Here is a 72,089-nt window from a genome sequence, read left to right on the forward strand (position 1 = left end):
ACGACGGATCACTTCATTATATACACACACACACACACACACACAAACACTAATAATCACATAAAACAGATAATGATATAGAATCGTTATAATATTTATGTAGCTGGTGAATGACGCAAGCCGGCCGTTATGGCCGAGCGGTTCTAGGTGCTGCAGTCCGTAACCGCGCTTTTGCTACGGTCGCAGGTTCGAATCCTGCCTAGGGCACGGATGTGTGTGATGTCCTTAGGTTAGTTAGGTTTAATTAGTTCTAAGTTCTGGGGGACTGGTGACCTCAGATGTTAAGTCCCATAGTGCTCAGAGCCATTTTGAAGGACGCAAATAGCACTCGTTGCGTCATTCAACAACTTTAATTAACGGACGTGACGTTCACTGATCCCAAAGTGGACAAAATGGCATTTATGCAGGTATTTAGGTAAATCTCTACGTTTTGTCCACTTCTGTCGCGCGTTCTCGTAAAATAATTACGAAGTTAGCATGTCTCTTGAGAAGGCTTCTGATATGATAAAAAGCTGGAAATGTCTTCGTTTTAACCGTCTCTGCTCGCTCAAACTACTTCATTTGTCTCCGGAAAGTAATACTCTTCATCACGTTACACATTCAAACTGTTTCTACACAGAATATTTTCCCAATTCCACAAAACTATCATTTATACCATCAACAAAATGAAACGCCCCCTGCCCGTCTACGGTACACCACTTCCTAGTTTCAGCTTCCTTTTTCATTTATCACTAGCCTCATAATCAAAAACTACATACATCTGCCTAAGGAACATGATTGTACCCAGACCTGTGTCTCTTCTTACGGAGCAGATCGGAATTGATGAACATCCATCTTCAGGATTCAGAATATATGGAAACCACTAGGGGAAATGTCTTGACTGTATGGCGGATGTGCAAGGGCTTAGCAAATCACTTCTGCAGCGTACACGAAATAACCATGGCAACAAAATGCCTGTCCACATTCTGCTAGGCTTGTTACAAATACACTGCAGAAGTTTCTCTGGAAGCTATTACACATCCTTCATTCGATCATGATATCTCCGCACGTGATTTCCATATATTAGGAGGACTGAAGAAAGAGATTACTGGTGATAGCTTTCATTGGGGCGAAGATGAGCACTACTTGGTACAATCATGATACCACAGGCAACCGCAGACATTTATCCATAAGGTCAGTTACAGACTAGTCCAGCAGTAGGACAAATGTTTTCACAGTTATGGCGATTACTCTTGATATAATAAAGAGTTTACTTACGTTTTTCCCTAGTATCTCGCTTTCACTACTGCCTCATATACAAACGGCAAGTTATCACTGATACCATTTTGAGTATAAACATCCTCAGAGAAGTCTGGTCCATTTATTGCCATTAGATCCAGTATGTTCCCATCTCTAAAGGCATTGCGAACCATCTAACGTAGGTCACTTTTTAGAAAAGGCATTTAGTAATGATAAACAAGGTGTTTTGCCATGACCAACACTAAGAAATGTAAATCCATATCTGTATCATTACAAGCTTTTCTATTGACGACAGTCTGAATGGGAAGAAAATTAAGCGAGATGCGTTTGATTTTAAACTTATCAATCAAATATGGGCGTGAGTCCTGTGGTAAATAGGTAGATCGAGTTATACGAATATTCCCAAAATTGATTCTGAGTCATGAGGAAATAATTTGGGCTACTGCTGCTGTCTTATCTCAGCTGATCCGAGTTTGTTGTCCCTTGCGATAAATACAGCACTTCTATTTCCCATACGCTCATGCTTTCGATATACGATTGCATTTGCCACAATAAATCTTACCTTTGTCATCATAGATTTTTACATAAATTTCATAACCTTCTATTGTGTGGACTCCACACCATTTTACGAGTGCTATCAACCCTTGGAGGTAGAAATAAGACTCGTGTCTCGTACCGGCACACACTTTTAATCTGCCAGGAACTCCCAGCCCGGTCCAGCTTGTGAAACAATCATCGTAGTCTCTTGTTCACGTCACCCACTGGTGTCAGAGCAAGAGGTCCCCTATCTGTTTTGCGGAGAATGTTGTACATTGTAAGCTTTGTTGAAATTCTGTGAGGAAGGGCGTGGCATAAGACTTCTGGAACACTTACTTATCAGATAATTTTTTTCAGTTTCGCCTTCTACTCGGCACAACATTCACTGCTCCATAAACGACATGCTCATTTTTCGAGGTAACCCGCTATCACTTGTGTTGGTCTCTTATGATTCCGTCAATGTCTGGTAGTCACTGAATGAATTAGCTGACCTTCACTTTGAGTTGGAATGCAGGGTTCAAATGTCGTTCATCGTACATGACTGTGCTTGTCGATAACCAACTGCTGTTGGCTAAACCGTAGGAGAATACTATGCCATCAAATTGCCGTGTGAAATAATAGGTTTTCATGTCACCGATCTCTTGGTTCACACTTCACTGCAATCACGATCGTGTTCCAATTTCATTACAAACACAAAACGGGAAAAAGGGATTGGCTTACAAGGGAAACAGCAGAAACGTGTTAAAGGAATAAACTCAAAGACATCCTACAGTATTCGACCCTACAGCGCTAATCTAGGCACTCCAAGCCCTGTCCAGCTAGTCATAAACTCATCGAAGTCTCTGGTTCACGCCGCCCACTCGTCTCAGAACAAGAAGTCCGCGATCACATCTGCGCAGAATGTTCATATTGTTAGCTTCGATTGGATTCCGTGAACAAGGGCGTGGATTAAGACTTCTGATTCTATACATCAAATACATTTTTCAATTTAGATCTCTACTCGGTATAACCTTTACTGTTCTACTAACGACATGCGCGTTCTACGAGGTAAACCGAAATCACACGTGATCGTTGGTTATGATTCCGTAAGTGTCCGTAAGTCGCTGGATGAGCCGCTGAACGGTACTTTGAGATGTTATGTGGCCTTGAAATGTTGTTCGTCGTTCATGAGAAGTGCTTGTCGATAAATGTCGCTGACTAAACTGCAGGGGAATTCTATGTCATGAAATTCCCGTGCGAAATAATAGACCTTCATTTCACCATTCACTTAGTTCACACTCCCCAGCAATCAAAAATGCTGTTGTGATTCCATCATAACTCAAAACGACAAATACGGAATGGTTTACGCAGGAGGCTGCAGTAACAGCAATGTATAAAGACAGAATGATGTTCAGAGGAATAAATTCAAAGATAATCCGATGAAATGTGAGCACTGAACGTCTACATTACCGTTCTCGACACAACTAAAGCGTCGCATATCTTAAAACAGTGACAATTTAATTAGCTGTCTGAATACATAACACTGATAAAATTATTAATACTGGAACACTCCCTGTAGTTCTACTGATGCACACTTCAATATTACTAACATACACGTCGTTAGTTCAAAATGGCTCTGAGCACAATGGGACTTAACTTTTGAGGTCATCAGTCCCCGAGAACTTAGAACTACTTAAACCTATTAATCAGTAATGGAGATTGCTTACGAATAACTCATGTTACCCATCCTAATATATTGTAGAAGTATATGTGACATATACTAGCCTGGTACACTGAACATCTCCAGAAAAGGGCAGCATAAATTGTCACAGGTTTGTTTGACACGCTTGACAGTGGCACTGAGATGTTGAAAAAGCTGAACGGGTAGATTCTTAAAGAAAAACGGAAACCATCCTGAGAAATTTTCTAAACAAGTTTCCAAAACCGGATTTAAATGGTGACTGTAGGTAAATGTTACAACCGCCTACCCATTGCTCCCTTAGGGTACTTGACTATTCTCGGTTAATTACAGCATACACAAAGGCATGTAAGCAATTACTTTTCTCTCACTCCATAAGTGAATGGCAAGGGAAAATGTCTAAATAGCTGATACAATGGGACGCACCCTCTCTCATGCACTTCATAATGGTTTGCACGTTATAGACTTATATGCAGACGTAGATGGATGCTACTACGACGCCTTAGAATCAAATTCAGAAATCATGTCAGTATCTGCAATCTTCGCTATTGCACGTAACATCCCACCGCGTGCAGGACGGTGGTCCCTGATGCTCGCACAGAATTGTTAGCATACTAGGATATTTGTAACGATTTAGCTAACATACTATGACATTTCTAACATTTTTTACGTACTTAATAAGCATACATAATATTTTACGATTAAAAGGGTTTATGCCTTTGCTCCAGCAAGTATGCCTGATTGCTCTATTAGATACAGTTCTTAGCGATCCTGATGGTTGGAGGTGTTCTTAATACAACATAAAAAAAGATCTATCCAGCCTGTAACGTAACAGCAGTGTATTGTGATTATTGTCGCATGTTGTTGCCATCATAATTTAATACCGAATGTTTTTTATACATTGTTTTTGAAGCCAAGGGTTAGCTATTGTACCTATGTTATATGTATTAAATAATTTGTTTTGTTGCAACTATGTTGGACATCGAATTATCTTCGTTATTAATATTTGTAAATAACTGCTATCTTCGTGAGGGTATGATGTAATGTATTTGTGAACGTGGTCTTCAACCAACGACGTAAGATAAGTGGCTAGTGTCAGTGGTAATCGTTCGTAGCTAAACAATGGTGCAACGCAGTTGGCACCTAATATGCTCAACAATCAGCTGATTTTGTGCAGTAAAGTATTGAACAATAGTGAATGCTGGCGATAGTTTGATGCATTTACAATAGGAAGACATCGCAGTTTTGTATCTGCCTCTGACGAGAGATTTTTTAGCTTAAATCTATGTCGTAATTGCTAACACTACACGTGCAATTAGTAGCATGATCAAAGAATGCAATATGATGGGCAGCAGCTAAATGGTTAATATGTAACTTTAATATACCATAATATATTTTTACTGCTATTTGCTCACATGTCTCTGCTTCAGTAAAAAGAATAGAATATTTTTCTATTCTTCCTAGATATGTGAAGGGATTATGTTAATTAGATAAGTAAAACTGATTTATAGTTACATGAGTCACTATTACTTGAAAGCTTATAATTTCCTTCCTTCCATGTCATTTTACAAAGTCGTCTAAATCATAGAATAATTATAGACATTATAAATGTTTGTGGAATAGTGGTCCTGTGACGTAATTGAGGTATAAATTACATACCTTCCACACTGCTAAAAAAGATTATTCAGTATTTATTGTTAACCAAACTACACTCCTGGAAATGGAAAAAAGAACACATTGACACCGGTGTGTCAGACCCACCATACTTGCTAATGATCACACGCACGGCACAGCGGACACACCAGGAACCGCGGTGTTGGCCGTCGAATGGCGCTAGCTGCGCAGCATTTGTGCACCGCCGCCGTCAGTGTCAGCCAGTTTGCCGTGGCATACGGAGCTCCATCGCAGTCTTTAACACTGGTAGCATGCCGCGACAGCGTGGACGTGAACCGTATGTGCAGTTGACGGACTTTGAGCGAGGGCGTATAGTGGGCATGCAAGAGGCCGGGTGGACGTACCGCCGAATTGCTCAACACGTGGGGCGTGAGGTCTCCACAGTACATCGATGTTGTCGCCAGTGGTCGGCGGAAGGTGCACGTGCCCGTCGACCTGGGACCGGACCGCAGCGACGCACGGATGCACGCCAAGACCGTAGGATCCTACGCAGTGCCGTAGGGGACCGCACCGCCACTTCCCAGCAAATTAGGGACACTGTTGCTCCTGGGGTATTGGCGAGGACCATTCGCAACCGTCTCCATGAAGCTGGGCTACGGTCCCGCACACCGTTAGGCCGTCTTCCGCTCACGCCCCAACATCGTGCAGCCCGCCTCCAGTGGTGTCGCGACAGGCGTGAATGGATGGACGAATGGAGACGTGTCGTCTTCAGCGATGAGAGTCGCTTCTGCCTTGGTGCCAATGATGGTCGTATGCGTGTTTGGCGCCGTGCAGGCGAGCGCCACAATCAGGACTGCATACGACCGAGGCACACAGGGCCAATACCCGGCATCATGGTGTGGGGAGCGATCTCCTACACTGGCCGTACACCACTGGTGATCGTCGAGGGGACACTGAATAGTGGACGGTACATCCAAACCGTCATCGAACCCATCGTTCTACCATTCCTAGACCGGCAAGGGAACTTGCTGTTCCAACAGGACAATGCACGTCCGCATGTATCCCGTGCCACCCAACGTGCTCTAGAAGGTGTAAGTCAACTACCCTGGCCAGCAAGATCTCCGGATCTGTCCCCCATTGAGCATGTTTGGGACTGGATGAAGCGTCGTCTCACGCGGTCTGCACGTCCAGCACGAACGCTGGTCCAACTGAGGCGCCAGGTGGAAATGGCATGGCAAGCCGTTCCACAGGACTACATCCAGCATCTCTACGATCGTCTCCATGGGAGAATAGCACCCTGCATTGCTGCGAATGGTGGATATACACTGTACTAGTGCCGACATTGTGCATGCTCTGTTGCCTGTGTCTATGTGCCTGTGGTTCTGTCAGTGTGATCATGTGATGTATCTGACCCCAGGAATGTGTCAATAAAGTTTCCCCTTCCTGGGACAATGAATTCACGGTGTTCTTATTTCAATTTCCAGGAGTGTATTTTGATTCTGAAAAATAACCAAAAGTGTCACAGCTCAGATATAAATAAATGCGTAATTCATTTTCTGGACTGGTTGCTCCGCAATGTTTCATTGTTAATTTGAAGTAATATAACATTTATCGTAATAAATCGGCATTTTCTATTTAGTTACTGTAGATTATATTATATCATACCGTTTTACATTTAGTTTGCCTGTCAACAGGAGTGTATATTTATCGTATAATAACACTTCTTTTGAATTTGTTAGCGACTATATCCTCAATAATCTTTTAGGAATCAGTAATTTTAATCACAGCTTTTCCTGTTACATTGATAGAAATCTCATTTTGGTAACTAGCTGCTTCATTTGCTAAAGGGAATTAAAAATTCTTTTAGCTTAGCAGATCAACACATCAATATAATATTAGTAACCAGAGCGCAGCCACACCTGAATACTCTTGTCTAACACGGCATAAATTAGTTGATACTTGTAAGCAGATGTAAATTGTCCTGACTACTGTGCAATGGTAGGCCTAGGCACCCTGGAAAGGGTAGACAGAGACCAGGGAGAACTCAAGGTGTTATACCGATCTCACTAATAACAACATCGAGGTCCTGTAAGTACTTGAAATGAAACTGAGCCACAGAGACGTACGTCACCGGCCTGCTATACCCTGCGTCAAGAAGTAAATATGAAAGGCTAGGGGTCTAGTAGATTATAAGTAGAGAAGGTTAATATGATACCAGCAAACTACAGGAGCATCTATCATATAGAGTAAAGATTCAGAATTAATACCGGTTATTAAAAGTAATAATGACTGGAAGGAATCAGCAACAGAAATTTGGTTGAAACCGGAGGAAAACAGCAACTAAATTCTGAATACAGATTACAATGTTCGTCATAAGGATAGGACAGAGGCTAAAGGGACCGTCTATATATTGTTGTACACAGTTCGGTAATATCTGGCGAAGTTGTTACTAATGCCGGATGTGTATCAGTCTCCAATGTGCATGAAGTTTACGATCAAAGGTGGGTTACAAAGGTAATCGGATGCTTTTATAAACATCTACGTCAGGAAATGTACAGGTTGAGCGAATTGCAGAATTCCGTGAATAAGATTCCTGATCAAGCTATAGTGAGAGGGGGTGACGACGACTTGCGAGGAATATTGTTAGAGCATCATGTGATAAAAACAAGTGCCACTTGCCGATAGAATTTTGTTTCGTGGTGCTGTTATCACTGTGCCACCGTCAGTTTGTCTTTGACATGTATGCAATTATCATATCTTCAGTTCGTCAGTACAGATCGATGTATCTGGTATGTGTTCTGTATTTCTTAACTGTCGACATCTGCGTGATGCGCCACGGCAGCGCTTCTGCTTCTACTAAGCCACTATATGTCTTCTGTTTTACAAACGTCCGACTGTGTGTTATACAGAAATGCTTAATATTAAAGTCATAAATTCACCAGTAATAACGTTTTATTAATGACCTGTTCGGCATTTGTGCAGTTCTGTTCCAAATATTCTGACCGTATTGCCGAAAATTACATACAGCAGACAGTTAGAGAATCAAATCGCCTTAGACCTCCAAGCAACAAACGGACCTCAATGGCTTCAGTTGGTGTTTGTGTAGTACAGGAAGGGATCAGGCTAAATCTGTTTGTTGATAATAATATGATTACGTTATTTCACATCACTAGAGTTCCATTTGTTAATAACAAATTAATTTTACATTATCTTCCTAATTCCAGGCAGTAGCAGAGGCCACATCCGGACAGATATTTAGTACTCTCGTTTTTCACTGTTTTACGTATTTGTTCATGCTTTACGTATATGTTTATATATACTATAATTTGGGTACCTTACAATTTTTCGTGTCTTACCAAAATTTTGTGTCCGACTGCTCCCGACGTCACGTCAACATCGCGTCGCATGAGCGTTATAATGCTGCTCTTAGCCAAACACAGAAATCAGTGTGTGCCCCAAAGTATCGGAATATTTTGTATCACTGCTAATCCACCATAAAATTACTGGATTGTGTGTGTGGCGTCATAGTGCATGAGTTACAAAGGAACACATACCCCCATTGGTAGAAATAATGAAGTCTGGGCGTATTAATGACATCATAGCAAAAACCATAAGCAGTGCTGTTTACTGATTTCCAACGAAACATAGCATATATATCAGATATACCACACCCAATAGATAAAGCCTTGCCAAGCCACTCCTACATCACTCATTTTGTAATGTAATAATTCATGTTATAGAAAAGGCATGTTCTGAATAAGAATTATATAATAAAAATAATAATGTAACAGCAAAATTTTGTTGCTTCCACTCAAAGATACTGTGTGTATAAGAAATAGCACAGCGTTTCAAAATGCCCACCTAATGAGGTGACCAGTATCTGCAGCAAAAGGTATCACGACTTTAGGTTAGGCAACATCTCTAATGTCTGTGTGCGGTACAGCTGCGACTTCGAACACCATGTTAGCAATGGCCGAGAAATTTTACTATCATTTTAGGTGCATTCGTATCCGACCTGGCTGCTGTTGGAAACAGTAATATTACGAAGACGGGTATAGCCATCAAGACCACGCAAGCAGATCTCGAAAATATACAGACTGTATTGCAAATAGGCACCTGGCCTCAACATTCTTTCGTTCTCTCTGGACGACGGAGAATGATGTTTTCAAAACTAGCGTCTGTGTGTGGACGACGTCTGTCTCGGTCATCCAGAGCTCTCAGGTAGAAGTAAAGGCCGTGTAACAAGCAATAAATTATTACGTTATTCCGAGAGCGTATTTGACGTGTACTAGTAAATCACTACAGCGCCCATCGCATTGGTAAGCATAATGTAGAGTATCCATCAAACGAAAGGGGAGGACAAATTTCAATCCATAGTAGAGAATAAATCGGGACGGAAATGCGATGTAGGAAAATGTCTGAGATAAAAGGTGTAGGTGGCAAAGTGGGTCACGAATTGCTGCTGCTGGCCATCAGCATCAACGTGATTTTCATGGTGTTTTGGAAGTTAAGAGTGATTTCTTTTTAAATGGGGACCCTAATATTTGATTTAAGATTTAAAAGGAATGGCAAGTTTTACGTATAAAATTATGCCTTACTCACGATCATGGCTCGTGCAGTGAAGGTCAAATAAGCAAATTTCGTTTTACTTCAAGAGAGTTGGGATAAAGCCTGGAAATGCTGGATGATTGTTGGCTGTCTATTCAGGCGCGGCACGCTTGAGAACCAGTAGTTTCAGCACTTGCATGACTGTATAGTGGACCAGTGGATCGATAACGAGCATATGCCAAGAGATATGTGGAACTGCAATGGAAGACACCATTGCACAGACTACGTCCTTCGAGGAGAAATACATTAATATTGAAAATTGTTCGCCGGCCGGAGTGGCCGAGCGGTTCTAGGCACTACAGCCTGGAGCCTCGCGACCGCTACGGTCGCGGGTTCGTATCCTGCCTCGGGCATGGATGTGTGTGATGTCCTTAAGTTAGTTAGGTTTAAGTAGTTCTACTTTCCGGGGGACTGATGACCTCAGATGTTAAGTCCCATAGTGCTCAGAGCCATTTGAACCAATTTTCAACTACCGTCACAACAATTCTCTGTAATTTCACTCTCGAAGAGCTCACGGAAAAACGAACATTAATATCTTTCCGTGTGAGCTCTGATTTCCCATTTTTCGTTACGATGATTGTTCCTCATTATGTATGTCAGCGTCATCAAAATATTTTCTCACTCAGAGGAGAACGTTGCTGAATGATTTTTCGTAAGGATAATACGTTGCCACAAATAAACGCCTGTGTGTTAACGGTGTCCATCCTAAATCCGGTATCATCTCTGTGACACTGGCTCCCCAATTTCTAAATAATACTAAAGATGCTGCTCATCTTTTAAATTTCTCGATTCACTCCGTTAACTCTATCTGGTAAGAATACCAGACAGCGGTGGAAAGTAGAACTACTTAAACCTAACTAACCTAAGGATATCACACACATCCAGGCCGAGGCAGGGTTCAAACCTGCGATCGTAGCGGTCCCGCGGTTCCAGACTCAAGCGCCTAGAACCGCTCGTCCACCCGGCAGTCGTCTCACAAAAGGGGGTCTTCGATCAGTTCTGCGGAGAAAGCTGCTTGTTGGAAGTTTCGTTGAACCTCCGTGAGCAAGGGAGTGGATTTTAACTTCTGCAGTGCCTGTTCATCAAATTCTTTTTTTCCAATTTCGCGTCTCTTGTCAACTCGGTTCAACACTCACTCGTTCATATGTTACTTGCGAATTTTGCTAATATTACCGCTTTCACTTGTGTTTGTTGCTAATGATTCAGTCAGTGTCTGCAAGTTGCCGACGTAACCTGATGAATTTTACTTTCAGCTGGAATGTGGTATTAAAATGTTGTCTGTCGTACGTGACAAGTGTTTGGCGCCGTGCAGGCGAGCGCCACAATCAGGACTGCATACGACCGAGGCACACAGGGCCAATACCCGGCATCATGGTGTGGGGAGCGATCTCCTACACTGGCCGTACACCACTGGTGATCGTCGAGGGGACACTGAATAGTGGACGGTACATCCAAACCGTCATCGAACCCATCGTTCTACCATTCCTAGACCGGCAAGGGAACTTGCTGTTCCAACAGGACAATGCACGTCCGCATGTATCCCGTGCCACCCAACGTGCTCTAGAAGGTGTAAGTCAACTACCCTGGCCAGCAAGATCTCCGGATCTGTCCCCCATTGAGCATGTTTGGGACTGGATGAAGCGTCGTCTCACGCGGTCTGCACGTCCAGCACGAACGCTGGTCCAACTGAGGCGCCAGGTGGAAATGACATGGCAAGCCGTTCCACAGGACTACATCCAGCATCTCTACGATCGTCTCCATGGGAGAATAGCACCCTGCATTGCTGCGAAAGGTGGATATACACTGTACTAGTGCCGACATTGTGCATGCTCTGTTGCCTGTGTCTATGTGCCTGTGGTTCTGTCAGTGTGATCATGTGATGTATCTGACCCCAGGAATGTGTCAATAAAGTTTCCCCTTCCTGGGACAATGAATTCACGGTGTTCTTATTTCAATTTCCAGGAGTGTATTTTGATTCTGAAAAATAACCAAAAGTGTCACAGCTCAGATATAAATAAATGCGTAATTCATTTTCTGGACTGGTTGCTCCTTCGAGGAGAAATACATTAATATTGAAAATTGTTCGCCGGCCGGAGTGGCCGAGCGGTTCTAGGCACTACAGCCTGGAGCCTCGCGACCGCTACGGTCGCGGGTTCGTATCCTGCCTCGGGCATGGATGTGTGTGATGTCCTTAAGTTAGTTAGGTTTAAGTAGTTCTACTTTCCGGGGGACTGATGACCTCAGATGTTAAGTCCCATAGTGCTCAGAGCCATTTGAACCAATTTTCAACTACCGTCACAACAATTCTCTGTAATTTCACTCTCGAAGAGCTCACGGAAAAACGAACATTAATATCTTTCCGTGTGAGCTCTGATTTCCCATTTTTCGTTACGATGATTGTTCCTCATTATGTATGTCAGCGTCATCAAAATATTTTCTCACTCAGAGGAGAACGTTGCTGAATGATTTTTCGTAAGGATAATACGTTGCCACAAATAAACGCCTGTGTGTTAACGGTGTCCATCCTAAATCCGGTATCATCTCTGTGACACTGGCTCCCCAATTTCTAAATAATACTAAAGATGCTGCTCATCTTTTAAATTTCTCGATTCACTCCGTTAACTCTATCTGGTAAGAATACCAGACAGCGGTGGAAAGTAGAACTACTTAAACCTAACTAACCTAAGGGTATCACACACATCCAGGCCGAGGCAGGGTTCAAACCTGCGATCGTAGCGGTCCCGCGGTTCCAGACTCAAGCGCCTAGAACCGCTCGTCCACCCGGCAGTCGTCTCACAAAAGGGGGTCTTCGATCAGTTCTGCGGAGAAAGCTGCTTTTTGGAAGTTTCGTTGAACCTCCGTGAGCAAGGGAGTGGATTTTAACTTCTGCAGTGCCTGTTCATCAAATTCATTTTTTCCAATTTCGCGTCTCTCGTCAACTCGGTTCAACACTCACTCGTTCATATGTTACTTGCGAATTTTGCTAATATTACCGCTTTCACTTGTGTTTGTTGCTAATGATTCAGTCAGTGTCTGCAAGTTGCCGACGTAACCTGATGAATTTTACTTTCAGCTGGAATGTGGTATAAAAATGTTGTCTGTCGTACGTGACAAGTGCTTATCGATAACTGCCGTTGGCTAAACCGTGGGAGGATACTACATCATCAAACTCACATGTCAAGTTATAGGACATCATTTCACCCTTTACTTGGTTCACACTCCACAGCTCTCACTAATCATATTCTGATTCCACCACAAACTGAAAACGACAAATACGGAATTTCTTACGTAGGGGGCAGAAGTATGTATTAAAGCAGAAACATGTTCAGAAGACTAAACTCAGAGAGAAGCTGACAAGGTATTAACAGTCAATGTGAACACTAATGAGTACAGACATTTCTCAACACAATAAAAGTGGTGCACACCTTAATATCTTACAAGAGTTATACATTAATACACTGTCGGAACACATAACATGGATTAAAATAATAATACAAGAACACTCGCTCTAGTACTATTGAAGCACACTTTAATATTACTCAGTACAGATAACTGTCAATCAACAATCACGAAATCCCATCAACAAACCTAATACTGTATCCCCAAAATTATTTATTACTACACCAATACTTTCGCCTAGCCTACAAGTCCGCACCCCCTCCCCCCCCCCCCTCGCAATATACCATAAACCTTGCTGCTGGTGGGAAGACGTGAGTACTCAGTGTCACACAGCCGTACCACAGGTGTAATGGTTCCTCAAGAGGGGCACCAGCCTTTTCTGTAGTTGCATTGGCAACAGTCTCGATGACTGACTGATCCGGCCTTTTAAGACCATTCCTGAAGGCTCGCCGATCTGCTGTATGGTTAAATGATGATGGCACCCTCTTGGGATAAACATTCCGGAGGTGTCAGGAAGCCCATTCTGAAATTATTTATGTGGAGTGTAGCCCTGTATGGAAGTGAAACTTCCACGATAAACAGTGTACACAAGAATCGAATAGAAGCTTTTGACATGTCGTGGTATAGAAGAAAGCCGAATATTCGGTGGGTAGATCACGTACCTAATGAGGGGGTACTGAATAGAATTGGGGAGAAGAGAAATTTGTGATACAACCTGGCTAAAAGAAAAGATTCGTTAGTAGTACACACTCTGAGGCATCAAGGAGTCACCAATTTATTAATGGAGGGGAGCGTAGGGGTAGGAGTATTGTGCAGGATGGAGTAGCATGGAGAGTTGCATCACACCACTCTTTGGACTGAAGACCAGAACAGCAACCCACTCGTGAGTAGCCCCGCTTCTGCTCTTGGCTATGGCATGTGTCTTGATTCCACACAAGGATATGCATACATAACCACACAAATTAAGTACAGATATAGTAGAATCGTAATATTATTTATGTAGGTATTTAGAAGGATAAATAATTTCTCTGTTTCGACGAATGAAGTGCTTTCTCTGTTTCGACGAATGAAGTGCCGTGTGTCAACATAGTTTGCTTCATTTTTTATAAAGAGAGTTAAGAATGTATGAATTAATACGAATTACCGAAAATTATTGAACATGCTGAATTAAAAGATCAGTGTGACTCAAACCTGAGACTTGAAATGTTTATTTACATTTTGGTTTCACGAAAGCATGAGTTCATTGCTTTATTTAAATATTAGTGACTATGTATAAATTACGGGTCTTAGTGAAATGTCGAATATATTTTGTGTTTATTGCCCTTGTCCTGAGGTAACTTAGTCAGCTACGTTATTCTTCATTGTCATTTATCTCTACGTGTAGTCTGCTACATATTGTTTAGTTCGAATGTAAATAGCCACTGATATGTCGAAAATAATGACTGTCAGTAGGGAAATGTAGTAGCTCCCTCACCTTAGATGTATCTCCTGCAGCAACTGGATATCGCAGGAGTCATAACAAATCGTATGTCCACAGGAGGACGATAATTTGACGATGGGTCCCATCAAAAACGAATAAATTAATTCACAAAGGTTCTATTAATTCACACTGTAGCTCCTGTGAATTGTCTTGCTTCGAAAAGTTCACTGATATTAATTGTACTTCAGTCACCTCCTGTTTCGATACTTAAAATAACGAGTTCATCTATTTCGTACACAGTCCCCGTTGGTGCATCGTATATTCCCGTTTTTTGAGGTCGGGAAGTATCTTCTCACACTTTCGATGTCTGGAGTCTTCGACGCAGGAAACACAAGATTATCGAGACGACGTTCTGCTGAACCTTCAGTTTCAATTTTACGTCCTATGTCTGTTTATCTTTTGTCCTCTCTTCTCTGTTGACAATTTCGAAGAAATCGTGTCTTCTCTGAAAATTTGCTTTTTCACTGAAACGGTGGTGCTATGATAAATAACTGGAAACTTCATCGTCTCACAGGTTTCTACACCCTCAAGCTTCTTCGATTCTCATGGTACTGCAATTCTCTTCTCCACGTGACACGTTCCCACTATTACTGAGCACAATACTCCCTCATTCCTTTAAATTATTACTTTCTTCACAGATGAACCGACACGTCCATCTGCCCGTCTTCAAACTGCCGCATTCCCGCTTCAACTGTTTTATCATTTATAACTTGGCTCGTAATGAAAATCTGCGCAGATTTGCCTAAAGAATCAATTTTGTACCAGGCCTGTATCTGTTCCTACAGATCAAAATGATGACCACGAATATCTTTCTTCAGGTACCCGAACGTATGAAAATTGCTGACTACGAGACTGCCTGGAGGATATGTAAGGGCAGACCACGAAGCTTCTGCAGTTTCGTTGTAAGTCCTTGGACAACCTCCAAAAGATTTCGATCTCTCCCCATGTGATTTCCTTGTTTTTGGAGGATTGAAGGAGGACATTGGTGGCGATCGATTTGCTTTGAACGAAGAGGAGCACGTCTTGGTACAATCACGATGGGATAGGCAACCGAAAACTTTGTTCCATAATGGCTATGACAGTTTTGTCTCACAGTAGCATAAATGATGTGTGCGTACTGTAAGACCTTCGGTAGACACACCATCAGATTATTTGACTTGTCGCTCTAACGAAGTAGGCGAGTGTCAGCAATATGTCTCGTGGTCTTATCGTGGCGTGTTTGGCGTGTTTCTCTTCTTCCGTTAGGTCAGACGATAGAAATGCCACTTGCACGCTCAGAGTAGCAGATTGACGGTGACCAACTTTAAACGGAATTTTATTAATTTTCACACACATTTATTAAAATAATAAAAAGCATAGAAATAACTTAACATGGTTCTGGATGCTATTTACAATTGGTCATGGTATGTGAATCTTATTCTCACAAATCTCTGATACTTGACAAAGTGTCTATACACTTCTCTTCATGGCTATGTTCAGGAATATGATAATCTAATTAGGTGCAGACTGAAACTTGACTACAGACTAATGCAGACTGACTAATCGGAGGTCTGTACACTCGTTATAATACCTCACGCGTTCATGTATCATTGCGCGAGTGTGATTCGCGAGAGAAAGGGTTCTACGTTAGCAGCAATATCATTGGCTGCGTTACATATTAATACGCGAATCGGCCGAAGCAGAATTTGGTCCGTCTCTAAGACAGCGCCATCTCGTAGTGCGGAGGCGGTCGAGCGCTGCGCCTGCACTGTTGTGCTTAGCGCGGCGCGCTCTAGTGGGAAAGTTGTGTACGCGCTGACTACGCGGAACTATGTACACAACATCCCTCCCTTCCGGGGGAAGAAAAAAAGCTTTTGAAGTTTGCTTGAAAAGCCTTTTTTTCTGCGTCCCTGCTTTCCGGCGTGCGTATGTCTGTGGGTGCACACATGTTGTTCCCCGTGGCATTCGTTCGCGGTCCGCTAGGAAAACCCATTCAAAACCTACGAAACAGGGAACCGGAGAAGCAATAATTTTGTTACATAATTGCATGTCAACATCGGTACATTGGTCATACCTTAAATCTAATTCTTCTTCGACGTCCATCCTCTCTGGGGATGTCGGCTGTGGACGGCTGGTGTAGTCTGCTTCCCCTGAAGGTGCTGCGTCGGCGTCGGCGGCGGTGTCTGCGTTGGCTGCGGCGACGGCGGCGGCGGCGGCTGCCGGTGACGGCGTCTGGAATCCTGCGAGCTGCTCAGGTTGACATCTGCTTCTGAGTCTGCAAAATGAAACAGCCTAGGAGTTCTGCCTATATGTGACTGCTGTCTTTGCTGCCGTAATTGATTAGTATGGCGAATAACTCTGCCGCTTTGCGTTCTTAATCTATACATGCCACTTCCAATGCATTCTACATTGATTCCTTGTGTCCAAGTACGCTTTCCTCGACTATTGACAGTTACGAGGACTTTGTCATTTACGTGGAATCGTCGTCCTTTCGACGTTCGTTGATCATTTTGTGGATGCATTGTGGGTTTTAGGATAGACATCAAAGTCCTGTGTTGTCGCCCATGCAGTTTTTCTGCTGGTGACTGTGCCTCGTGCCGAGTAGCTCTGTATTGTGACAGAAAAATTAATAAGGATTTCTCTTTGTTGTACTGTTGCACCAACTTCGTCATGTGTGCCTTGAACGTTCGAACGAATCGTTCGGCGAGTCCATTAGCCTCAGGGTGAAATGGTGCCGTCCTGTAATGTGCAATTCCGTTCATCTGACAGAATGACTGGAATTCTTGCGACGTAAATTGTGTGCCGTTATCGGTCACTATGGTTTGAGGCAACCCTTCAATGGAAAAGGTCTTTGACAACGCTTGAACTGTTGTCGCTGAAAAAGTTGTTCGCATTTGTAGTGCAAAACGGAATTTTGAAAATGCATCAATGACAATCAACCAAAAAGTTCCAACAAAAGGACCTGCATAGTCAATATGCAATCGTGACCAAGGTTTTGTTGCCTGTGGCCACGGAAAATGTTGTCTTGGCGGAGCTGATTGATGCGTCTGACGTAATTTACAGGTAGAAAGCCTTGTTTCAATATCTTTAACAATGTTCTTCCAGTAGCAATGTTCTCTGGCCATGCGTTTCGGGCGTACTGTGCCTCAATGACATTGGTGTAACATTTTTAACACTTTATTCCTGAGAGCTTTGGGTATAACTACTCTTGTTTTTCCCGTTTCACTGTGAACTAATATGACGCCTTTGTGCACTGTGAGAGCATGTCTCATGTTCCAATAAGATTTCACTTCTGGCTGAGCTAACATGTTCTTATCGGTTGGCCATTCCGTAAGAATATACTGCTTTATCTTTGATAACACTGGATTTTTGGGCAAAAAATTTGCTATAAAGGTGGCATTGGCAGGGAAATTTTCCACAACGAGCTCACTGATTACGTCAATCTGAATACAGACGTCCTCTGATTAGTCAAAATGTTCATCTTGACCCGCCGGTAGACGTGAAAGAACATCGGTGTTGTCATGTTTTGCATTAGATCTATTTAAGATCTCGTAGTTGTAATTAGACAGTAGCAATGCCCAACGTCGTAAACGCTGTGCTGTCTTAGTGAATACACTATTATGTGGTCCGAATATTGTCACCAATGGCTTATGGTCTGTGAGCAGAATAAATTTTTTTTCGTATATGTAGCCATGAAACTTCTTCACTGCAAAAATAAATGCTAGTGCTTCTTTTTCTACTTGCCTATAGTTTCGTTGACTTGAGTTTAATGTTTCCGACGCGTATGCAATCGGTCGTTCAATTCCTTGATGTCTATGGGACATGACTGCACCGATCCCTTAATGTGACGAATCCGCCGCTATAGTGATTAACTTTTGCGGGTCATATGTCGTAAGACATTTTGCGTCTACTAAACTTTGTTTCAGTTTGTCGAATGCGTGCTGGCATTCTTTGGACCAATTCCACGTGACTCCTCTGCGAAGCAATCTGTGCAACGGTTCGGAAATTTCAGCTGCTTTCGGTATGAATTTCCGGTAATAATTAATTTGGCCTAATAAAGCTCTTAGTTGCTGTAAGTCTTTCGGAGCTGGCAGTTTCTGTATTGCTTAAATATGCTGTGGTGTCAGACTGATTCCGTTATTTGACAATGTATGTCCTAAATACAGAATTTTCTTGACAAAAAATATACATTTGTCCTTGTTGCACCTGAGATTGGCCTTTTTCCGAGTTGTCTCCGGGATGTAATACTCTTCCTCACGTTACACATCCAAACTAATTCTACACAGAATATTTCCTCAATTCCGCAAAATTATCATTTATAACGTCATCAAAATGAAACGCGCCCTGCCGTCTACAATACACCACTTCCTAGCTACAGCTTCCTTTTTCATTTATCACTAGCCTCGTAATAAAAAACTGCACACATATGCCTAAGGAACATGTTTGTACCCACACCTGTGTCTCTTCTTACGGAGCAGATCAGCGTTGATGAACATCCATCTTCAGGATTCAGAAAATACGGAAACCACTAGGGGAGAGGTCGGGACTGTATGGAGGATGTGCAAGGGCTTACCAAATCACTTCTGCAGCGTACACGAAATAACCATGGCAACAAAATGCCTGTCCACATTATGCTAGGCTTGTTACAAATAGACTGCAGAAGTTCCTCTGGAAGCTATTACACATCCTCCATTCGATCGTGATATCTCCGCACGTGATTTCCATGTTTTAGGAGGACTGAAGAAGGAGATTACTGGCCATAGCTTTCATTGGGGCGAAGATGAGCACGACTTGGTACAATCATGATACCGTAGGCGACGGCAAACATTTATCCATAAGTCAGTGACAGACTTGTCCAGCAGTAGGACAAATGATTTCACAGTTATGGCGATTACTCTTGATATAATAAACAGTTTACTTACGTTTTTCACAACTGTCTCGCTTTCACTACTACCTCATATACAAACGGCAAGTTATCACTGATACCATTCTGAGTATAACATCCTCAGAGAAGTCTGGTCCATTTATTGCCATTAGATCCAATATATTTCCATCTCTAGTGGGCTTGCGAACCATCTAAGGTAGGTACTATTTAGAAAAGGCATTTAGCAATGATAAACGAGGTGTCTTTCCACGACCAACACTGAGAAATGTATAATTATTCCTATCCATATCTGTATCATTACAAGCTTTTCTATTGACGACAGTCTGAATGTGAAAAAAATTGAGCGAGATGATTTTTAGTTTAAAGTTATCAGTCACATCTGCGCGTGAGTCCGGTGGTTAATAGGTAGATCGTGGTATAAGAATATTCCCAAAATTGATACTGAGTGTTGAGGAAATAATTTGGCATGCAGCTCCAGTTTTATCTCAGCTGATCCGAGTTTGTTGTCCCTTGCGATAAATACAGTACTTCTATTTCCCATACACTTATGATTTAGATTTGCGCTTGCATTTGCCACAATAAACCTCACCTTTGTCATCTTCGATTTTTACATAAATTTCATAACCTTCCTTTGTATGGACTCCACACCTTTTTACGAGTGCTATCAACCCTTTTAGGTTGTTGCGAATGATTCGGCAGCTGATCAGGGTGAGGTGTACGCAAAGACCCCTAAGCACAATACCCTCGTGAGTATCCCACACGCCATCAGCCTGTCGTTAGTATCTCTGATATTGCGCCACTTAGACATTTACTGAGACCCTACAGTTTTCGAAAGAACAGCACCAAGCTAGGAATTCCCAGCCCTGTCCAGCTTGTGAAACCATCATCGTAGTCTCTGGTTCACGTCACCCACTGTTCTCATACCAAGACGTCCCCCATCTGTTTTACGGAGAATGTTGTACGTTTTAAGCTTTGTTGCAATTCTGTGAGGAAGGGCGTGGCATAAGACTTCTGGAACACTTACTTCTGAGATATTTTTTTCCAGTTTCGCCTTCTACTCGGCACTACATTCACTGCTCCATAAACGACATGCTCATTTTTCGAGGTAACCCGCTATCAGTTGTTGTGGTCTCTTATGATTCCGTCAATGTCTGGTAGTCACTGGATGTATTTGCTGACCTTCACTTTGAGTTGGAATGCAGGGTTCAAATGTCGTTCATCGTTCATGACTGTACTTGTCGATAACCAACTGCTGTTGGCTAAACAGTAGGGGAATACTATGTCATAAAATTCCCTTGTGAAATAATAGGTTTTCACTTCACCGTTCTCTTGGTTCGCACTTCACTGCAGTCACGAATCGTGTTCCGATTTCATTACAAACACAAAACGGGAAAAGGTGAATGGCTTACAAGGGAAACAGCAGAATCGTGTTAAAGGAATAAACTCAAAGACATCCTACAGTATTCGACCCTACAGCGCTAATCTAGGAACTCCAAGCCCTGTCCAGCTAGTCATAAACTCATCGAAGTCTCTGGTACACGCCGCCCACTCGTCTCAGAACAAGAAGTCCGCGATCATATCTGCGCAGAATTATGCATATTGTGAACTTCGATTGGATTCCGTGAACAAGGGCGTGGATTAAGGCTTCTGCTGCTATTCATCAAATACATTTCTCAATTTCGATCTCTATTCGGTGCAAACTTTACTGGTCTATTAACGACATGCGCGTTCTACGAGGTAAACCGAAATCACACGTGATAGTTGCTTCTGTGTCCGTAAGTGTCCGCAAGTCGCTGAATGTTACTTTGAGATGTTATGTGGGGTTGAAATGTCTTCCATCGTTCATGAGAAGTGCTTGTCGATAAATGTCGATGGCTAAACTGAAGAGAATTCTATGTCATGATATTCCCGTGCGAAATAATAATACTTTATTCAATTCAATTCAATTCAATAATAAGACTTCGTAATACAATTTTGTTCGATTAATATTTATATTTGTAGAGTGCAATTATTCCACTCTGGTGAGGTTCGCACAGAAGTACCTTAATGGTTGGTTATAAAAGTTCATACTTGGGCTATATTTGCTGGAAGGGTTCGGACAGATTTACGGATTTCCACTTTGGTCTTTTGAGACGTTAGGGGAGCATTTATTTACTCAGGCAGATTATGTTCGTTATTAATGTATTTAAGTAACTGGTATCTTCGTGAGGGAATGATGTTGTAATATATTTGTGAACGTGGTCTTCAACCAATGAGGTAGGATATGTGACTAGAGTCAGTGGCAATAATTCGTAGCTAAACAATGGTGCAACGCAGTTGGCACCTAATATGCTCAAAAATTAGCTGTTTTTGTGCAGTAAAGTATTGAACAATAGGGAATGCAGGCGATAGTTTGATGCATTTACAGTAGGAAGTCATCTCAGTTTTCTATTTGCCTCTGACGAGAGATTTTGTAGGTTAAATCTATGTCGTAATTGCTAGCACTACTCGTTCAGAAAGTAGCATGGTCTAAGAATGCAATATGATGAGCAGCAGCTAAATGGTTAATATGAGACGCGAAGATACCATAATATATTTACTGCTATTTTCTTACATATCTATGCTCCAGGAGAAAGAATAGAATATTTTTCTTTTCTACTTAGATATGTGAAGGGATGATGTTGATTAGATGCGTTATAGTGATTTATAATTACATGAGTCGCTATTACTTGAAAGCTTTTAATTTCCTTCCTCCCATGTCACTTCACAAAGTCATGTAAATCAGAGAATAATTATAGACATTATAAATGTTTTTGGAATAATGGTAATGTGACGTAATAGAGGTATAAATTACATGCCTTCCACACTCTTAAAAAAGATTAATCAGTTTTTATTCTTAACCAAATTACTTAGATTCTGAAGAAAACCCAAATGTGTCACAGTTCAGATATAAACAAATGCGTAATTCATTTACTGGACTGGTTGCTCTGCAATGTTTCATTGTTAATTTGACGTAATATAACATTTATCGTAATAAATCGGCATTTTCTACTTAGTTAGTGTAGATTATATTATATCACACCGTTTTACATTTAGTTCGCCTGTCAACAGAAGTGTATATTTATCGTATAATAACACTTCTGTTGAATTTGTTAGCGACTATATCCTCAACAATCTCTCAGGAACCAGTAATTTTAATCACAGCTTTATTCTGTTACATTGATAGCAATCTCATTTTGGTAACTAGCTGCTTCATTCGCTAAAGTGAATTAATAATTCTTTTAATTTAACAGATCCAGAAATCGGAATAAAATTTGCAACCACAACGCAGTCAAACTTTGAATGCTCTTGTCGAACACGGGATAAATTAGTTGACGTTTGTAGGCAGATCTAAATTGCCCTGACTACTGTGCAATGGTAGGCCTAGGCACCCTGGAAAGGGTAGACAGAGACCAGGGAGAACTCAAGGTGTTATACCGATCTCTCTAATAACAAGTTCGTGGTCGAGGTCCTGTAAGTACTTGAAATGAAACTGAGCCACAGAGACTTACGTCACCAGCCTGCTATACCTTGTGTCAAGAAGTATATATGAAAGGCTAGGGGTCTAGTAGATTATAAGTAGAGAAGGTTAATATGATACCAGAAAACTGCAGGAGCATCTATCATATTGAGTAAGGATTCAGAATTAATACCGCTTATTAAAAGTAATAATGACTGGACAGTATTAGGAACTGAAATTTGGTTGAAACCGGAGGAAAACAGCAACTAAATCCTGAATACAGATTGCAATGTTCATCGTAAGGATAGGACAGAGGCTAAAGGGACTGTCTATATATTGTTGAAACTAATTCGGTAATATCTGGCGAAGTTGTTACTAATTCCGAATGTGTATGAATCTCCAATCTGCATGAAGTTTAGAATCAAAGGTGGGTTACAATGGTAATCGGATGCTTTTACAAACATCTACGTCATGAAATGTACAGATTGAGCGAATTGCAGAATTTCGTGAATAAGATTCCTCATCAAGCTGTAGTGACAGGGGGTGGCGACGACTTGCGAGGAATATTGTAAGAGCGGCATGCGATAAAAACAAGTGTCTCTTGCCGATAGAATTTGGTTTCGTGGTGCTCTAATCACTGTGTAACCGTCGGTTTGTCTATGACATGTATGCAATTATCATAACTTCAGTTCGGCAGTACAGTGTGTATCTAGTATGTGTTCTGTATATCTTAACTGTCGATATCTATGTGATGCGCCACGGCAACGCTTCTGATTTTACACAGTGACTACATGTCTTACGTTTTAAAGATGTCTGACTGTGTGTTATATAGAAATGCTTAATGTTAAACTCATTCAATCACCAGCTAGTAACGTTTTATTAATGACCTGTTCAGCATTTGTGCAGTTCTGTTCCAAATATTCTGAGCGTATTTCCCGAAAATTACATACAGCAGACAGACCAACTCGCCTTAGACCTCCAAGCAACAAAATGACCTCAATGGCTTCAGTTTGGGTTTGTGCAGCACGGGAAGGGATCAGGCTATATCTGTTTGTTGATAATAAATTAATGGTGCTATAATTACGTTAATTCATATCACAAGAGGTCCATTTGTTAATAACAAATTAAGTTTACATGATATTCCTAATTCGAGGCACTAGCAGAGACCACATCCGGACAGATATGTAGTACTCTCGTTTTTCAATAATCTACGCATTCGTTCATGTTTTACGTAAATGTTTATATACACCATAATATGCGTACTTTACAATTTTTCGTATCTTTCAAAATTTTAAGTTGTTTCCCACTGCCCCCGACGTCATGTCAACATCGCGTCTCATGAGCGTTATAATGCTGCTCTCAGCCTAGCGCAATAAATCAGTATGTGCCCAAAAGTATCGTAATATTATGTATCACTACTAATCCACCATGAAATTACAGGATTGAGTGTGTGGTGTCATAGTGCATGAGTTACAAAGGAACACATTTCCCCCATTGGTAGAAATAATGACGTCTGGACGTATTAATGACATCATAGCAAAAACCTTAACCACTGCTATTGTACTGATTTCGAACCAAACATAGCATATATATATCAGATATACCACACCCAATAGATGAAGCCTTGCCAAGCAACCTCTACATTACTCATTTTGTAATGTAATACTTCATGTTATAGAAATGGCATGTTGTTAATTATAATTATATGATAAGAATAATAATGTAACAGCATAATTTGGTTGCTTCCAACCAAAGATACTGTCTGTATAAGAAATAGCACAGCGTTAAAAAATGCCCACCTAAAGAGGTGACCAGTATCTGCAGCAAAGGGTATCACGCCTTTAGGTTAGGCAACATACCTAGGGTCTTTGTGCAGTACAGCTGCGACATCGAACACCATGTTAGCAATGGCCGAGAAATTTTAATATCATTTTAGGTGCAATCGTATTCGACCTGGCTGCTGTTGGAATCAGTACTATTACGAAGGCGGGCAGAGCCATCAAGCACACGGCATGCAGATCTCGAAAATATACGGAATGTATTGCAAATAGGCACCTGGCCTCAACATCCTGTCGTCCTCTCAGGACGACTGGGAATGATGTTTTCAAAACTAGCGTCTATGTGTGGACGACGTCTGTCTCGGTCAGCCAGAGCTCTCAGGTAGAAGGAAAAGCCGTGTAACAAGCAATAAATTATTACGTTATTACGAGAGCGTATTTTACGTGTACTAGTAAATCAAAACAGCGTCCATCGCACTGGTAAGCAAATGAAGAGTTTCCGTCAAACGAAAGGGGAGGACAAATTTTAATCCATGGTAGAGAATATATCGGGATGGAAATGAGGTACAGCAAAATGTCTCAGATAAAAGTTGTATGTGACAAAGTGGGTCACGAATTGCTGCTACTGGCCGTCAGCTTCAACGTGATTTTCATGGTGTTTTGGAACTTAAGAGTGATTTCTTTTTCAATGGGGATCTTACTATTTGATTTAACATTTGAAAACAACGGTAAATTTTACGTATAAAATTATACATTACTCACGATCATGGCTAGTTCAGTGAAGGTCAAATAAGCAACTTTCGTTTTACTTCAACAGAGGAGGGATAAAGCCTGGAAAAGTTGGATGATTGTTGGCTGTCTATTCAGGCGAGGCACGCTTGAAAAGCATTAGTTTCAGCACTTCCACGACTGTATAGTGGACCAGTGGATCGATAACGAGCATATGCCAAGAGATATGTGGAACTGCAATGGAAGACACCATTGCAGAGACTACGTCCTTGGAGGAGAAATGCATTAATACTGAAAATTGATCGCCGGCCGGACTGGCCGAGCGGTTCTAGGTGCTGCAGTCTGGGGCCGCGCCACCGCTACGGTCGCCTCGGGTGCCTCCTGCCTCGGGCATGGATGTGTGTGATGTCCTTAGGTTAGTTAGGTTTTAGTAGTTCTAAGTTCTAGGGGACTGATGACTATAGATTTATTTTCCCATAGTGCTCAGAGCCATTTGAAAGTAACCTGATGAATTTTACTTTCAACTGGAATGCGGGATTAAAATGCCGTCTGTCGTACGTGACAAGTTCTAATCGATAACTGCCGTTGGCTAAACCGTGGGAGGATACTATATCATCAAATTCACGTGTCAAGTCATAGGACATTATTTCAACCTTTACTTGGTTCACAATCCACAGCTCTCACTAATCATATTCTGATTCGACCACAAATTCAAAATGACAAATACCGAATTTCTTACGTGGGAGGCAGAAGTAATTGGTATGTATTAATAGAGAAACATGTTCAGAAGACTAAACTCAGAGGCAAGCTGACAAGGTGTGAACAGTAAATATGAACACTAATGAGTACAGACATTTCTCAACACAATAAAAGTGGTGCACGCCTTAATATCTTACAAGTGTTATAAATTAATACCCTGTCGGAACACATAACGTGGATTAAAATAATAATACAAGATTACTCGCTCTAGTACTATTGTAGCACACTTTAATATTACTCAGTGCAGATAACTGTCAATCAGCAATCACGAAATGCCATTAACAAACCTGCTACTGTACCCCCAAAATTATTTATTACTACACCAATACTTTCGCCTAACCTACAAGTCCGCACCCTCCCTCCTCCCACCCCCCTCACTGAACCATAAACCTTGCTGCTGGTGGGAAGATGTGAGTGCCTCAGTGATACATAGCCGTACCACAGGTGCAACGCTTTCTCAAGAGGGGCACCAGCCTTTTCTGTAATTGCAGTGGCAACAGTCTCGATGACTGACTGATCTGGCCTTTTAAGACCATCCAAACCGACCTTGCTGTGCTGGTACTGCAAACGGCGTAAATCGAGGGATAATAACAGCTGTCATTTTCCTGAGGGCTCGCCGCTCTACTGTATGGTTAAATGGTGATGGCACCTTCTTGGGATAAACACGCCGGAGGTGCCAGGGAAGCCCATTCTGAAAGTATTTATGTGGAGTGTAGCCATGTATGGAAGCTAAACTTGCACGATAAACAGTGTACAAAAGAATCGTAGCTCTTTACACAACATGGTACCGAAGAAAGCCAAACATTCGATTGTTAGATCACGTAACTAATGAGGGGGTACTGAATAGAATTGGGGAAAAGAGAAATGTGTGATACAACGTGGCTAAATGAAAGGATTCGTCAGTAGGTCACTCTCTGAGGCGTACAGGGGTCACCAATTTAGTAATGGAGGGGAGCATAGGGGGTTTAAGTCATAAAGGGTGACGAAGATATGAATACAGTAAGCTGATTGATAAATAAGTATGACAGCTATTATTCGGAGGTGAAAAGGATTGTGCAGGGTGGAACAGCATGCGGAATTACATCAAACCAGTCTTTGGACAGAAGACCACAACAACAACCTACACGTGGGTAGCCCCGCTTCTGCTCTTGGCTATGGCATATGTCTTGACTCCACACACGGATATGCACACATAAGCACATAAAGTTAGTACAGATATAGTAGAATCGTAATATTATCATTGTAGGTATTTATAAGGATAAATAATTTCTCCGTTTCGACGAATTAAGTGCCAGTGTGCCAACACAGTTTTCTTCATTTTTTGTAAGGAGAGTTAAGAATGTATGAATTAATACGAATTACCGAAATTTATTGAACATGCTGAATTAAAAGATCAGTGTGACTGAAACCTGAGACTTGAAATGTTTATCTGAACTCTATGGCTGTAGAGTACGGAATCACATTAGTTAAGTTCAGTTTTGATAATACAATTAGCTGAGAAGTGTTAAAATAAACAGACTTTACAAAACGTAAACGTAAATATCAAAATTGCTTATGGCAGCTGATGAAATAAGTAATGATTTATTTACGTTTTGGTCTCACGAAAGCATGAGTTTCTTGCTTTATTTAAATGGTAGTGACTACGTATAAATTACACGACCTTGTGAAAAGTCGAATATATTTTGTGTTTATTGCCCTTGTCCTGAAGTAAGTTAGTCAGCTTCGTTATTCTTCATTGTCATTTATCTCTACGTGTAGTCTGCTACATATTGTTTAGCTCGAATGTAAATAGCCACTGATGTGTCGAAAATAATGGCTCTCAGTAGGGATATGTAGTGGCTCCCTCACCTGAGATGTATCTCCTGCAGCAGCTGGATACCGAAGGAGCCATACTAAATCGTATGTCCACGGGAGGACGATAATTTGACGATGGGTCATATAGAAAACGAAAAAATTAATTCACAAAGATTCTATTAATTCACACCGTTGCTCCTGTGAATCGTCTTGCTTCGAAAACTTCGCTGATAACAATTGCACTTCAGTCACCCCCTGTTTCGATACTTAAAATAACGAGTTCATCTATTTCGTACACAGTCCCCGTTGGTGCATCGTATATTCTCGTTTTGTGAGGTCGGGAAGTCTCTTCTCACACTTTCGATGTCTGGAGTCTTCGACGCAGGAAACACAAGATTATCGAGACGACGTTCTTTTGAACCTTCAGTTTCAATTTTATGTCGTATGCCTGTTTATCTTTTGTCCTCTCTTCTCTGTTGACAATATCGAAGAAATCGTGTCTTGTCTGAAAACTTGCTTTTTCACTGAAACGGTGGTGCTATGGTAAATAACTGGAAACTTCATCGCCTCACACGTTTCTACACCATCAACCTTCTTCCATTCTCATGGTACTGCAATACTCCTCTCCACGTAACACCTTCTCACTATTACTGAACACAATACTACCTCATACCCTTAAATTATTACTTTCTTCACAAATAACCCCACACGTCCCTCTGCCCGTCTTCAAACTGCCACATTCCCGCTTCAACTGATTTATTCATTTATAACTTGGCTCGGAATGAAAACGAGAACAGATTTGCCTAAAGAATCACTTTTGTACCAGGAAGAAATTCGTACGGAGCAAATTGATGACCACGAATATCTTTCTTGAGGTACCCGAACATTTTGAAATCGCTGAGTTCGAGACTGCCTGGAGGATATGTAAGGGCAGACCACGAAACGTCTGCAGCGTAGTCCCAATAACCATGGCCACAAAATGCCCGTCCAAATATTACTAAGCTTGTTTTGAGTTCGCTGCAGAAGCTTCGTTGCAAGTTCTTGCACAACCTCCAAAAGATCTCGATTTCTCCCCATGTGATTTCCTTGTTTTTGGAGGATTGAAGGAGGACATTGGTGGCCATCGATTTCCTTTGAACGAAGAGGAGCACGTCTTGGTACAGTCACGATGCAATAGGCAACTGCAAACATTATTCCATAATGGCTATGACACTCTTGTCTCACCGCAACATAAGTTATGCGACAGTTATGGCATTTCCTCTTGAAACATTAAACAGTTTGCTTACTTTTTTTTAACTGTATCAGTTTAATGGGCTGCCTCTTATACAATTGCAATAAAATCACTGTTAACATTTTTGAGTATGAACTTCCTCAGACAGGTCTAGTATATTAAATGCCATCAGACTGAATATATTTCCATTACGAGTTGGCTGCCGAACTATCTAAGGTAGGTACTTTTTAGAAAAGTTATATATAGAAATGTTCAGCATGAGTGTCTTACCGGGACCAACACTTATGAAAGTACAACTATTTCGAACGATACCTGTATGATTAAAATCTTCTCTACTCATTATGGTATGACCTAGTACATGCTTTTTGGCGTGGCGTGGGTTCGGTGGTCAGTAAATAGATCCAGTTATAACATTATGCTCAGTCTTGATTCTGTGTTTTGCCCGAATAATCTGGCATGTAGCTTCATTTTCTATGTTGTGATTCGAAGTTTTTTCTCTGTTGCGATAAATAATCTACTTCCATTTCAAAGAGGATTATGCTTTCAATATTTTCTTTCATTTGCCACAAAATCTGTCAGCCCAGTCAGTTTCGATTGGTACCTAAATTTCTGTATCTTGTATCGTGTGAACACCACATCTTCATACGAGTGCTTCCAGTCATTGTTCGTTGTTTCGGCAGCGAGTCAAGGTAAAGTGGATGGAATGTAGGCAAGGCTAAGGAACTCTTCTGAGTGCGTCAGTAAAGTTAAGCCTCAAATATGAAAGATTTTTGAAGTTCTCATATTGCTTTGAAATTCTTTTGCTTTGCTCTACGTTACTCCAGAAGAACATGTCTATAAATTTGAAAGCAAGCAAACAAATATATGAAGGCTGCTCCAGAATAATAATGTCCACAGATAAACAGTTTCCAAATGGGAAGCGAAAACAGGTTACCTCACGTGCCACCACATTAAAAAAATCGGAATTTTAATGCCTGCACTTATTTGCAGTAACAGCTCTGAACGTTGCTTTAGAACAACAGTATTTCCGGAAAAACAGTGCTGATAATGGAACCAAAAACCATATCTTGAGCCAGCCCTCAATTTATGGAAAAGTAACGAAAAATGACACGCGTTCAGATTAGCTTCAGTTACAATGCCGGGAAATATATGATACTGAACTAAGAGGTACCAAAGTAGAGCATTTAATGTAGCAGTTAAAAGGAAAAGGTATTTTAGAAAACAAAAATCCTGGTTAGATTATTCCAAATTGTCTATCTGAATCATATCGTATCCGAAAAGTGGGAGATATCATGTGCTTTCGTTCAATTTACATAGGTTACTCTTTCACTGACGTGGGTACATTATCAATGTAAGAGCATGCAGGAAGGACCACGTGCCGGTAATCAGTTATCTTTCCTTCTTTTTAATTTTTTTTCTATGTGTTTGGCTTGATCTTATTAATAACGTATCCTCTCGTTCACTGTATAGTCTCTTTGGTTTGTTTCTTTAAGTTTTTTACATTTTTTCACATTTTGACCATTATCATCATTTGTATGCTTATAATGATACATATCTCTCTGGAATCATCATACGTTTAATGTCAAGCGAGAAGTGAAGCGTTTCCTGTTTATGCCTTTTATCCCTTTGAAGAACTACGGAAATGTGTTTAAGGCAAATTAAACGACTCACTTCGGTTGCTGCACTACAACCTACAATTAATATTTCTATAATCATTAACTTACATCGTCATTGCTAATTTCTTTATTTTTTTTTTTTTTTTGGTTATTGGTAGTGGTTTTTATAAGCCGTGTCGTTTTCTTAATGCGTCAGTTTTAATAAAACAAGAATCGTTGCGCCATGTAGGTGTAATACTGTATTTACGTCCTGACGTAAGTGCATAAGACTGGATTGAGCAAGTGACCTTCATCTATACGTGTGGTTTTCACAGTGTTAAATTCAAACAATTCCCCACCAAATTTTATAATGGTGATATAACGCGCTAGTTACCTTACATTACAGTCCGAACAATAATTAATTATACCTACCAAAGTGTACGTAGATACGCTGAGAGTCATACTGTACGGAAAAGATTTGACGCTCACTGTAACGTTAGTATCTCCTATGTTCTCGTCAAACATGTACGGGCATTATGTGACGCTCATGTCGTCTAATCCATTACAAATCGGACGTAGTATTGCCTCTCTGTAGTATTGCTGTGCTTCTACTTTATCATATTCACGTTTGCAAATCGAATAAAAAATTTTATGTTACTAGTAGGTTGCCTTAGTACTTTCTCTCTCTCTCTTACATCTGACACATATTTCTCTTAGACTCCCACTGCACTCATCTTTAAAAACCCAATCGAATAAATTACAAATATCTGAATTGGCGTCATTGGTAGTTACCCTCGGTATATTTCCATGTTTAACTAAGCTTGAAATGCTAGCTAAGAGTCGTGCTCGTTTAATGTAAATCTGTTTGCATAATCCCATTTTCACAAAAGTCTATACAAGATTCATTGCATCTGACGGTGTGGTTTGAACTGTCTTCTGAAACCATTCATAAGTACATGTGGTGGCCTGTAACTGCACAATACTGTCAAATCCAGAAGTATTAGTCGCAACAATTCATCGGCCATTGTCCCTAATCGACTCCAAAGTATAATCACTCATTAGAACACTGGTACCTAACTTTCTAGTTTTAGAATAGTGGCCATCTGTAACTCAGAACGAGGATGCAGTTAAGTACTCTTCGTTTTTTGGGAGCCATTTTTATTGAGCCACTTGTGTTCAAGTGTTAACTCGTGGAACTTATCTATCGATGAATCTACTCCATCTTTAGTGGAACAGTTTCCAGGTTGTTCTGTTACCACCTCCGAATTTTTCAGTTCAGGGTCTGCTCATTTTTTCCACTGGTTCTGCAACATTAACAGTTCGATAGGTCAGTACATTTAACAAAATACTATGTGACGTTTCCCCTTCATGTAATTTATATTAACCAGTAGCGGACTGGTCAGTGTACGTTGAATCATTGTAGACTTCTTTGGCCAAAGCTGGCTTGGGATGTCCTGAAAGAGATATCAAATGAAGAGTTACGAAGTTGTCACCTGGCTTTGGGGAAGTCTGATTTAGTAACAAACGATGTGTCAAATCGTTAAATTCCCCCTCTACTGCGTACGAGATGGCATTTGTAGTCCCAAATCAAAATATGGGTATCCTAATAACGGAATAAAGGGGAAAAAATACAAGATTGCCAAGATGCTTTGCCCTACAGCTGGTCCGTAATAAAGATAGATATCATATCTATGATAAGTACCTACATTCGGCTTCTCTTATGGACTAATTAACTAACGTAGTAGCCCATTTAACAATTCCGGATTCGCAATCGTTGTTGTCGTTATAATCAAAATACTCAGTTGTTTAAATTTCTTCATTTTTCATGGTTTTTTTCTTTGGTTTCCACAATTTTGGGAATGTCCAGTTCTCCTCTCGTTATGTGGTGCAGAATCTTGAATGCTTTCTCAGCCAATAGGGATAGTCGTCTTTGTAAATACCGTACACTTTGGCTGTTAGAAACTATGAAGGAATACGAAATGGTTTAGGCAAGAGGCTGCAGTAACTGCAATCTATAAATACAGAATGATATTCAGAGGAATAAATTCAAAGATGATCCGATAAAATGTGAGCACTGAACGTCTACATCATGGTTCTCGACACAACTAAAGCGTCGCATATCTGAAAACAGTGACTATTTAATATGCTGTCTGAATACATAACACTGATATAATTATTAATACTGGAACACTCGCTGTAGTTCTACTGATGCACACTTCAATATTACTACAAGTATGTGTGACTCATCCTAGCCAGGTATACTGAACATCTCAAGAGAAGGGCAGCATAAATTGTCACAGGTTTGTTTGCCCCCTCGTGAGAGTGTCACTGAGATGTTCAAAAAACTGAACAGGCAGATTCTTAAAGAAAAACTGAAACTATCCTGAGAAATCTTCTAATATGTTTCCAAAACCGGCTTTAAATGGTGACTGTGGTAAAATGTTAGAACCGCCTACTCATCGCTCCCTTAGAGTACGTGAAGACTAATCTAGGTTAATTACAGCATGCACAAAGGCATGAAAACAATTACTCTTCTCTCATTCCATACGTGAATGGCAAGGGAAAATGTCTAAATAGTTGATACAATGGGACGTACCACTCTCAAGCACATCATAAAGACTTACATACAGACGTAGATGGATGCTACTACGACGCCTTAGAATGAAATTCAGAAATCATGTCAGTATCTGCAATCTTCGCTATGGCACATAACATCCCACCGCGTGCAGGACGGTGGTCCCTGATGCTCGCACAGAATAGTTAGCATACTATGATATTTGTAACGATTTAGCTAACATACTATGACATTTGTAACATTTTTACGTACTTAATATGCTTACATAATATTTTACGATTAAAAGGGTTTATGCCTTTGCTCCAGCAAGTATGCCTGAAATCTCTAATAGATACAGCTCATAGCGATCCTATTTGTTGGAAGTGTTTTTAATACAACATAAAAGATCTATCCAGCCTGTAACGTAACAGCAGTGTATTTTTATTATTATCGCATGTTGTTGCCATCAGAATTTAATACCGGATGTTATTAATACATTGTTTTTGAAACCAAGCGTTACCTATTGTTACCTATGCAATATGTATTAAATAATTTGATTGGTTGAAACTATACATCAAATTATCATCGTTATTAATGTTTGTAAATAACGGATATCTTCGTGAGGGGATGATGTTGTAATATATTTGTGAACGTGATCTTCAACCAGTGAGGTAGGATATGTGACTAGAGTCAGTGGTAATCGTTCGTAGCTAAACAATGGTGCATCACAGTTGTAACCTAATATGCTCAACTATCAGCTGATTTTGTGCAGTAAAGTATCGAACAACAGTGAATGCTGGCGATAGTTTTATGCATTTACAGTAGGAAGTCATCTTTGTTTTGTACTTGCCTCTGACGAGAGCCTTTTTAGATTTTGTAGGTTAAATCTATGTCGTAATTGCTAGCACTACACGCTCAGGAAGAAGCATGGCCAGAGAATGCAATATGATGAGCAGCAGCTAAATGGTTAGTATGTGACGTGAAGATACCATAATACATTTACTGCTATTTGCTTACATGTTTATGCTTCAGTAACAAGAATAGAATAATTTTCTATTCCTCTTAGGTATGTGAAGGGATGATGTTAATCCGATACGTTAAAGTGACTTATAATTACATGAGTCAGTATTACTGGAAAGCTTATAATTTCCTTTCTCTCGTGTCATTTTACAAAGTCATGTAAATCAAAGAATTATTATTGGCATTATAAATGTTTGGTAATGTGATGCAATAGAGGTATAAATTACATGCCTTCCACACTCCTAAAAAGTTTATTCAGTTTTCATTGTTAACCAAATTATTTAGATTCTGAAAAATAACCAAAAGTCTCACAGGTCAGATATTAACAAATGCGTAACTCATTTACTGGACTGGTTGCTATGCAATGTTTCTTTGTTAATTTGACGTAATATAACATAGATCGTAATAAATCGGCATTTTCTATTTAGTTAGTGTAGATTATATTATATCATACCGTTTTAAATTTAGTTCGCCTGTCAACAGGAGTGTATATTTATCGTATAATAACACTTCTGTTGAAATTGATAGCGACTATATCCTCAACTACCTTTAAGGAATCAGTAATTTCATTCGCAGCGGTTTCTGTTACATTGATAGAAATCTCATTTTGGTAACTAGCTGCTTCATTTGCTAAAGGGAATTAATAATTCTTTTGGCTTAACAGATACAGAAATCAGAATAAAATTAGCAAACACAACGTAGCCACACTTTGAATGCTCTTGTCGAACACGGGATAAATTAGTTGACGTTTGTAAGGAGATGTAAATTGCCCAGACTAATGTGCAATGGTAGGCATAGGCACCCTGGAAAGGGTGGACAGAGACCAGGGAGAACTCAAGGTGTTATATCGATCTCTCTAATAACAACTTCGAGGTCCTGTAAGTACTTGAAATGAAACTGAGCCACAGAGTCTTACGTCACCAGCCTGCTATACCCTGTGTCAAGAAGTAAATACGAAAGGTTTGGCGTCTAGTAGATAATAAGTAGAGAAGGTTAATGTGATACCAGCAAACTGCAGGAGCATCTATCATATAGAGTAGGGATTCAGAATTAATACCGCTTATTAAAAGTAATAATGGCTGGAAAGTATTAGGAACAGAAATTTGGTTAAAACCGGAGGAAAGCAGCAACTAAACCCTGAATACAGATTGCAATGTTCATCATAAGGATAGGACAGAGGCTAAAGGAACCGTCAATATATTGTTGTAAACAATTCGGTAATATCTGGCGAAGCTGTCACTAATTCCGAATGTGTATCAATAACCGATCAGCATGGAGTTTAGGATCAAAGGTGGGTTACAATGGTAATCGGATGCTTTTATAAACATCTACGTCAAGAAATGTACACTGTTATCACTGTGCAACCGTCAGTTTGTCTATGAAATGTATGCAATTATCATATCTTCAGTATGTCAGTATAGCTAGATGTATCTGGTATGTGTTCTGTATGTCTTAACTGTCGATATCTGTGTGATGCGCCACGGCAACGCTTCTGATTTTACACAGTGACTATATGTCTTCTGTTTTACAGATGTCTGACTGTGTGTTATATAGAAATGTTTAATGTTAAAGTCATACATTGACCAGCTAATAACGTTTTGTTAATGACCTGTTCAGCATTTGTGCAGTTCTGTTCCAAATATTCTGAGCGTATTTCTGGAAAATTACATACATCAGACAGTTAGACAACCAACTCGCCTTAGACCTCCAAGCAACAAAAAGACCTCAATATCTCCAGCTGGGGTGTGTGCAGCACAGGAAGGGATCTGGCTATATCCGTTTGTTGATAATAAATTAATGGTACTATAATTACGTTAATTCACATCACTAGATGTCCATTTGTTAATAACAAATGAAGTTTACATGATCTTCCTAATTCGAGGCACTAGCAGAAACCACAAAGGTAGAGATTTTTAGTACTCTCGTTTTTCACTTTTTTACGTATTTCTTCATGTTTTATATATATGTTTAAATATATCATAATTTGCGTACTTTACAATTTTTCGTATCTTTCCAAAATTTTAAGTTGTGTCCCACCGCCCCCGACGTCACGTCAACACCGCGTCGCATGAGCGTTATAACGCTGCTCTCAGCCAAACACAATAAATCCGTATGTGCGCAAAAGTATCGGAATATTATGTATCACTGCTAATCCACCATCAAATTACTGGATTGTGTGTGTGGCGTCATAGTGCATGAGTTACAAAGAAACATATACCCCCATTGGTAGAAATAATGACGTTTGGACGTATTAAAGACATCATAGCAAAAGCCTTAAGCACTGCAGTTTTACTGATTTCCCATCCAACATAGCATATATATATCAGATGTACTACACCCGATAGATAAAGCCTTGCCTAGCCACCTCTACATTACTCATTTTGTAATGTAACACATCGTGTTATAGAAATAACATGTTGTTAATAATAATTATATAATAAGAGTAAAATGCAACAGCAAAATATTGTTGCTTCCAATCTAAGATACTGTGTGTATAAGAAATAACACAGAGTTACAAAATGCCCACCTAAATAGGTGACCAGTATCTCCAGCAAAAGCTATCACGCCTGTAGGTTAGGCAACATCTCTAAGGTATTTGTGCGGTACAGCTACAGGTGGCTAAGTGGGCCACGAATTGCTGCTTCTGGCCGTGAGCTTCAACGTGGTTTTCATAGTGTTTTGGAACTTAAATGTGATTTCTTTTTAAATGGGGACGCTAATATTTGATTTAAGATTTGAAAAGAACGGAAAATTTAACGTATAAAATTATGCATTACTCACGATCATGGCTTGTTCAGTGAAGGTCAAATAAGCAAATTTCGTTTTACTTCACCAGAGGAGACATAAAGCCTGGAAATGCTGGATGATTGTTGGCTGTCTATTCAGGCGAGGCACGCTTGAAAACCAGTAGGTGCAAATGGCTCTGAGCACTATGGGACTCAACTTCTAAGGTCATCAGTCCCCGAGAACTTAGAACTACTTAAACCTAACTAACCTAAGGACATCACACACATGCATGCCCGAGGCAGGATTCGAACCTGCGACCGTAGCGGTCGCGCGGTTCCAGACTGAAGCGCCTAGAACCGCTCGACCACCCGGCCAGCGAAGTGTAAGAGCTTACCAATAAATTTCTTCAGCGTACACGTATTACTACACACAAAAATTTGATGACATCGTATACTACTACGGTTTAGTCAACGACAGTTATCAACACCCACATTTCATGGACGACAAACGATATTTTAACCAACTCATTCCATCTCCAATTAAAGTTCAGCAAGATCATTCAGCGATTTGGCGACAATGATTTAGTCATAAACAAAAAACCTAAGTGTCAGCTGTTTACCATAATGGTCATGTCATTTAAGGAACAGTGAGGGTTTTGTCGTGTAGAATACCAAATTACAAGTAAAATATTTGATGAGTGGGGGATGCAAAAGTCTTAATCCACGCGCTTGGTCATGGAATTTCTTTAAAGTTTGAAACATGAAGCATTCTTCACAGAAGTGATGACGAACGCCATGTTCTGATACAAGAGGGCGTGAACCAGAGACTCAGAAGACAAGCTGAAAAAGATTCTATAATAGCACAGTAAGTTCGAAAACTGTTGGGTCTCCGTAAATGGGCCATTAACGCAGTACAAGCAGAGATCAGATCCATTTAGCTGATAGTGTGTGTGATATTAAGAATTTCTTTTATCATTAGCAACATTCCAGCCACTTCACCCTGATCAGCTGCCGAAGCATTCGCAACAACGTACGAGGATTGGAAACGGAGTTCTAACAATATAAGGTATAGAAATTTGGGTGGAAACCCAAACTTAAAGCGGTGATAATTTTTGTAGTAAATGCAAGTGTACATCGGAAGCATAAGCGTATGGGTAACGGAATTAGTGTATTTATCGTAAGAGACAATAAACTCTTATCAGCAGATATAAAAATTAAGCTGCATGCCAGATTATTTGGCAACACTCAGTATAATGTGTGGGCATAATTCAATAACCGCAACTATCTATTTATCACCAGACTCACGCAAAATCGTAACCGGTAACTTCAAAGAGAAACAGCTCGCTAAAATGCATGTCCCTCATTCACACTGTCATGATTCCATATGATTTTAATCGTAAAGATATGGATAGGAATAATAAAACATTTGTGAAAGTTGGTCACGGAAAAACACCACGCACAAAATTGCTAAACGCCTTTTCTAAAAAGTACATAGTGTAGATAGTTAGTAAGTCTACTTGTGATGATAATTTGTTGAATCCAATGGTAATAAATCGATAGACTGAGGATGTTCGTACTCAAAATGGTATCAGTGACTTTGAGGCGGTTGTAAGAGAAAATAGCCAGGAAAACAAGAGTCATTCATTAGAACACTGGTACCGAACTTTCTAGTTTTACAAGATGTGTCCATTTGTAACTCAGAACGAGGATGAAATGAATTACTCTTCGTTTTTTGGGGGCCTTTCTATTGAGCCAATTGTGTTCAAGTGTTAACTCGTGGAATTTATCTATCGATAAATCTCCTCCATCTTTAGTGGAACAGTTTCCAGGGTGTTCTGTTACCACCTCCGATTTTTTCAGTTCAGTGACTGCTCATTTTTTCCACTGGTTCTGCAACATTAACAGTTCGATAGGTCAGTACATTCAATAAAATACTATGCGAAGTTTCCACTTCATGTAGTTTATATTAACCAGTAGCGGACTGGTCAGTGTACGTTGAATCATTGTACTCTTATTTGGCCCAAGAGCTGGCTTGGGATGTCCTGAAAGAGCTATCAAATGAAGAGTTACGAAGTTGTCACCTGGCTTTGGGGAAGTCTGATTTAGTAACAAACGATGTGTCAAATCGTTAAAATCCCCCTCTACTGCGGACGAGATGACGTTTGTAGTCCCAAATCAAAATATAGGTATCCTAATACCTGAATAAAGGGGAAAAAAATACAAGATTCCCATGAGGCCTCGCCCTACGGTTGGTCCGTAAAAAAGATAGACATCAAGCCATGTCTATGCTAAGTACCTACATTCAGCTTCTCTTAAGGACTAATTAAGTAACGTAGTAGCCCATTTAACAATTCCGAATCCGCAATCGTTCTTGTCGTTATCATCAAAATACTTAGTTGTTAAAATTTCTTCATTTTCACGGTTTTTTCCTTTGGTTTGCACTATTCTGGGGATGGCCAGAACTCCTCTCGTTACGTGGCGCAGAATCTTGAATGTTTTCTCAGCCAATAGGGATAGTCGTCTTTGTAAATACCGTACACTTTGGCTGTTAGACACTATGAAGGAAGATTTCACGTAGATACGCTGAGAGTCATACTGTGCGGAAAAGATATGACACTCACTGTAACGTTAGTATCTCCTATGTTCTCGTCAAACATGTACGGGCGGTATTTGACGCTCATGTCGTCTTATCCGTGTCAAATGGGACGTAGTTTTGCCTCTGTGTAGTATTGCTGTGCTGCTAGTTTATCATAATCGCGTTTGCAAATCGTATCAAAGTCTAATGTTACTAGTAGGTTGCATTAGTACTTTCTCTCTCTCTTACATCTGACACATTTTTGTCTCAGACCCCCACATCTCTCATCTTTAAAAACCCAATAGAACAAATTACAAATATCTGAATTGGCATCATTGGTAGTTACCCTCGATATATTTCCTAGTTTAACTATGCTTGAAATGCTAGCTAAGAGTTGTGCTCCTTCAATGTAAATCTGTTTGCATAATCCCAGAAGTATTAGTCCCAATCTGGAGACGAGCGGCAGCTACGGTCGCAGGTTCGAATCCTGCCTCTGGCATGGATGTGTGTGATGTCCTTGGGTTAGTTAGGTTTAATTAGTTATATGTTCTAGGCGACTGATGACCTCAGAAGTTAAGTCGCGATATGCTTAGAGCCATTTAAAACATTTATCAGTCGCAACAATTCATCGGCCATTGTCCCTAATCGACTCCAAAATATAATCATTCAGTAGAACACCGGTACCGAACTTTCTAGGTTTACAAGATGTGGCCATCTGTAATTGAGAACGAGGATGCAATTAAGTACTCTTCGTCTTTTGGGGGGCAATTTTTATTGAGCCACTTGTGTTCAAGTGTTAACTCGTGGGAGATATCTATCGATGAATCTACTCCATCTTTAGTAGAACAGTTTCCAGGGTGTTCTGTTACCACCTCCGATTTTTTCAGTTCAGTATCTGCTCATTTTTTCCACTGATTCTGCAGCATTCATGGTTCGATAGGTTTGTACATTCAGTAAAATACTATGTGACGTTTCCACTTCATGTAGTTTATATTAACCAGTAGCGGACTGGTCAGTGTTCGTTGAATCATTGTAGACTTATGTGGCCCAAGCTGGCTTGGAATGTCCTGAAATAGATATCAAACGAAGAGTTACGAAGCTGTCATTTGGCTTTGGGCTAGTCTCATTTAGTAACAAACTAAGTGTCAAATCGTTAAATTCCCCCTCTACTGCGGAGGAGATGGCATTTGTAGCCCCAAATCGAAATATGGGTATACTAATAGCTGAATAAAGGAGAAAAAATACAAGATTGCCATGATGCTTCGCCCTACAGCTGGTCCGTAATAAATATAGGTATCATGCCCCGTCTGCACTAAGTACTTACATTCAGCTTCTCTTAAGGACTAATTAACTAACGTAGTAGCCCATTTAACAATTCCGGATTCGCAATCGTTGTTGTCGTTATCATGAAAATACTCTGTGGTTTAAATTTCTTCATTTTTCATGTTTTTTTTCCTATGGTTTCCACTATTCTGGAGATGGCCAGTTCTCCTCTCGTTACGTGGCGCAGAATCTGGAATGCTTTTTCAGCCAATAGGGATAGGCGTCTTTGTGAATAACATACACGTTGGCTGTTAGAAAGTATGACGGAATATTTTAGTATTTCTTGAAAATCATATGAACGTAATGAGACACATTCTATCGTAGAAAACGTGATGGAAGTGCAGTGGTAGAACCGTCCAAATAATTAAAACACAGAGATAAATAATGAGCGGTTCAGGGTGGTTCAGTCTGGAACCGCGCGACGGATACGGTCGCAGGTTCGAATCCTGCCTGGGGCATGGATGTGTGTTATGTCCTTAGGTTGGTTAGGTTTAAGTAGTTCTAAGTTCTAGAGGACTAATGACCTCAGATGGTAAGTCCCATAGTGCTCAGAGCCATTTGAACCATTTTTAGAGATAAATAAACTCTTAGATCTCGACTGTCTCCAAACGCCATTAGAATATCAGCCAATAGGGCTTTGTAGAAATCGCAGACAACGTGTTTTCGACTGGGATTTTGTATTGTGCTTGTTACGCAAGTCAATCATTTCATGAAGCCAGTATTGCATGGAATCTATGTTTTGAGACTCGCTAAACATTTGAAAGACGCGCAGTGTGGAAACCGGTGTTTCTGTGACGATTTGATAAAGATAGATGTGCGAACTGAGTTCTCCTATTAGTTTCTTCAATCTTTTTACTAATGAACCTGTTCCATCTATACAGATGTGTTGTGAATACTTTACGAACACAGCAAATTGTTCTTGCATACAATATTGGACGTGCTATGGATGTAGACCGATCGAGCGTATTTCACCGTCGTGACGTGCAATCTTCATGACCGTGAGATTTTCAATCGGATTGCATTTAGTCAATCCAAAACTTGCATTTTGGAGCTCTTGTTTTGTATTACTTGAAACTCAATTTATTGGTCATTGCGAAAGCTCAGTGTCTTCAAATTTCGTTAGTTGATTTTCCTCGATTCTGGGCCAGATGCGAGATAAGATATTGCGGGCTACCATTTCTGTTGGAACATGAGTTCTTCGTTTTCCTTTAAGCTGACGCTTCTTACTGTATACAAATGATCAGTCGAAACAACAATTCTCGATTCATTGTTTCGAAATTCTTCAAATCTACCTTTGATCTAAACGTACAGTCCAAATTCCGACTCTTTACATCTCTTAAATGCGATAGTTCATGGCATCGACTTTATCTCTCACAGTTTCTCATACAGGGTATCTGTCCAGACGTATAGCAATAGAGCATTGGTTTTTAATGTTGACGACCTGGAATTCAAGCACTATGGACTAGGTATTATAATGATTTTTGGCAGAAGCATACAAATATTTTTAGGGCTTATAAATACATTCTCATTAGAATTGCTGATTACTCCACTGATATTCAGGTAAATACGTGGGCTTGGCACCTGTTGTCTACCTGATCGAAACACGAGAGTCTAGTAATCCGATGATAGCACTACCCTTGAAGTCACAGAACACTTATTATGGCTGAAATTACTCTTAGAAACATCAAAGTTCTATTGCGACGCATTACAATCTGCAAGTGACATTCCCGTCTCTTTCTCTTCGTAGCCTGTGAATTGTTCGATTGAATAGGAAGGGTGCAGATACAAGGAACATTGCGAAATGTTGGAACGAACCGCTATCAGTGCTAACTAGCAGGAAATCCAAAGGGAACAAACTAGATGTACCTGTAAACTTAGAAACATATGCTCAGCACTTCCTTACAGGAATTTCATTTTCTAATGTGATAAGTGGATGCCATAAAAAACAATTTTGGAAGAAGACAAAGGAAGACAGAAACTTTCAAACCACCATTATTATCTAAAGAGGAGCAAACTTTAACCTCTCTCCCATATTATTTGTATTATTCTTAACAATTCAAAAATGTCGTTCTGGAGGCTATAGAGAACTAGAGTGAGTCAGATCAAACTTAGGAACAATAATTCTTCATAAAAAGGATAACCTAATAATAACAGCTACACAGACGCACAGCAAATGAAGAAAAGAAGAAAGTGTGAAAAGGGCAGTAGTCACATGACTAAACGCACAGATAAGTTGATAAGATGTGAGCAATGAACCTCAACACCACTGGGTATAGAGCGCTCTCGACACCGCAAAAGTGGTCCAAATCCAATTAATTCTGGAATACTCCCTCTAGTGATACTGGGGCACACTTCAGTATCGCTGGGTGTACGTCACTGTCAACGAATACTCACGAAATGCAACCCCAAAATATACTAATGTATCACCAAAATAATTCAGCACAACACAAATACTTTCCCCTAACCTACACGTGGCTAGCCTCACATCTGCTCTCGACTACGACAGATCAATTCATTATACACACACAGAGAAACACTAATAATCACATAAAACAGATAAAGATATATAATCGTAATAATATTTATGTAGCTGGTGAATGACGCAAGCCGGCCGATATGACCGAGCGGTTCTAGGCGCTGCAGTCCGGAGCCGCGCTGCTGCTACGGTCGCAGGTTCGAATCCTGCCTCGGGCATGGATGTGTGTGATGTCCTTAGGTTAGTTCGGTTTACGTAGTTCTAAGTTCTTGGTAACTGATGACTTCAGATGTTAAGTCCCATAGTGCTTAGAGCCATTTGAACCAAGCCATTTGTCTTCGTTTTACCCGTCTCTGCTTGCTCAAACTACTTCAGTTGTCGCCGGAATGTAATACTCTTCCTCACGTTACACATTCAAACTATTCCTACACAGAATATTTCCCCAATTCCGCAAAATTATCATTTATATCATCATCAAAATGAAACGCCCCCTGCCGGTCTACAACACACCACTTCCTAGCTTCTGCTTCCTTTATCATTTATGAGTAGCCTCGTAACAAAAAACTGACCACTCTGCCTAAGGAACACGTTTGTACCCAGACCTGTGTCTCTTCTTACGGAGAAGATCGGCGTTGATGAACATCCATCTACAGGATTCAGAAAATACGGAAACCACTAGGGGAGAGGTCGGGACTGTATGGAGCATGTGCAAGGGCTTACCAAATTACTTCTGCAGCGTAAACGAAATAACAATGGTAACAAAATGCCTGCCCGCATTCTGCTAGGCTTGTTTCAAATACAATGCTAAAGTTTCTCTGGAAGCTGTTACACATCCTCCATTCGATGATGATATCGCCCCATGTGATTTCCATGCTTTTGAAGGACTGAAGGAAGAGATTACTGGCCATAGCTTTCATTGGGGCCAAGATGAGCACGACTTGGTACAATCGTGATACCATAGGCAACCGCAAACATTTATCAAAAAAGTCAGTGACAGACTTGTCCAGCAGTAGGACAAATGTATTCACAGTTATGGCGATTACTCTTGATATAATAAACAGTTTACTTAGCTTTTTCCCAACAGTCTCGCTTTCACTACTGCCTCATATACAAACGGCAAGTTATCACTGATGAAATTCTGAGTATAAACATCATCAGAGAAGTCTCGTCCATTTATTGCCATTACATCCAATATATTTCCATCTCCTGTGGTCTTGCGAAACATGTATTGGAGATACTTTTTACAAAAGGCATCTAGCAATGATAAACGAGGTGTCTTACAATGTCCAACACTAAGAAATGTATAACTATTCCTATCCATATCTGTATCATTACAAGCTTCTCTACTGACGACAGTCTGAAAGGGGAAAAAATTAAGAGGGATGAGTTTCAGTACAAAGTTATCAGTCACATCTGAGCGTGAGTCCGGTGGTTAATAGGTTGATTGAGTTATAATAATATTCTCTAAATTGATACTGAGTCTTGAGGAAGTAATTTGGCATGCAGCTCCAGTTTTATCTCAGCTGATCCGAGTTTGTTGTCCCTTGCGATAAATACAGTACTTCTATTTCCCATACGCTTATGCTTTCGATTTACGCTTGCATTTGCCACAATAAATCTCACCTTTGTCATCTTCAATTTATATATAAATTTCATAACCTTCTATTGTGTGGAATCCACACATTTTTACGAGTGCTATCAACCCCTGTAGGTTGTTGCGAATGATTCGGCAGCTGATCAGGTTGAGGTGGACGCAGAGTCCCCTAAGCACAAATCCCTCGGGGGTATCCCATACGCCATCAGCAGGTGGATAGTATCACTGATAGTATTGCGACACTTAGACATTTACTGAGACCCTCCGGTTTTCGAATGTAAAGCACAAAGCTTGGAACTCCCAGCCCTGTCCAGCTTGTGAAACAATCATCGTAGTCTCTGGTTCACGTCACACACTGGACTCAGAAGAAGACGTCCCCTATCTGTTTTGCGGAGAATGTTGTACATTGTAAGCTTTGTTGAAATTCTGTGAGTAAGGGCGTGGCATAAGACTTCTGGAACACTTAATTATCACATAATTTTTTCAGTTTCGCCTTCTACTCGGCACAACATTCACTGCTCCATAACCGACATGCTCATTTTTCGAGGTAACCCGCAATCACTTGCGTTGGTCTCTTATGATTCCATCAATGTCTGGTAGTCACTGGATGAATTAACTGACCTTCACTTTGAGTTGGAATGCAGGGATCAAATGTCGTTCATCGTACATGACTGTGCTTGTCGAAAAGCAACTGCTATTGGCTACACCGTAGGGGAATACTATGTCATCAAATTGCCGTGTGAAATAACAGGTTTTCATTTCACCGTTCTCTTCGTTCACACTTCACTGCAATCACGAATCGTGTTCCGATTTCATTACAAACAAAAAACGGGAAAAATTGAATGGCTTACAAGGAAAACAGCAGAAACGTGATAAAGGAATAAAATCAAAGACGTCCTACTGTATTCGACCCTACAGCACTAATCTAGGCACCCCAGCCCTGTCCAGCTAGTCATAAACTCATCGAAGTCTCTGGTTCACACCGCTCAATCGTCTCTGAACAGGAAGTCCGCGATCATATCTGCGCAGAATTATGCATATTGTGAGCATAGATTGGATTCCGTGAACAAGGGCGTGGATTAAGGCTTCTGCTGCTATTCATCAAATACTTTTTTCAATTTCGATCTCTACTCGGTACAACCTTTACTGGTCTATTAACGACATGCGCGTTCTACGAGGTAAACCGAAATCACACGTGATCTTGATTCCGTAAGTGTCCGCAAGTCACTGGATGAGCCGCTGAACGTTACTTTGAGATGTCATGTGGGGTTGAAATGTTGTTCGTCGTTCATGAGAAGTGCTTGTCGATAAATGTCGCTGGCTAAACTGCAGGAGAAATCTGTATCATGAAATTCCTGTGCGAAATAATAGGACTTCATTTCACCATTCACTTCGTTCACACTCCCCAGCAACGAAAAATTCTCTTCTGATTCCATCATAACTCAAAACGACAAATACGGAATGGTTTACGCAGGAGGCAGCAGTAACTGCAATGCGTAAAGACATAAAGATGTTCAGAGTAAGAAATTAAAAATGAACCGATAAAATGTGAGCACTGAACGTCAACATCACCGTTCTCGACACAACTAAAGCGTCGCATATCTTAAAACAGTAACTATTTAATATGCTGCCTGAATACATAACACTGATAAAATTATTAATACTGGAACACTCGCTGTAGTTCTACTGATGCACATTTCCATATTACTAACATACATGTCGTTAGTTCAAAATGGCTCTGAGCACAATGAGACTTAACTTCTGAGGTCATCAGTCCCCGAGAACTTAGAACTACTTAAACCAAGCTAACCTAAGGACATCACACACATCCATGCCTCAGGCAGGATTCGAGCCTGCGACCGTAGCGATCGCGCGGTTCCTGACTGTAGCGCCTAGAACCGCTCGGCCACCACGGCCGGCACACCTTGTTAGTCTCCCTTCTGTTCTTGACGGTGAGACACGACTCGGTTCGACTTATTCATATACACACATAAACATACAGGGTGAGTCACCTAACGTTACCGCTGGATTTATTTTGTAAACCACATCAAATACTGACGAACCGATTCCACAGACCGAACGTGGGGTCCGCCGCTCGTGGTCTCGCGGTAGCGTTCTCGCTTCCCGAGCACGGTGTCCCGGGTTCGATTCCCGGCGGGGTCAGGGATTTTCACCTGCCTCGAGATGACTGGGTGTTTGTGTTGTCCTCATCATTTCATTATCATCCCGGAAAGTGGCGAAATTGGACTGAGCAAAGATTGGGTAATTGTACGGGCGCTGATAACCACGCAGTTGAGCGCCCCACAAACCAAACATCATTATCATCACCCGAACGTGGGGAGAGGAACTAGTGTAATTGTTTCATACAAACCACAAAAAAATGCACGTAAGTATGTTTTTTAACACAAACCTACGCTTTTTTTAAATGGAACCCCGTTAGTTTTGTTAGCACAACTGAACATATAAACAAATACGTAATAAATGTTAATTACATCCGCAGATGTTGTAACCTAAAGTTGACGCTTGAGTACCACCCCTCCGCTGTTCAATCGCGTGTATAGGAGAGCACTGCAACATACATCACGTTTCTACAGAATGATCTGCCAACGTTGCTCGAAAATGTCCCACTGGAAACGCGTCGACGTATGTGGTATCAGCATGGTGGTGCACCTGCACATTCCGCAATTAACACTAGGCTGGCCCTTGACGGGATGTTGGACGGGCGTTTCATAGGTTCGGTTCGTCAGTATTTGATGTGGTTTACGAAATATATCCAGCGGTGACGTTAGGTGACTCACCCTGTACAATGCACGTACAAATACAACGTGGTACTAGTGTTTATGTAGCTATTTAGATACATGAATAATTTCTCTGTTTCGACGAGTGAAGTGCTTCGTGCAACACTGTATGCTTCATTTTTCATAAGGAAAGAAAGCAATTTATAAGTTAATACGTATTATTCAAAAACATTGCGCAATCTGATTTAGAGTTACAATTACAATGTAATTTGCGACATGAAATGTTAATCGGAAGTTATGGCTGCAGAGTTTGAAATAATGTCAGGTGTGTTCAGGTTAATAATACAGTTTGATGCAAAGTGATGAAATAAACGAATTTTACAAAAAAAACCTTAAGTTTACAAATTACTTATTGCAGCTAATGGAAACTATAATGATTCATTAAACATTTCGATCTCAAGTAAGCATGATTTCATTGCTTCACTTAAATACCAGGGTAAAGCTTTTTACTACGAGAAGATTTAGCGTCTTGGAGAAAAACCATATTCATCTAAAGCATTGTCATTTAACTCGACGTGAACTCCACGCGAGTTCACTTTGTATTCTTACTGAAAATATGAGTTTAGTAACAGCCTGTCTCTGATGTCATCGGGGACAGCGCGCTCTCCGGCATTTGCCTGCCGCGGATTGTACAGTGGCTGGGTGCGAAGTGAATCCTAGTCTTGCCTCTCGGGCTGTATACATATATGTCGCGTGGCGGACGGTCAAGGGAACACCTGGCGTCATTCGCCCTACGCCCACGGTAGCCGCCTCTATTTGAGTTAGCGATGCCGACGGAAGCAGATGCGTTACTCAGTGCTCGCGCGACCTGTGCACATGCGCCAGCCGGCCGCGGTTCGGTGGAGCTTGGCCCGCAGGCCGCCTTGCCATCTGCCTGCGCATCTACGACGACCAGACCCGCAGCGGAGGGAACTAATATTACCCACGTTGCGGAGCAGCCCTGTTGCGCTGCTAGACCATTGAAGCACCGCGGCCTTAAGAATACGGAGAACTGGCATAACAAGAAACTCAAAATACACTCCTGGAAATGGAAAAAAGAAAACATTGACACCGGTGTGTCAGACCCACCATACTTGCTCCGGACACTGCGAGAGGCCTGTACAAGCAATGATCACACGCACGGCACAGCGGACACACCAGGAACCGCGGTGTTGGCCGTCGAATGGCGCTAGCTGCGCAGCATTTGTGCACCGCCGCCGTCAGTGTCAGCCAGTTTGCCGTGGCATACGGAGCTCCATCGCAGTCTTTAACACTGGTAGCATGCCGCGACAGCGTGGACGTGAACCGTATGTGCAGTTGACGGACTTTGAGCGAGGGCGTATAGTGGGCATGCGGGAGGCCGGGTGGACGTACCGCCGAATTGCTCAACACGTGGGGCGTGAGGTATCCACAGTACATCGATGTTGTCGCCAGTGGTCGGCGGAAGGTGCACGTGCCCGTCGACCTGGGACCGGACCGCAGCGACGCACGGATGCACGCCAAGACCGTAGGATCCTACGCAGTGCCGTAGGGGACCGCACCGCCACTTCCCAGCAAATTAGTCACACTGTTGCTCCTGGTGTATCGGCGAGGACCATTCGCAACCGTCTCCATGACGCTGGGCTACGGTCCCGCACACCGTTAGGCCGTCTTCCGCTCACGCCCCAACATCGTGCAGCCCGCCTCCAGTGGTGTCGCGACAGGCGTGAATGGAGGGACGAATGGAGACGTGTCGTCTTCAGCGATGAGAGTCGCTTCTGCCTTGGTGCCAATGATGGTCGTATGAGTGTTTGTCGCCGTGCAGGTGAGCTCCACAATCAGGACTGCATACGACCGAGGCACACAGGGCCAACACCCGGCATCATGGTGTGGGGAGCGATCTCCTACACTGGCCGTACACCACTGGTGATCGTCGAGGGGACACTGAATAGTGCACGGTACATCCAAACCGTCATCGAACCCATCGTTCTACCATTCCTAGACCGGCAAGGGAACTTGCTGTTCCAACAGGACAATGCACGTCCGTATGTATCCCGTGCCACCCAACGTGCTCTGGAATGTGTAAGTCAACTACCCGGGCCAGCAAGATCTCCGGATCTGTCCCCCATTGAGCATGTTTGGGACTGCATGAAGCGTTGTCTCACGCGGTCTGCACGTCCAGCACGAACGCTGGTCCAACTGAGGCGCCAGGTGGAAATGGCATGGCAAGCCGTTCCACAGGACTACATCCAGCATCTCTACGATCGTCTCCATGGGAGAATAGCAGCCTGCATTGCTGCGAAAGGTGGATATACACTGTATTATGCCGACATTGTGCATGCTCTGTTGCCTGTGGCTATGTGCCTGTGGTTCTGTCAGTGTGATCATGTGATGTATCTGACCCCAGGAATGTGTCAATAAAGTTTCCCCTTCCTGGGACAATGAATTCACGGTGTTCTTATTTCAATTTCCAGGAGTGTAAATTAAGTTCCTAAACCCGTCCCACACACTGCCCAGTATTACACACGAAAATAAAGTTTAACACATTTCCCAACCCTCTGAAGACGAAGGAAATGCATACCTTAAACACTTCTCCCACCAGCTGTACACAGCCTGAAGAAGTGGAAGTAGATAGCAGCCTCTAAACGGCCGCTTTCTCGGACACATATATTTTATAACATTGTTGCGTATTAATTTAGAATGTTCATATTTTTTGTATGCATGTACTTAAGTTGGTTAAAATCAAAGATAAAGTTTCATCTCCATTGTACTTAACCTTTGCATCTAGAATTTTCGGAACGGAACTGACAATAGAACCTGACCTCTGAACTACTACTTTAAGAGACCTTGTGTAAGTAGGCTGTTTAGGTTTTCTTAATGGTAACGCCACGTACCGCTCTGTATGAAAATCACTGGCTATGCTGTGTGCAGTCTGTGGCTGGGTGGCATTGTTGGAATTTGCCATTGTAGTGTTGGGCAGTTGGCTGTTAACAGTGCGTAGCGGTGTGCAGTTGGAGGTGAGCCGCCAGCAGTGGTGGTTGTGGGGAAGTGAGATTGTATGATTTTGAGAGCGGATGATCTGGACGTGTGCCCATCAGAGACAGTACATTTGTAAGACTGGATGTCATGAACTGATATACACTCCTGGAAATGGAAAAAAGAACACATTGACACCGGTGTGTCAGACCCACCATACTTGCTCCGGACACTGCGAGAGGGCTGTACAAGCAATGATCACACGCACGGCACAGCGGACACACCAGGAACCGCGGTGTTGGTCGTCGAATGGCGCTAGCTGCGCAGCATTTGTGCACCGCCGCCGTCAGTGTCAGCCAGTTTGCCGTGGCATACGGAGCTCCATCGCAGTCTTTAACACTGGTAGCATGCCGCGACAGCGTGGACGTGAACCGTATGTGCATTTGACGGACTTTGAGCGAGGGCGTATAGTGGGCATGCGGGAGGCCGGGTGGACGTACCGCCGAATTGCTCAACACGTGGGGCGTGAGGTATCCACAGTACATCGATGTTGTCGCCAGTGGTCGGCGGAAGGTGCACGTGCCCGTCGACCTGGGACCGGACCGCAGCGACGCACGGATGCACGCCAAGACCGTAGGATCCTACGCAGTGCCGTAGGGGACCGCACCGCCACTTCCCAGCAAATTAGGCACACTGTTGCTCCTGGGGTATCGGCGAGGACCATTCGCAACCGTCTCCATGAAGCTGGGCTACGGTCCCGCACACCGTTAGGCCGTCTTCCGCTCACGCCCCAACATCGTGCAGCCCGCCTCCAGTGGTGTCGCGACAGGCGTGAATGGAGGGACGAATGGAGACGTGTCGTCTTCAGCGATGAGAGTCGCTTCTGCCTTGGTGCCAATGATGGTCGTATGCGTGTTTGGCGCCGTGCAGGTGAGCGCCACAATCAGGACTGCATACGACCGAGGCACACAGGGCCAACACCCGGCATCATGGTGTGAGGAGCGATCTCCTACACTGGCCGTACACCACTGGTGATCGTCGAGGGGACACTGAATAGTGCACGGTACATCCAAACCGTCATCGAACCCATCGTTCTACCATTCCTAGACCGGCAAGGGAACTTGCTGTTCCAACAGGACAATGCACGTCCGCATGTATCCCGTGCCACCCAACGTGCTCTAGAAGGTGTAAGTCAACTACCCTGGCCAGCAAGATCTCCGGATCTGTCCCCCATTGAGCATGTTTGGCACTGGATGAAGCGTCGTCTCACGCGGTCTGCACGTCCAGCACGAACGCTGGTCCAACTGAGGTGCCAGGTGGAAATGGCATGGCAAGCCGTTCCACAGGACTACATCCAGCATCTCTACGATCGTCTCCATGGGAGAATAGCAGCCTGCATTGCTGCGAAAGGTGGATATACACTGTACTAGTGCCGACACTGTGCATGCTCTGTTGCCTGTGTCTATGTGCCTGTGGTTCTGTCAGTGTGATCATGTGATGTATCTGACCCCAGGAATGTGTCAATAAAGTTTCCCCTTCCTGGGACAATGAATTCACGGTGTTCTTATTTCAATTTCCAGGAGTGTATATAATATGACTTTTAAACAATATTAAGATCCAGTAAATACTATGGTCTACTTTCTTAAAAAAAATGGAACACAAATAGACATTTCCCCTCACAGGAATTGTGTAAACAATTTATTTTAACGACTCTTGGAGAGTAAGTTTTGTGATACATCACTCTAGTATTAAGTTGTGACATAGGTATTAAACATGGCCATTTTTACTGTAATATTTTTTCTGCTTGAGCTTTGTCATGTTTAGGTATAAGTTATTGCATTTGCTGCTGCTGTGTGCCAGGCATAGTGCTACTGAATTTCACTTTGTATTACTCTGTTAAGCCAGCTTTACTACTGCTTTATTTTTCTTTTTGCTGCACATTGGCTCATATTAGTGATAATGTTGCATTTGCTTTGCTAACTTATATATAACGTATATATATATTGCTGCTTGCTTTGCCAATTTGCATTTTTTTCTCATTGCTGTTTGTGTTAATTGTTTTGTGCTGCTGCATTGCGTCGTCCCTTAGTTTAGCATCTGAGCTCAGTAGATTTAAGTTAGCTTAAGAGGGGGTAGACTATATAAGAAACTAACTGTGATGAATTGGATGGAATGCATTGAGAAGCTATAAGAAAATTGTTTGGCCAAAAAAGGATTTTGAAAGAGGATATGAACCAAAATTAGGGTTTAGGGACAAAAGGTTTAGGTAGGATTTTCTTGGAAATAAATGATGAAGTAAGGTAATGGAAAATAAATAATGAGGCAAGAAATATGAGAATATATAAATACAGAAAGCATGCTTGGATAGGATTTTTTTGGTGGAAACAAACGTTGAAATAAGATGAAAGGTCTATGGAATGAAGTTTGGGTTGGACTGCAGTAACAAATGTTACACTGAAAACAAACCCTGTCGTGTATTTTTGAGTTATTACCCTATGTGAATTTGTGTTTTTCCTGTCTGTATGTGTCTACCTAATAAGATTTATGTTGCAGAATTTTTCTGATAATATGTTATTTACCCTGTAAATATGCTTAGACATAATTTATTCTGTTTTGTTTTAATGCTCATGTGTAAAGTTGATGTTTCAAAAGTTATTCTGATCTTTCATGTATTTACTTATGTCATAATTCCTGTAACACTTATGTACAGGGTGTTTCAAAAATGACTGGTATATTTGAACCGGCAATAAAAACTAAACGAGCAGCGATAGAAATACACCGTTTGTGTCAATATGCTTGGGACAACAGTACATTTTCAGGCGGACAAACTTTCGAAATTACAGTAGTTACAATTTTCAACAACAGATGGCGCTGCAAGTGATGTGAAAGATATAGAAGACAACGCAGTCTGTGGGTGCGCCATTCTGTACGTCGTCTTTCTACTGTAAGCGTGTGCTGTTCACAACGTGCAAGTGTGCTGTAGACAACATGGTTTATTCCTTAGAACAGAGGATTTTTCTGGTGTTGGAATTCCACCGCCTAGAACACAGTGTTGTTGCAACAAGACGAAGTTTTCAACGGAGGTTTAATGTAACCAAAGGACCGAAAAGCGATTCAATAAAGGATCTGTTTGAAAAATTTCAACGGACTGGGAACGTGACAGATGATCGTGCTGGAAAGATAGGGCGACCACGTACGGCAACCACAGAGGGCAACGCGCAGCTAGTGCAGCAGGTGATCCAACAGCGGCCTCGGGTTTCCATTCGCCGTGTTGCAGCTGCGGTCCAAATGACGCCAACGTCCACTTTTCGTCTCATGCGCCAGAGATTACACCTCTATCCATACAAAATTCAAACGCGGCAACCCCTCAGCGCCGCTACCATTGCTGCACGAGAGACATTCGCTAACGATATAGTGCACAGGATTGATGACGGCGATATCCATGTGGGCAGCATTTGGTTTACTGACGAAGCTTATTTTTACCTGGACGGCTTCGTCAATAAACAGAACTGGCGTATATGGGGAACCGAAAAGCCCCATGTTGCAGTCCCATCGTCCCTGCATCCTCAAAAAGTACTGGTCTGGGCCGCCATTTCTTCCAAAGGAATCATTGGCCCATTTTTCAGATCCGAAACGATTACTGCATCACGCTATCTGGACATTCTTCGTGAATTTGTGGCGGTACAAACTGCCTTAGACGACACTGCGAACACCTCGTGGTTTATGCAAGATGGTGCCCGGCCACATCGCACGGCCGACGTCTTTAATTTCCTGAATGAATATTTCGATGATCGTGTGATTGCTTTGGGCTATCCGAAACATACAGGAGGCGGCGTGGATTGGCCTCCCTATTTGCCAGACATGAACCCCTGTGACTTCTTTCTGTGGGGACACTTGAAAGACCAGGTGTACCGCCAGAATCCAGAAACAATTGAACAGCTGAAGCAGTACATCTCATCTGCATGTGAAGCCATTAAGCCAGACACGTTGTCAAAGGTTTCGGGTAATTTCATTCAGAGACTACGCCATATTATTGCTACGCATGGTGGATATGCGGAAAATATCGTACTATAGAGTTTCCCAGACCGCAGCGCCATCTGTTGTTGAAAATTGTAACTACTGTAATTTCGAAAGTTTGTCTGCCTGAAAATGTACTGTTGTCCCAAGCATATTGCAACAAACGGTGTATTTCTATCGCTGCTCGTTTAGTTTTTATTGCCGTTTCAAATATACCGGTCATTTTTGAAACACTCTGTATATGTTAGTTTCGATTCTTTTGTAAAGCCCGTATTACTACAAATATTATCTGTATTGTTATGTACTTTAATGATATATTTTGTACCTTTGTTATTGTGTTCTCATGCTATAATATTGTAATTGACACCAGTTCAGCAAATTAAGTAACTTGTAAGTGTTCATTTCACTGCACACATTTCTGTAGGTCATAGTTATATGCACAATATCTAAAAAAAAAAAAAAAAGAGGACTGTTAGTGCTCCCACGTGTGTTGATAAGTCAGCAAGGGACTGGTTAACAGCATTGCTGGTTCTAAGGACAATTCCAAAATCTTTGTGAGTACGCAAGTGGTGGTTTATGCACTTGCTACATTCTCCGCAAGACTCTTCGATGGTGATTGTGCACAGGCACAGTCGCAACAGTTGGCTGCTGGCCATCTCTACAAGGACTACAGTGGGTCTGCATCTTTGATGACTCACCAATACCATTATTCCTACAAGGACTGCACTGGGTCCACACCTTTGATGACTCACCAATACCATACTCTCTACCAGGACTACAGTGGGTCTGCTCTCTGATGACCTACCTACCAATATTCTTCAAAACTTCGACTGACTCTGCTGTGGGTTTGCTCTGTTGTGGCCCATTACCTGTCTGCATGTCAAGAGTCAGCACTGTCTTTCCGTTGGAAGGACAACACTTCTTCTTCCAGACTGCATGGAAATCCACTACTTCCGTGTGCATTTTCTTTTACTGCTCAGACTTTGAGAAAAACACTGCTATTTTACTGTGACGAATGATCTGGACTGTCTTAATGGACTGTGAGAAAATTTTAGCTTTTGACCGACATTGTATCAATAAGTGTGTGCATATGATTTCTTTGTTATTGTAATTGTGAAAATTTTTTTAACAAATATGTATTGGCCAGTGCCCAAAATAATTTGTAAAATTTTTTGTGGGGAGCATGCGGGCTGTGTGGGTAGGCTGTTTAGGTTTTCTTATTGGTAACGCCACGTAGCGCTCCGTATGAAAATCACTGGCTGTGCTGTGTGCAGTCTGTGGCTAGCTTGCATTGTTGTCTGCCATTGTAGTGTTGAGCAGCTGGATGTTAACAGCGCGTAGCGTTGCGCAGTTGGAGGTGAACCGCCAGCAGTGGTGGATGTGGGGAGAGAAATGCCGGGGTTTTGAAATTTGTAAGACTGGATGTCATGAACTGCTATATATATTATGACTTTTGAACACTATGAAGGTAAATACATTGTTTGTTCTCTATCAAAATCTTTCATTTGCTTACTATGCCTATCAGCAGTTAGTGCCTTCAGTAGTTTGAATCTTTTATTTAGCTGGCAGTAGTGGCGCTCACTGTAAAGCAGTTGTTCGAGTAACGAAGATTTTTGTGAGGTAAGTGATTTGTGAAATGTATAGGTTAATGTTAGTCAGCGCCATTCTTCTGTAGGGATTTTTGAAAGTCAGATTGCGTTGCGCTAAAATTATTGTGTGTCAGTTTAAGCACAGTCATGTATAATTTTTCTAAGGGGACGTTTCACTTGTATTTGTTATTATTTATATCCAGGCCTTGAATTTTGTTATATCTGTATTATTTAATAGGTTTCCTCACGTACTGTAACCAAAACTTTCTGACATTAATATAACAGATACTTAATCTATTACAAAAGAGGAGGTTTTAGTTGCAAATTTACTTTTCTGCAAATTACTCGAAAGCTATTAGAGGTAGCTCAATGGGGTTACATAATTAATGTTTCTATGTTGAACTGAAGCTTCATTCAAATTTCCACATTTCTAAGTCTAACATTTTGCGCCTTCAATTTCTCTAAAAAGAGCGGATTGTGACCAAAATATTTCTTTATCACATTGAGACTTGTACCAGTTAATTTTGACACACATCTGCACATAATGATGGATTTTTGGGTTTTTAGCTTTATTATTTAGGACCACTTATTTTTTCTTAAAACGATGTATTTAAGGAAAATTATTGACCTGATCATTATGAGATTTCAGAGTTTATAAATTAATACTGATGCACATGCTAACAAAGTTTGGAAAAGCAACTTTAACTTTTAATTCCATTCAGAGATAATGGTGCAATCTTTGTGCACTACGCACAAACGCGTTGTAGAGAGGTGGCGCTGCTAGCAGTCAACTGGGGTAAGTCCCGACACACTCGCCCGCCTCTGTATCTCTCCAATGCTACAGTGCTTGTTTCGCCACAAACTGAACTTAATTTTATTCCATTGGTATTTCTTCCATTTTGTAACTGATGTGATGATGGCCAGTAATCCGAAACTGATGACTGTGAATTGTATAGTTGTTGTTGTGGTCTTCAGTCCTGAGACTGGTTTGATGCAGCTCTCCATGCTACTCTATCCTGTGCAAGCCTCTTCATCTCCCAGTACCTACTGCAGCCTACATCCTTCTGAACCTGCTAAGTGTATTCATCTCTTCGTCTCCCTCTACGATTTTTACCCTCCACGCTGCCCTCAAATATTAAATTGGTGATCCCTTGATGCCTCAGAACATGTCCTACCAACCGATCCCTTCTTCTGGTCAAGTTGTGCCACAAACTTCTCTTCTCCCCAATCCTGTTCAATACTTCCTCATTAGTTATGTGATCTACCCATCTAATCTTCAGCATTCTTCTGTAGCACCACATTTCGAAAGCTTCTATTCTCTTCTTGTCCAAACTATTTACCGTCCATGTTTCACTTCCATACATGGCTACACTCCATACAAATATTTTCAGAAATGACTTCCTGACACTTAAATCTACACTCGATGTTAACAAATTTCTCTTCTTCAGAAACGCTTTCCTTGCCATTGCCAGTCTACATTTTATATCCTCTCTACTTCGACCATCATCAGTTATTTTGCTCCCCAAATAGCAAAACTCCTTTACTACTTTAAGTGTCTCATTTCCTAATCTAATTCCCTCAGCATCACCCGACTTAAATCGACTACATTCCATTATCCTCGTTTTGCTTTTGTTGATGTTCATCTTATATCCTCCTTTCAAGACACTGTTCATTCCGTTCAACTGCTCTTCCAGGTCCTTTGCTGTCTCTGACAGAATTACAATGTCATCGGCAAACCTCAAGGTTTTTATTTCTTCTCCATGGATTTTAATACCTACTCCGAATTTTTCTTTTGTTTCCTTTACTGCTTGCTCAATATACAGATTGAATAACATCGGGGAGAGGCTACAACCCTGTCTCACTCCCTTCCCAACCACTGCTTCCCTTTCATGTCCCTCGACTCTTATAACTGCCATCTGGTTTCTGTACAAATTGTAAATAGCCTTTCGCTCCCTGTATTTTACCCCTGCCACCTTTAGAATTTGAAAGAGAGTATTCCAGTCAACATTGTCAAAAGCTTTCTCTAAGTCTACAAATGCTAGAAACGTAGGTTTGCCTTTTCTTAATCTTTCTTCTAATTCCTTTTTGCCTGCTTCATTAACTGCATTTTTATATTTTCTCCTTGCATCAATTAAATTCAATATTTCTTCTGTTACCCAAGGATTTCTAAGAGCCCTGGTCTTTTTACCTACTTGATCCTCTGCTGCCTTCACTACTTCATCCCTCAAAGCAACCCATTCTTCTTCTACTGTATTTCTTTCCCCCATTCCTGTCAATTGTTCCCTTATGCTCTCCCTAAAACTCTGTACAACCTCTGGTTCTTTCAGTTTATCCAGGTCCCATCTCATTAAATTCCCACCTTTTTGCAGTATCTTCAGTTTTAATCTACAGGTCATAACCAATAGATTGTGGTCAGAGTCCACATCTGCCCCTGGAAATGTCTTACAATTTAAAACCTGGTTCCTAAATCTCTGTCTTACCATTATATAATCTATCTGATACCTTTTAGTATCTCCAGGGTTCTTCCATGTATACAACCTACTATCATGATTCTTAAACCAAGTGTTAGCTATAATTAAGTTGTGCTCTGTGCAAAATTCTACCAGGCGGCTTCCTCTTTCTTTTCTTAGCCCCAATCCATATTCACCTACTACGTTTCCTTCTCTCCCTTTTCCTACACTCGAATTCCAGTCACCCATGACTATTAAATTTTCGTCTCCCTTCACTATCTGAATAATTTCTTTTATATCATCATACATTTCTTCAATTTCTTCGTCATCTGCAGAGCTAGTTGGCACATAAACTTATACTACTGTATTAGGCGTGGGATTCGTGTCTATCTTGGCCACAATAATGCGTTCACTATGTTGTTTGTAGTAGCTTACCAGCATTCCTATTTTCCTATTCATTATTAAACCTACTCCTGCATTACCCCTATTTGACTTTGTGTTTATAACCCTGTAGTCACCTGATCAGAAGTCTTGTTCCTCCTGCCACCGAACTTCACAAATTCCCACTATATCTAACTTTAACCTATCCATTTCCCTTTTTAAATTTTGTAACCTACCTGCCCGATTAAGGGATCTGACATTCCACGCTCCGATCCGTAGGACGCCAGTTTTCTTTCTTCTGATAACTACAACCTCTTGAGTAGTCCCCGCCCGGAGATCCGAATGGGGGATTATTTTACCTCCGGAATATTTTACCCAAGAGGACGCCATCATCATTTAATCATACAGTAAAGCTGCATGCCCTCGGGAAAAATTACGGCCGTAGTTTCCCCTTGCTTTCAGCCGTTCGCAGTACCAGCACAGCAATGCCGTTTTGGTTATTGTTACAAGGCCAGATCAGTCAATCATCCAGACTGTTGCCCTTGCAACTACTGAAAAGGCTGCTGCCCCTCTTCAGGAACCACACGTTTGTCTGGCCTCTCAACAGATACTCCTCCGTTGTGGTTGTACCTACGGTACGGCCATCTGTATTGCTGAGGCACGCAAGCCTCCGCACCAACGGCAAGGTCCATGGTTCAGAGTGGGGGGGGGGGGGGGGGAATTGTATAGTATATGTGATCAAAGACGGACTTTTTGAATAAAGTCCTCGTTGTTCTTAGAAGTTATTTTGCATGCGTTTTCAGTTCTTCTATAACTAGCCTTTCACCTGTTGCGTGGTTAAGCACCACGCTCTGGAATGTTCTGGGTCCTCTGTAACAGTGTCACTCACATCCAATACAACTTTTACAAGAAGCATAATTGTTCTCAGAATTTTTAATATTCGTCCAATTTAGTAACTGGTATTTTAGTTTACGCTGCAAATGGAGATGTAACAAGTGTAGGTGGTTATCATTCTTGGAAAACTTAACTGGAGTCGGTGGATAATATCCGTTTTGCTACCTATAACTCTATAGTCCTTTTTTCTTCAACGAATATAGGGCGTCCAGCTTTCCTCACAGAACTGTGGCACGAGCAGGTGGCATAACACGATAATAACGACTATGTATTTTGTAATCCCTGAGGAGACACTAATTATCACCTAGTCGCTGTTTAGCCTTTACACATGAAGATAGTGAGTCCTCCACGTTGACTCGCATTTATAGCAGCACATTTGATTTCTTGTCTGTAACACGGACGGATCAAGCGTACCTTAAAATATTTCGGAGAATCAAGAGGTATTATAAAGGGACCCGTTTCCTCTGGTTCTCCAATGATCCTTTTAATCAAATATGTTTTCTATGTAGCAAACGCTTCAAGCCATCATTTCTGCGTATCGCTGATTCCCATCGACACAATCTTGTGCCAAGGCACGTCAAGTTTAGTGGAATGAACAATGTTGTGTCTTCTGACCATGACAGAGCATTCACCTTGAATTTTAAGCTTCAGAATGGTTTCTAGTTGCTGATATGCTGATGTCTCAATTACGAGGCTATACTGCCACATACAATTTTTATCTAAGACATTTTATATATAGCCCTCCGTCTTTAGGCTACAAGCAGTCCGTCGGGACCATCCGACCGCCGTGTCATTCTGAGATGAGGATGCGCATAGGAGGGGCGTATGGTCAGCACAAGCTCTCCCGGTCGTTATGATGGTTTTCTTTGACCGTAGCCGCTACTATTCGGTCGAGTAGCTCCTCAATTGGCATTTAGAGGCTGAGTGCACCCCGAAAAAATGGCAACAGCGCATGGGTGCCTGGATGGTCACCCACTCAAGTGCCGACCACACCCGACAGCGCTTAACTTCGATGATCTCACGAGTACCGGTGTATGCACTGCGGCAAGGTCGTTGCCAAATATTTATGATCCAATGGAAAAAGAAAAACAGATTCGACATCTTTGAGGTGGTCCATATCGAAAATGGTATCAGTGACCGTGAGACAATTATACCACCAATGAAGACCAAAGTACAAATGGCGACTTAAACAAGCATAATGATCCATATGTTCAGCAAACTAGACAGCGAAGCAGTAGTGCCATATCTTGATGACGAACTTGAAACTTTAAACTCAGAAGAGGTGCATGTACATGAACTATATCACAAGTTAAGTTGACCATGCACTGGATAGATATGTACCCAGTAGAACAGTTCATGATAGGAGAGATCCTTCGTGGTAGACAGTCGCTGCAAAGAAACAATAAGAGAAACGGATATATCTACTGCTGCATTATACTGCGCAAGCCACCTAATGGTGTGTGGCGAAGAGTACTTTCGGTACTACTATTTGATCCCTCCAGCCCTGTTCCACTCGATAATATTGCGTGGGAAGAATGGTTGTCGGTAAGCCTCTGTATTGGATCTAATTTCTCGACTATTCTCCTCGTGGTCAATAAGCGAGATGCTTGTGGGGGAAGTAATATATTGTCTGACTCCTTCTGAAAAGTGCTCTCCAGAAATTTCAATAGTAACTCTCTCTGTGATGCAGAAGCCTCTCTTGTAATGTATGCCAGTGGAACTTTTTAGCGTTTCCGTAACGCTCTCTCGCCAGCTTAACGATCCCGTGACGAAAAGCGCCGCGCTTCGTTTGGTCTTCTCTATGTCCTCTATCATCCTACCTGATAGACATCCCAGATAGATGAACAATACTGAAGAATCGTGCAAACAAGCGCCTCATAAACCCCTTCTTTCGTGGATGAGTTAAATTTCCTTAAGACTCTTCCGATGAATCTGAGTTTGGTGTCTCTCTCTGTTTTATATGGTCATTCCACTGAAGTTCGCTCTTCGTAGTTACGCCTAGATATTTTACGGCAGACGCTGTCTCCAGCTGTTTGTCATCATAGTGTAGCTGTACAGTAGTGTATTTCTTTTCCAATGTATGCGCAATATGTTAGATTTATTTACGTTCAGGGTCAACTGCCAAGTCTGCACCATTCATCAATGCTCTGCTGGTCGTTCGGCAAATTCTTACTATCTTCTGGGGTTGCTACCTTGGTATAAACAACTGCATCATCTGCAATCATCCTTAAAGAGCGTCCGGCGCTTTCTACTAGATCATACCACCAAAATCTCTTAAGGTTTTTCTTTGGCGGTTGACAAGGTCTTTCTTTTGAAATCATTTAACGCTTCTCTCTTTGCTCTCCTTATCACTCCTTTTAGTTTTTGTTTATCAGCTAGGTTTTTACTTCTCTTGAATCTGAGATGAAGTGCTCTTTGTGTAAGTAGCGCTTTTCTAACACGGGTATTGAACCATGGTGGGTCTTTCCCATCCCTTAAAACCCTACTCGGAACATACTAGTCTAGGGCAAATTAAACGATGTCTTTGAGTTTTTTTCCATTTGTTCTCCACATCTTCGTCGCCATCACCGAATATTTGATGCTGACTGCTGAGATATTCTGAAATTTGTATCCTGTCAGCCTAGCTGAGCAACTATATCTTCCTACTTTTCTTAACATTCCTTGTGGGACCCGTCGTCATAGATCCTGTCACAGCCTTATGATCACTGATACCTTCCTCTACGTTAACTGATTCGATAAGTTCAATTCTGTTTGTTGCCAGCAGGTCTAAGACTCACGAGTTGGTTCTCTAACTATCTGCTCAAGGTAAATTTCGGACAAGACATCCACAACAATGCCACACGATTCCCTGTCTTTGGCACTAGTTCTGATGGCATAACACTCCTAATCTATACCTGGCAAGTTGAAGTCGCCCCCTATCACAACGGCATGATCAGGAAAATTACTAATAATATTCTGCAAGCTCTGTCTGAAACGCTCTGCAACTACAGATCCTGGCCCAGGTGGTCTAGAAAAGCATACGTTCACCACTTTTTACCGTTCTTTGATACTCAGTTTCACCCAGATTAATTCATATTCGGAATACGTGATAACCTCACTAGATTTTATCGAATTTATTACAGCAATAGACACGCCGGCAACATTGGGTACTAACCTATCCTTACGAAAAACATTGCAGTCTGAACTAAGGATTTAGTAGTCATTGACGTCTGGCTTCATCCAGCTTTCTGTTCCCAATACTATCTGTGCTTTAGAAACTTCAATAATCGATACTAATTCTGGGACCTTCCCTTGGATGCTCGTTCAGTTTACTACTGCATGACAGGTATAAAACAAATTATAGTGCTGTAAGTAAAGAGATGCGGAATTAAATGCGTTTGTCAGTCAAGAGAGTATAACGAGGAGCCTTCAATGACTATATGTCGAAAGATATTTCACAAAACCCAAAGAAATTCTGGCCGTATGCAAAGACTGTTAGTGGCACACAAGTTCCTGTCACTCATGGACAAGGCTGGAAATGAAACTTAGAGTAGCAAAGCAAAAGCGGAAATGCTTAACTCTGTTTTCAAATGTTCCTTTTCTGAGGAAAACCCAATAGTATTGCCGATATTTATATCTCGAACCACTAGATGAGTGACATAGATATTTGTGTCGGTGGCGTTGAGAAACAACTCAAGTATTTAAAGCTGATGCAAAACCGCAGGGCCCGATGGAATCCGTGGTATATTCTGAAACGAATTTTCGGGTGAGTTAACCTCTATTGTGGCTTCATCCAACAAAAAGCTTTGTCCAGTAGGAGAAAGAAAGCAAAAGTCGCGTTTGTCTACAAGAAGTGTAGCAAAAGTGATCAACGAAACTACCTTCCACTGTCCCTGATGCCCATTTAATGTTGAATCTCAGAACGCCTTTTGAGCTCAGGCATAATGAGGTATCTCGAGCAGAACTTTCCCCTCCATGTCAACCAGTATGGATTTCGAAAACGTAAAATTGTGTGAAACCCAGCACGCACTTTTCTCACATTACTTCCTGAAAGTGCTGGATCAGGGCAGACAGGTAGAATAAGTATTTATCCTTTTCCGGAAAGCATTTGACTCAGTGCCATGCGTACGCTTATTATCAAACGAATTAGAAAAGTATGACGAAATGTGTGACTGGAGTGAGTATTGGTTTGTAGGGAGAACGCAGCGTGTTTCTTTGATGGAGAGACATTCACAGATGTGTAAATAACTTCGGATGCACATTAGGTAAGTGTGCTGGGTCCCTTGCTGTTCATGTCGTATATTAATGATCTTGTGGACAATATTAATAGTAACCTCTGAATTTTCGAAGATGATGCCGTTATGTACAACGAAATATAATCTGCAAGAAGGTGCACAAATATTCGGTCAGTCCAAGAAAAGAAATCAAAGTAATACAGTGACCAGCAACTTGCTTTAAATGTTCAAAAATACACAACTGTGCACCTCAAAAAACGAAACGACACAGTAATATGGGAACACAATATCAATGAGTCACAGTCGGAATCTGTAAATTCATACATATATTTGTTTGTAACAATCAGTCATGTCCTAGTTCATGAACCACGGGCAACGTACGAGTGGCCAAGTAAGTGGTCTCGACAGTCGGGATACCAGTTACTTTGGAATATGGCTGGGCATCTCGGACATATTTTGAGTCGTGGTCACCTTTGTGCTCATACGGCAAAGACTACCAAATCCACCGGTTAGTCCCTCAGCCGTTAGGAGTAAATCCCAATGGGACTCGGGGCAAGTAAGGCTAGCAACCTGCTTCCCTGGTACTCTAAATATGATGCTGGCAATAATCAGAGCAAAATGCCTCGGACCTTTGGAGGTGACGGAGTCCCACCTCTAACTGACAAACCAGGGACTCCTAAGATTCGACTTGGCGACAAATGGTAATGAGATGGGGAGCTATTAATATCAATGGGGGCTACTCTGGGAAGAAGGTAGAGCTGGCAGAGGCTGCAAGTAAGATGGGGCTGGACGTTTTGGCTGTTAGTGACATTCGGGTAAGGGGTGAGAAAGAAGAGGAAGTGGGAGAATACAAGGTCTACCTGTCAGGAGTCAAAGCAGGAATAGCACAATGGGGCGTAGGGCTTTACATCAGGAAAGAAATGGAACCCAGCGTAGTTGCAATAAGGTATGCAAACGAACGACTGATATGGATAGATTTGACAGTGTCTAGCAAGAAAATTAGGATTGTGTCAGTATATTCGCATTGTTAAGGGACAGATCAAGATAAGATGGATAGTTTTTATGAGGCACTCAGTGATGTAGTTGTTAGAGTAAAGGACAAGAACAGTGTTCTGCTCATGGGTGATTTTAACGCCAGGATTGGAAATCGAACAGAAGGGTATGAAAAGGTGATGGGTAAATTTGGAGAGGATATGGAGGCCAACAGGAACGGGAAACAACTCTTGGATTTCTGTGCCAGTATGGGCTTAGTAATCACAAACTCCTTTTTTAAACATAAGAACATTCACCGGTATACTTGAGAAGGCAGGGGAACCAGATCTGTCATTGACTATATAATAACAGATCAGGAATTCAGGAAGGCTGTGAGGGACACACATGTATTCAGGGGATTCTTTGATGACACTAATCATTATTTAATCTGCAGTGAAGCTGGGATTGTGAGGCCGAAAGTGCAGGAGGTCAGGTCCATATGTAGGAGGATAAGAGTGGAGAAACTTCAGGATAAGGAAATCAGGCACAAGTACATAACAGCGATCTCAGAATGGTACCAGTCAGTTGAATGTAGTCAATTACAGTCATTGGAAAAGGAATGGACAAGATACAGGGACACAGTACTAGAAGTGGCTAAAGAATGTCTTGGAACAATAGTGTGTAAAAGTAGGATGAAGCAAACAGCTTGGTGGAATGATACAGTCAAGGCAGCCCGTAAAAGGAAAAAGAAGGCGTATCAAAAATGGCTACATACCAGAACCCAGGTAGACAGAGAAAGTTATGTTGAAGAAAGAAACAAAGCCTAACAGATAATTGCAGCATCCAAGAAGAAATCATGGGAAGACTTTGGAAACAGGTTGGAGACTATGGGTCAAGCTGCTGGAAAACCATTCTGGAGTGTAATTAGCAGTCTTCGAAAGGGACGTAAGAAGGAAATGACAAGTATTTTGGACAGGTCAGGATAACTTCTGATGAATCCTGTGGATGCCTTTGGCAGATGGAGGGAATATTTTGAAGAGTTGCTCAATGTAGATGAAAATGCGATCAGTAATGTTTCAGATTTCGAGGTAGAATGGGATAGGAATGATGATGGAAATAGGATCACATTTGAGGAAGTGGAAAAAATGGTCAATAGATTGCAGTGCAATATAGCGGCTGGGGTGGATGAAATTACGTCGGAACTCATCAAATACAGTGGAATGTCGGGTCTTAAATGGCTACACAGGATAATTGAAATGGCCTGAGAGTCGGGACAGGTTCCATCAGACTGGAGAAAAGCAGTAATCACACCAATCTTTAAACATGGAAACAGAAAAGATTGTAACAACTACAGAGGTATCTCTTTAATCAGCGTTGTGGGTAAAATCGTCGCAGGTATTGTTGAAAGGAAAGTGCTAGTATTAGTTGAGGACCAATTGGATGAAAATCAGTGTGGGTTTAGGCCTCTTAGAGGTTGTCAGGGACAGATCTTTAGCTTACGGCAAATAATGGAGAAGTGCTATGAGTGGAACAGGGAATAGTATCTATGCTTTATAGATCTAGAAAAGGCATATGACCGGGTTCCTAGGAGGAAGTTATTGTCTGTTCTACAAGATTATGGAATAGGAGGCAAACTTTTGCAAGCAATTAAAGGTCTTTACATGGATACTCAGGCAGCAGTTAGAGTTGACGGTAAATTGAGTTCATGGTTCAGAGTAGTTTCAGGGGTAAGACAACGCTGCAACCTGTCTCCACTGTTGTTCATATTATTTATGGATCATATGTTGCAAACAATAGACTGGCTGGGAGAGATTAAGTTATGTGAACACAAAATAAGCAGTCTTGCATATGCGGATGACTTAGTTGTGATGGCAGATTCGATTGAAAGTTTGCAAAGTAATATTTCAGAGCTAGATCAGAAATGTAAGGACTATGGTATGAATATTAGTACCTCCAAAACGAAAGTAATGTCAGTGGGAAAGAAATATAAACGGATTGAGTGCCAAATAGGAGGAACAAAGATAGAACAGGTGGACGGTTTCAAGTACTTAGGATGCATATTCTCACAGGATGGCAACATAGTGAAAGAACTGGAAGCGAGGTGTAGCAAAGCTAATGCAGTGAGCGCTCAGCTACGATCTACACTCTTCTGCAAGAAGGAAGTCAGTACCAAGACTAAGTTATCTGTGCACCGTTCAATCTTTCGACCAACTTTGCTGTATGGGAGCGAAAGCTGGGTGGATTCAGGTTACCTTATCAACAAGGTTGAGGTTACAGATATGAAAGTAGCTAGGATGATTGCAGGTACTAGTAGATGGGAACAATGGCAAAAGGATGTCCACAATGAGGAAATCAAAGAAAAACTGGGAATGAACTCTATAGATGTAGCAGTCAGGGCGAACAGGCTTAGATGGAGGGGTCATGTTACACGCATGGGAGAAGCAAGGTTACCCAAGAGACTCATGGATTCAGCAGTAGAGGGTAGGAGGAGTCGGGGCAGACCGAGGAGAAGGTACCTGGATTCGGTTAAGAATGATTTTGAAGTAATAGGTTTAACATCAGAAGAGGCACCAATGTTAGCACTGAATAGGGGATCATGGAGGAACTGTATAAGGGGGGCTATGCTCCAGACTGAACGCTGAAAGGCATAATCAGTCTTAAATGATGATGATGATGATGAATCAGTAGGGACAGGAAGTGGAACGATTACATAGTCTCAGTCGTGTGTGCGGCTGGCAGCAGACGTCGGTTAATTGACAGAATACTAGGGAAATGCAATCAGACTACAAAGGGAATTGCCTACAAAACATTCGTGTGACCCCTCCATGGGTATTGCCCACGTATGTACGAACAGTGCCAAATAGGACTAGTGGGGTACAGTGAACGTCTACAGAGAAGGGCAACACAAATTTCCACAGGATTGTTTGACACGCGGGAGAGTGTCACTGAGATGTTGAAATATGTGAACAGGCAGACTCTTAAAGAGAAACGGAAACTGTCCTGATTAAGTCTAATAAAAAAGATTGAAGAACCGCCTTTAAATTATGACTGTAGGAAAATGTTATAGCCTCTTTCACATCACTCCCCTAGGGATCCTGAGGATAAGACTATATTAATCTCAGAGCGCACAGAGGCATGTAACCAATCATTTTTCCCTCACTCCATACGTGAATGCAAGGGAAAACCCCTAAATAGCTCTCGCAGTATGATGTACCCTCTGTCATGCGCCTCACGGTGGTTTGCATGGTATAGATGTGGATGCAGATGTAGAGTGGTGCGATTACGAAACCTTAGACTGATATTCAGAAATCATGTTACAGAACATGTAATTTTCTAACATGTACTCTCATCTCAACCTTTCACATCTCAAAATATAGCTGAGTCCTATTAAGATTTATGTTTCTAGACTAAAATTAATTCAGTCTGGTGGGGTACCCACTGAAGTCCATTTGTTGGTTGGTTGTGAAAGTTCACTCTTAAGCCGTATTGACTGCAAGTGTTTCAGGCAGAGTTGGGGATCTAGATTTTGATCTCTTGATACGCTAGGGGATCATTTAATTCACTCCGACAGAGACCCACACACAATTTTAAGGCAATTGATATGTTGTAGGTGCTCGACAGTTCCCTGACTGGTAAATGCTTGGCTCAGCAGTCATCCAGCCCACCAGCCTGTAGCATACCTTTAGGTTGAGATTTTGATACAGTCCCTGTAAATGGTTAAGCCGTAATCCGAGTTCGCTATGGCTCATAACATCCCACCGCGTGCAGCACGGTGGTCCCTGATGCTCGCACACAATTGTTAGCCTACAATGATATTGGTAACAATTTAGCAAACATGCTATGATCTTTGAATATATTTCTTGTACTTAATAAGCTTAACTTTATTTTAAGATTAAATGTCTTTGTGTCTGTTCTCCAGCAAGTACGCCTGCATGCTCTGTTAGGTAAGTTCACAGCCATGGTATTTATCGGAGTCGTTTTTAGTACAACATAACAGATGTTTTCATTTTATAACATAACAGCCCTGCAATTGGTTATTATCTCATGTTTTCCCCATCATAATTTAACACCGATTTTTTTGCCTTGTTTATAAAGCAAGAATTAAATACTGTTACCTATGCAATACCCTTTTGCCATAGTACATGGTTAATTTGACTTGACGTTACTTGTATCGTAATAAATCGGCATTTGCTGTTTACTTACTGTAGCACACATTATAACCTACTGTGGTACATCCCTGTCATGAGATTATAACTATCATATACTAACACATCTGTTGAAATTGTTAGCTACTGTTACCTCAACAACGTTTCAGAAAATCATTTCAATCCCAAGTTTTTCTGTTGCATTGCTAACTAATTGCTTCATTTGTTAAAGGCAAGTAATAATTCTATTAGCTGAACATATCCACAAATCAAAACATTTTTAGCAGCCACAATGCGGCGTCATTGTGAATAATCTTATTAACACGGGATGAATTAGATGACGTTTGTAAGCAGCCATAAATCGCCCTAACGGCTGTGTGTTTCTAGCGCTAGGCACCCTGTATAGGGGAGACAGACACGAGGGAGAACTCCAAGTGTTATATCGATCACACTAACTACCAAGTTAGATGTGCTGTATGTACTGAAAATCATAACTGAGCCAGTAAGACTTACTTCAACAGCTGCATAACCTTCTATGTCTTGTGTCAAATGGTTCAAATGGCTCTGAGCACTATGGGACTTGACAGCTGAGGTCATCAGTGCCCTAGAACGTAGAACTACGTAAACCTAACTAACCTACGGACAACACACACATCCATGCCCAAGGCAGGATTGGAACCTGCAACCGTAGCGGCCGCGCGGTTCCAGACTGAAGGGCCTAGAACCGCTTGGCCACTCTGGCCGGCATATCTTGTGTCAAGAAGCGGTAAACATGAAAGGGTAGCTGTGTAGTAAATTTTGGAAATTCAAACATATGGCGTTTAATTTAACCCCTTAACGAAATGGCAGCATAGGATGGTAGGGGACACGTGGTGCACTCAGTTTATATGCATGGGGCCTCTTTATAATTGCTGAAGGTGCTATTCCGGCTGTCACTGAGGAAAAAGGTCTATAACTAACTGAAGACTGCGGTGGACGTTGGGACAAAAGATGCCTGTCCGAGTCATCTGGATCATTCCAGAGACTGCCAGAGAAAGTCGAGGAGACTACACGTTCTTACAGAGTTTCAACGAAGCCCACAATCTGCAGCATTGCCCCCATAAATGATCGTGGATCCTGGTTGTAAGTTGAATGGAAGGATTGAAGAAAAGTTTTCGAAGTTTCTGCGAGAAGCTAGGCAGTGACTTCCTTGACTTTTGCCATAAGGCTTACAACTGTATGGTCCCTCTAAATAGGTCAGATGATCACTGTCCATGAGTGCTTGCTACTCCGGTAGCTGACTGTATGGGGTGCAGGCTAGAGAGTTTTTGGAATAGGCTGTAGATAGCTGTAGGTGACCCTGAAATGGCAGTAGAAGATCGAAACAAATGGTGCCTACAGGTTAGAATTTTAAAGTCCTGGTGATTAATTATCACTACTCGAGCAACAAGGTATCAGAGTCTGAAGCGCTCCTAGAAATCTGGTATGGAAGTGGAGTCTAGGCGACTTTCCATCCACTTCATCCATATCTGCTGCCGAAGCATTCGCATCAAGGTACAATAATTGGAAGCACTCGTAGAAAGGTGCGGAGTTCACATAGCACAAGGTACAAAAATTGAGCTAGAAATCTAAGTTGGCTGCAGTGATAATTTTTATCGTAAATGGATGTGCATGTCGAAAGAAAAATCATGTAAAAAATGGAAGTAGTGTGTTTATCGCAAGAGACAATAAACTCCGGTCAGCTGAGAAACAAATTGCAGCTGCATGCCAGATTATTTGGGCAGGACTCAGTATCAAGTGTTGGCATCTATTTACTAACAACAGGGCACACGGCCAGATATAACCGAAAACTCGTGTCGCTAAATTGAATTATCTATTAACCAACGAACTCAAGCTCAGATGTAACCAAAAACCATGAAGACATCCTCATCTCCTTAAAAGTATGCTCCCAATTAATACTGTCATCATTGGAAGAGATTTTAATCATAGAGTCATCGACAGGAATAATTAAACGTTTGTAAGTGTCGGTCATGGTAAGACACCTCGCTAACAATTGCTAAATGGCTTTCCTAAACAGTTCCTAGTTTGGAAATATAGGAAGCCCGGTCGTTCGTAATAGAAATATATTGGGTGTAATGGCAATAAGTAGACTACATGTGTCAGAGGATGCTCATACTCAAAACGGTACCACTGACTTTGAGATGGTTGTATAAGAGGCAACCCGTGAAAACGAGACAATTGCGAAAAACGTAAGTAAACTGTTTATTAATTTAAGAGTAATTACCGTAACTGTAAAAACATTTTTCTTGCTCTGAGACAAGTCTGTCAACTCCCTTATTGAAGAACCTTTGCGGCTGGCGTGCTCCTCTTCCTCAGAAGGAAATCGATGGCCACGGGTCTTTGTTCAGTCCTCCGAAAACATGGAAATCACATGGGAAGAGATCGGGAACGAATGGAGGATGTGTAAATGCTTACAGCGGAACTTCTACAACGTACTCAAAACAAAAGTAGCCGTATGTGGACGGCCATTTCGTTGCCGAGGTTATTTCGACTACGCTGAAGAAGATACTTGATAATCCGTTACACATCCAGCATACAGACCCGAACTATCCCCTTGCGATTTGCATTCTTTCGGGGTCCTGAAAAAGTTTCTTGAAGCCGTAGA

The sequence above is a fragment of the Schistocerca cancellata genome, chromosome 4 (assembly GCF_023864275.1).
Source record: "Schistocerca cancellata isolate TAMUIC-IGC-003103 chromosome 4, iqSchCanc2.1, whole genome shotgun sequence".
Classification (NCBI taxonomy): Eukaryota; Metazoa; Arthropoda; class Insecta; order Orthoptera; family Acrididae; genus Schistocerca; species Schistocerca cancellata.